General features: G+C 46.0%; 2 protein-coding genes and 1 non-coding gene across 6 annotated transcripts; 1 reads left to right on the forward strand and 2 right to left on the reverse strand.

The window, feature by feature from the left end:
• Positions 1-12872: 12872 nt before the first annotated feature.
• On the forward strand, positions 12873-38458 carry LOC115313983. The gene is made up of 5 exons (XM_029972989.2): positions 12873-12989; positions 29895-30070; positions 36789-36883; positions 36965-37036; positions 38322-38458. Exons 1-5 carry the CDS (start codon positions 12873-12875, stop codon positions 38456-38458), a joined length of 597 nt encoding a protein of 198 aa, XP_029828849.2.
• An 8967-nt stretch (positions 38459-47425) lies between these two features.
• On the reverse strand, positions 47426-47548 carry LOC120843894. Its single transcript, XR_005716288.1, has one exon. It is a non-coding gene; the product is annotated as a U5 spliceosomal RNA (small nuclear RNA).
• Positions 47549-53426: 5878 nt separating this feature from the next.
• Positions 53427-68018, reverse strand: LOC8039314. Of its 4 annotated transcripts, none has more exons than XM_029972985.4 (4): positions 67383-68018; positions 62154-62234; positions 57728-57921; positions 53981-55213 (listed from the first exon to the last, which is right to left on the reverse strand). In XM_029972985.4, the coding sequence occupies exons 1-4, from the start codon at positions 67677-67679 to the stop codon at positions 54502-54504; spliced, it is 1284 nt and encodes a 427-aa protein (XP_029828845.2). In that variant the 5' UTR covers positions 67680-68018; the 3' UTR covers positions 53981-54501. The 4 variants fall into 4 exon arrangements, with proteins under 4 accessions (XP_029828847.2, XP_029828845.2, XP_040358685.1 ...); XM_040502751.2 differs by having other exon boundaries at positions 62142-62234; XM_029972987.4 differs by lacking the exon at positions 62154-62234 and having other exon boundaries at positions 53427-55213.
• Between the last annotated feature and the right edge of the window lie 4071 nt (positions 68019-72089).

Here is a 72089-nt window from a genome sequence, read left to right on the forward strand (position 1 = left end):
CAAAAAAGTCGCTCCGCCGACTACTCAGTGGCTCTGTGTTAAAAGAAGCAAGGAAACGATTTCTCTACATTCTATACCCCATTGAATATACACAATTCAGGCCTGTTGTGTTATGATTCCCTCTAAGCCTCCGAACCCCTTCAGCCCTTTAACCACCTTCCGCCCTTTAAATTCATTCAGCCCTTCAGACCCTTCAGACTTCCGGACCCCCTAAGCCCTTCAACCTTTTAGACGCTCAAGTGACTGTGAACCCCACACAAAAATGCAGTCTGAAACATTCTTGGAAGTTGATTTCAGACATTGAGTTTTACATGCATGTTCTAACTGAAAAATACGATAGGAACCAGAGTTTCTCAAGCCCGGGCGCAAGCAGCTGTAGTCAAAAACGACCAAACCGAATAGGGACAACCGAGTTCTTTGTGGCAAAAAAATATATTTCGAGGTACTCGTAATGCATCTGGGTAAATCGCTCAGATGTACGGTGGCGCAACTAGTGAAACCGAGCAGGTACACCACTGACAATGAACACCCCTGGAGAAGGGGAAAAAAGGGGACAAAGGAGAAGCACGAATCTCCAAACACAGCTACGTGACTGGTGCGCGACTGAAAAAAATCCGCCTGGTTCTCACCTTGTTCGATACCAGGAACAAGCGCATTTTTTCAGTCGCGCATTAGTCACCTAGCTGTGTTTGGAGATCTGTGTTTGTCCTTTCTCCTCTTTGTTCCCCTGCTCCAGGGATTATCATTGTCATCACTGTCCTGCTCACTTGCACCTTGGCATTATTTGCATTATGATCAATATCTAGGTACACCACGCGGACGCATACACACTCGCAAAACACAGGGATCCTGGTTTCAACCCCAACACTTACCCATTTCGATCTAGATGAGCATCGTTCCGGCATGAGGTCATGCATCACTAATGCGTGAGGCACGTTTAAGACCACAGGCTAGCGATTGTATTGCACTGGTTAAATTTCCCATCCACAGCTGGGAGACAAATTGCCCGTTGAGGTAGACTAAATTAGAGGTTGTATAAACATGCACACACTCAAATTTTTTAAGCGAATCCCACGAACACCCAACCATGACCCAGCGCCATCAAGAAATTCCTGACACCGTAACCGTGACGTCTATGACGCCGTTGCTTCAGGTGCAGCACATGAACACATACACACCGTGGATAGTGTAGCACATTTATCGAAAACCACGAACGCACAACAAACATCTCCTGTCGTTGAGAAATCATTGATGCCGTAACGGAGACGTCCCTGATGCCGTCGCTTCTGACGCGCCACACGGTCACATACACGCTGTCAGTAGCCCGTCTACCGGAAACAATGAACCAGCAACCAGGGAACATTCACCGCCGTTGAGAAATCCGCGATGCCATCACGGCGACGTCTACGGCGTCCTTTTTAACTCGCTGAATGATTCTGAATCCAGACGAACAAAGATGCAAGAAACGCTCATTGACGGAGAAAAACATATTTTCTTTAAAGAAACGGCCAAAAGTTCCCTTCCCATTCTCCCTGCCCTCCCACTCTTCCTCGTTTAGGGGGCTTGGCAAATAAAAAAGTGATAGGGTGTAAATGTGCAAACTGTAGCCGGTGACAGGTCAAGAAGGAAGTGGAAGCTCCTCCCAGCTCTTTCCACTTGACGAGAGCGAACACTAGAGAGGATGCCACTTCCTTTCCAACGTTCGCTCTAGGTGGAAGGAGCTTCCCCTTCCCTCTTGACCTGTCACCGACCATAGGAAAGCTAAAGTGGAGAGCAGTGACTTCCTTTCCACAACAGGTTTTTTCGTGCGCGGCACATTTCCCCTTCGCTGGGGCCGCGCGACGACGTGAAGGGACGGGGGAACATATCGCGCCCGGGCGCGCCGTATTCCAAAATGACCAAACGGACTCCACGAGGCATATATCGTGAAGGGTAGTGTGATCTCTACGATAGTCCTTAAAAGTTAGAAAACTTTTAAGGACATTTCATACACATCAATCATTTTCGACCCTGGTGGGCCTCAAGACGAAATTTCAATAGGGTAAATACTACATAGAGCCACTTCCTAACATTGATAACTGAACAATCTTGCTTTAGATTTTTTTTTTTTATGCAACAGCAGTCGCCAAAATTCGAGAAATTTGAGCACTGTTTAGACCCTCAACTCGGAGCCAGGACAAGTGGCCACGTGGTCTTGTGACTATCCTGTGCCGTTAACGGTAATCATGCAGACGCGCTGGGGTTGGCAGAATGGAAAACGCGTGCTGAGTGGCAGACAATGTGAGAGTCTGGCTGTTCTCACCAGCGCAGTGATTGGACACGAGCCATCACCCGAGTGTCCGGTGAGGCATTCTTTCTTACGAGCTGAAGTCGAGTGCTCACAGAGTTCTCATGTCCAATTTATGAGCCGCGCTTAACCGTCAAGAGGCGCGTGGTTTCGAACCCCGTGACATTCTAGAGGAGGTGCGGGGTAAATCTCCCTCGTGTTTAACGGCCCCATGAATAAGACGACGGACGCCCAAAGCGAGGACTAAGAACGCAAAAAGATCACGGCTAGCGACTACGACGAACTCGAACGACGACCAGGGCCACTACAAAAGGCGAGCAACGACGATGACCAGTGACAATGGCCGATGAACGAGAAGCGTAAATTACGTCAACGACTTACAACGAGTGAGGACGGTGACCTATGCCAACGACCGAATATGATGATCGAGGTGGAGGAACCTACGACGACGGCCTGTGACAACAGCCTACGACGACGATCTATGTTAATGGCCTATGACAGCAACCGAGGACGACGACCTACGACGCCAACTGACGACGGTCAAGAAGAGAAACAACAGCGACGACGAAGAAAAACATAAAAATAAATTGACGATGAGTCGCGACTAGCATCGCTAGCTCAAACTACGAAGAACTGAAAGTACGGAAGCGACAATGGCGACCGCAAGGATCTTCCCATGGGACTATGATCTTGATTAATAGTAAGAATGAATGTCAATACAGTTTTCTATAGGGTTCATTACCCTTTCAGTGTGCTTTGCGTTTGGTAAGCAGCGGTCCGCTCCTTTGTAGAGGGGGTGTACGGCGTGTGAAGCGAAGATGTGACGTCTGTCACGCGGAGAAAGAAGGTTCAAAAACCGCCCTGTACTGTTCTACCTTTTGCCTGATTTATTATTTCGAAACGTTCCAGCCTATCCTCAGCTATCATTGTATATTCGGGTTCAGACAATTTATGAACCTACCGCGTATATGGCAGGAGCGGTCACGAGTGCTTCAGACAGTCGTCCTTCCGTCGCCACTGCAAGATGCCCCAAACATTCTGTTTTAGTTTGTTGGGAGAAGTTCGGCTACATAAACTAGTATTGTAAACTCTACATTCGTCCACCATTTTCCATCCGTAAATATATGGTGTATTTTACTCGCTTTCCAAAAGAAAGAAACATACAAGTGCTGGGCTGCGGACATCGGACGCTGGATTGCGGGTTTATAAAAATGCGTTGTACCGGCGAAACGATTGTTTTAACAAGGCCATTAATCCTATACTGCACTGGCTAAATTTCTTATCTAAAGCGACCCGGTGACGCCATATCCCAAGGGCAGCCCCACCTCATGGTGTATAGGTGCTCAACTTTGACACCGTGATTTCCTGTGTATACTCACTGGCGGCGATAGCTATGTGTTTAAATTTAAAGTGCTGAAGGTCTATGTACGAAGTCTTTTAATAAAAAAAGCTTATGGCCGGGGACAATATCACCTTTCCGGAGTGCGGCGGAGCCATGCTGGTTTTTCAAATCTACAAAGTTCCCCTTTGGGTGTGAAGTTTCGGATTTTTAGAGGGGCAATGGAGCAATGTTTGTACTTGCATTGAATACAGCTTAGAACTAATCCTTCACATTCTCAACTTATAAAATGTGCGTTAGATTTTTGTCCAGGCAATGTCAGGCGCAGAACAATTTCGACAAAAGCAGTGTTCATCCCCTCAATCTCAGCCAGAACAAGCGGCCACGTTATCTGGACGACATTATAGAGGGTGTTTTACGAAAGTGGAAATATTTTATATTGCGAAAACGAGGCGTCGAAACAAAAAAAGGCTTGTGTCGTTTTGGTCCGGGGCCAGGGGTCTATTTAGGAAAATGATGAAAGTCCGGAATAATAGATTGTTAAATATTTTTGCGTAATTAACTTTTCTAATAGTGTGTTTAAGGGCAGAGTTTAAATTAGAAAATTGCTCAGCATCATAAAATAACACTAAATCAACAAATTGCAGAACTATAGAAGGCCCCTACGCGCAGCAATTTACGACCTTCTAAAAAACCTCACAAATTAGTTTTTCTTTTTTTAAGTATTTAGTTTGCGAACGGAGCGCATCTCGGCCCCGACGGCACCACGCCCCGTGGGGGAGTAGTGCAACCGACCTCTGCTGCGTTGCGCGAGGACAGCGCAGCAGAGGTTGGTTGCACTATCTCTCCACGGGGCGTGGTGCCGTCGGGGCCGAGGTGCGCTCCGTTCGCAAACCGGCACTTAAAAACCCGCCGAAGTTGTGCGGTCTTTCAGAAAGCCGTAAAATGATGCACGTGCCTTGTATCGTTCTACAGTTTGTTGATTCAGTGTTTTTCAATGATCCTGAGCAATTTTCTGATTGAGACCACGCCCGTAAAACACAATATTAAAAAAGTTTTTTACAGGAAAATAATTAACAATTTAATTATATTATCCCGGACTTTAATAATTTTCCTAAATAGGTCCCTGGCCCAGGACCAAAGCTACACAAGCGATGTTTTGTTGGAACGAGTAGTTTTCGCAATATCCAATTTGTCCACTTTTCGTGAAACACCCTGTATACCACCAATGTCGATCATAGCCAGCCACCTGCTATAGTTAACAAAGCACAGGTCACGTGCTGAGTCGCGCACAAGTTTCGGCTATTTCCGTCCTCGCAGCGATTTGGCACGAAACACTACCTGAATGTATGTGAAGGCATAAATTATCAATGAGCCTAAATCGAATGCTCCTGCCGTGCTTGTGTTCTTGCAATGCATGAGCCTTATTTAATCATCGTCGCCACGAAGATCGTAGAGCGGATGGCGGAATTTTGGGATTCGCGTTGTGGACAACAACAGCGATTCGATCCCCAAGCCTTTGTCATCAAATTTCGCGAAGGAGAGACTGAAAGAAACCGCCCGCTTTTATCCCTGTGATTACGCCGCAGCAAAGAAGATTCTCGGTGAGCAGCTTTGCTTGCGGGCATGCTTGGGTCCCAACTAGTGTAAGTACGCTCATGTGAAGTGAGATAGGTTTCTGCACAATATCGTGGCACGTCCATTTTGCATATCGTCGCCGTGGGAATCACAAAGCTTGATGAAAAAATCCTGGTGATCAGATTCTGGACAACGCCAGCAATACAATCCCCACAACTTTGTTATCAAGTTTTGTGAAGGACAGGCTGAAGGAAAGCATCTGGTTTAATCCTTGAATTTACACCGCAACAATGAAGTTTCTTGGTGGGTGTTTTCCATGGTGTGAATATACTTGGGACCGACTAGTGCCTGTAAGCTTCAGCAACGTGAGAAAAATTCCTACCCAATATCGTTGCACAAGAAACAATACTGTGATATAGGGTGAAATATGAGGTAGCAAAGTCTCTCACCCCACTGATTCGAGGGCGTCAAACTGACTAAACCAATTAAAGGCCGAATGAAGACAAGGCCTCGACATCATCAAGCGAGTCACCAATAAGGCATAGAGAAGCAATTTAAGTAGCCCTCAAGTTCATGGAACGAGCACTACTTACATCAAAGGAGCTACGCGGACACAACAATCTTCGATTTACAAGAGGTGAAAAGCATAAACTAGAGATCTCCAACAAATCAGCGATGCGAGTGATCACCGGCCTCCCAAAATCTACCTGATTCTCCGACCTAGAGAAAGAGGCCCAAAATGACCATTATAGAAGACCTGGCAGAATAAAGTAATGTAAGTCAGCGAGTAGAACTCTTAGAGATATACGCAAAAACAGTAACCTAATACCGAGCACGGCGCAATTCCCTCCCTCTTGGCAGAACGAAATTGTTGTGTAGATCAAGCGGGTACTGAAAAACAAGGCTAAGGACCACCCGAAAAGAAAGAGAACGCGACGAAAACGCACGCAAAAACAATATGCGACCCTCTTGCGGAAGAATACCGATGTAAATTGCACAAATTTTCGCACGAAATGACGACGGCTCAACAATACTGGCATGCACTCAGCCAGAATCCGTACAGCAGTAAGTGACTGCCTCACAAAAACAGGAGAGTAGAAACAAAAACAAAAACTTCAAGTCATCATATTTTGTCTATAAGGAAAAAAGAGACAGGACAAACCACAACGTATATACGCATCTTTAATTGCTCTCAACACACTCACACAGAATATGTGAAGGTGTTGAACGAAAGAATACAAGGGTTTCGGCTCCCTAAACTTCTTCCTAATTTCCGACACACGCCTTGAGATGGCGCAGCATGACACGAAAGACCGCGAAGCGAGCTATCGCGCTTTCGCGCACCGCGCCAATGAGTTCGCTTTTGCGTACTTCAACCCCAGACCTTGGATAGCTCAGTCGGAAAATTACTTGGCTTATAATCTCAAAGTGGTGGGTTTTAACAGTGCAAGGGACTCAAGGACTTTTTTTTTTTTTTTATATGGTTTCCTAGGGGTAACGCCTTTCGGTGTCCGTTTTTCGTTACAGCCGGCCACTACAACCGGCTGTTACAGCTTAACGTTTCAGAACTCTATAAAAATCGGCTGATAAAACATATTTCGTGTTAAACCAGGCAGAAGATACAATGTACAAGGTAAAATATAGAAAGTAGCCATGATCCTTTAGATCCCGTAGAGAAGAAGTCAAAATTACTTGGATTACGGGACATCAAGGTGTCCTGGGTGGCGAAGAAGCTCACAAGAACGCCTGGAGCGAGCTACAGGCATACAGTTCCACCCAAGGTATCGTGGATTCACGAGCCGTTTCTCAGCAACATGACACGATCCAGACGAATAAAAGAGGCTGAAAGAAGCGAAATAACAGCGCGGTTCGCAGACCTCCTACCTACGGAGGATAACTCACTCTTACCTCGCTACTACAGATGAGAAAATTTGTGCCTACGTATCATTGCGGCAAGCACGGCAATTACACAGGAGCTACTTTGTTTCATAAACACAGATCGCAGGACACTCCGGTCTCTAACCCGAACCGTGAAACGTGTTAAGTCCCGGCTACATGCAGACACCTCATCTGGAATTGCTTGGCCACAAGCAAAGAACAACAAGAGGCATCTCCAAACTCTAACAAGATTCTCGGCCGCAGCTTTATGTAGACCGGGTGACCCACCTTAAAAAAAAAAAAAAATTCTGATTATGAACTCGCTTCTTAAATAATAATAATAATAAGCTTCATTTTCATTTCCCATTACAGGTAATGATGGGGCCGAGAATAAAAGCCGCGATAGACGGCTTGACAAGCTCTCGGCCCCAGTTACATTCAGCAGCAGTCACAGGGAACAAAATAAAATACAATACAAAGGCATTCAATCAAAGAATAAGTACATTTAACGGATATCAATTACCTTATTAATCTTCATGTACAAAATATACGTTTACATAATAAATACAAATACATGGACATGAGAAGGAATTATTAACAACTTACCGAGAACATAGAGATACAACATCGAAGATATACAAAACCAAATATCAGTAGACTACATCAAAGCTATACATGACAGTACGTAATTCATTTAAATTCAATTTATCTATATCAATAGTGTGTAAAATTAGTGAATTGAGAAGTCTTGGGACTCGGTAGGCTAACATTTGTTTGCCAACATTCAAGCGACACGTTGGTATTTCCCAATAATCGGGGTTACGAGTTTGATACGTTTAAACATGTTTTTGTCAATTTGACAATGTTACCAAGGAAGATGTTGCAATTCTTTTTTAAGCCTTGTGGATAGTCTATAGCTATACATATTTTTGATACTAAGTATATTACAAATTTTGAATAAGTTTTCTGTAGGCAACAAATATTGTGCGTTTGCAATAGTTCTTAGCATTCGTTCTTGAATTAAGTGTACTTTCTCCAAGTTTGTTATAGTAGTTGTGCTCCAGACTAAAGAACAGTGATTCAAATGAGAATAAAAGAACGATTTATATAACAAGAGTTTATTAATGTTGGAAGTATATACCGGTGCCGGCATATCAGCCCTACAACCTTAGATAGCTTTTTATTTAGATACGCAATATGATGGTCCCAGGTCATATTATGAGAAAATACTACACCAAGTGTTTTAAAATCCTCTACCAATTCGATATCAACTGAGTTTAAGGTTATCCTACATATTGATGGAATAAATTGATGCTGTGTCCGAAATACAACAGCTTTAGTTTTGCTAGTATTTATTTTTAGAGCGTTCCTGTCGGTCCATGATGATATTTTATCTAATACTAAATTAATTTTTGAAACGAGCTCTTGCACATTATCAGCAGCATAAAGAAGTGTTGTATCGTCTGCATACATTACAATTTTAATAGACTGGTCAATATTTACTATATAATTCACATACATATTAAAAAGAAATGGCCCTAAAATACTTCCCTGTGGTAGCCCTGAGAAAATTGGTTTTATATTAGAACAAAAGTTACCGCAACACACATATTGTTTCCGATTTTCAAGGTAGGACCGTAGTAGATGTAAAACTTGCCCCCGAACACCATAACATTCGAGTTTTTGTAATAACAATTCGTGGTTTAAATAATCGAAAGCTTTAGTAAAATCAATATAAACCTCCAAAACAAGTTTCTTATCCTCTAAGTTGCGTAAGATAAATCCTTTTTCTTCAAGTAAGGCAAGTTCCGTAGAACAATGTTTTCGAAATCCAAACTGCGACCTTGTAATGAGTTGATACTTGTCGAAAAAGTTTGACAATCTTACATGAATAAGTTTTTCAAGCCCTTTTGAAAACACGGGAAGTATTGATACAGGTCTATAGTTATTAATGCCATTCTTATCACCTTTCTTATGCAGTACAGAAACTTTGGCAATCTGCATACGTTTTGGAAATATACCTGCAGATAAACACAAGTTAAATATATGAGTTAAACAATGCACGACTAAGTCTAATACATATTTTACGGGTCTAATTTGGATATCATCCGCATCTCTACTGCATGTATTATTTAAGTTCATAAATACATTAAAGACCTCGGAATCGCTAACGGGGTCCAAGAATATCGAATTTAAGTTTCTATATTTAATATACTCGCAAGCCTTATCATCGTAAGCTAGAGAAACTAGATTTACAAAGTAATCATTAAATACATTAACTAAAGCAGTATCTTTAACTTCTCCGTTAATATGCAATTTATCTATGTTGTCATGGTTCTGATTATTTTTTCTAATTGAATTTACTTTTTTTTCAAATAACATCAATACGTCCAGCTGAAGATCTAAAACTATTGTGATAATACCGTTCCCTAGCGGTTCTTAGTTCCTTCGTTAACTGGTTGCGATAGGCGTTAAACTTTGTCAAGTCATCTTGATTTCTTGATTTGTTAAATCTTTGGAATAACTTGTTTTTTTTTTCTTTCATTAATTTTCGATAAAAGACTTGGGGTAATCCATGGTTTCCGAATTCTACGTGATTTTTTAGTTTTCTTGTAAGGGAAATTTTTTTATATAGAGGCGTTTGAAATTTTCTAGGAACGTGTCGTAAGCTACATCAGGGTCTGTTGCAGCAAAAACATTGCTCCAGTCAGCATTTTCAATATCATTACGAAACATGTCCAGATTATAAGGGGTGATATGCTGAAAGTGCCTAAATGACTGCATTTTTTTGTGAGAAAGACTATCATTTACGCATAGGAATATAGGTAGGTGATCGCTTATATGGGTGGTAAGTATACCCCCTTTCAGACATACGTGATCAATGTTTGTAATAAAGAGGTCGATAAGAGTTTCCGTGTGCACTGTAATGTTTAATGGTCGAGTTATTATGTTAGCATATCCATACGTTGTAAGTAATATTTCAAATTCGGTTCTAGGCGTAGTATCAAGTAGCATATTAATATTTAAATCTCCTCCAATGATTACATTCAAGTTATTATCACTACCGAATCCGAAAAGCCCCTCAAAATATGCAAGAAAAGTATTAATGTTGCCATCCGGTGGACGGTAAACCACAGATATAAGCATATTTTCTGTCGCCAAAGATAACACTTCATAATCCTTTGTCATTCTACAAAAAGTAGATAATAATTCGGTTTTGATGCTTTCTTCAATCAACAAACATACACCTCCGCCACGATTAGAAACACGATTTAAACAATAGTGGTTATAATATGGCCGCCTAAAGACATCTTCTTCAATATACCATGTCTCGGCAAACATAATTATATTGAATTTAATTGAAAACTGGCTAAAAGGACACTCGAGATCCGTTACTTTATTTTTAGCAGACTTTGCATTTAAATGAAAAACTTTCAGTGACGACTCAAAACTGCGTTCAAGATATTGTGAAAAATCAGCGGGAAGTACGTACGGTGATTCTTTTATGAATTGCGAAGACCCTAGTATCTAGACGATAAAGACCTCGAGCTACGAATGGATCGCTTTCAGATCATCTTCGTTTCTTCTCACATAGGCGTCATCACCATCTTTGCGCCTGATAAAGACTTTTCCATTCCTATGCCATACGTAGATGAAGCCTTTTCCCTTCGTCCAATCTTTCGCCTTGGCTAGTAGTTCACGATTTTGCTTCGTCAGGTTTTCATTGATGAAGTATTTGTTTCCACTGTATCGTAACCCTGCCCTCCTGCTCAACCATGCGTCCCTTGTTGTTTGCGAAGCAAAGCGGACAATAATGCCAGGGATTTTATCTGGCTTTGAGGGCAGTCGGTGAATGGCTGTTACTTCGGCTTCAGCTAACTCAGGCAGTTCTAGGCTAGGAGTTATTTCGTTTATTTTGCTCATTAGATCCTCGTCTTTTGTCTTTGTGATACCGTGAAATTCAAGGTTGAGCTTTCATTTTCTCCATTCGAGGTCATGAAGTTCATTCCTGAGCCGCTTCACCTCCTCACCATTGTCTTTTCCCTCGAGTTCCGCCACTTTACGTTTTAGTTGTTTAATTTCTTCCCTCTATCTTTTGACACTTTCTAATATTTCATCATATTTTGCCGACATCATGCTAATGAATGCTTCGATGCCTCCAACAGTTTCTTTGAGATCTAAGAGTTTGTCTAATTTGTTGTTCATAGAAGCTAACATGGTCGATACGTCAACATCCGATTTTGGTTATTGGTCGCGCCACTCTTAAGTTTTGAGGTTCGACAAGTGGGGCATTTCCACGTGTTACGATAGGTTTCCCCTTTGTTTTTAGTGTTACTTCAGAGATTCCCGCACACCTACCGCAATGATTCATGGAACCGCATTCACTACACGTAATTGACTGCTCATCATCGAGGATTTCCTCTTGGCATTTCAAACACAACGTATCGGTCATCTTTGATAGCGGACTTCTTAGTTTCAGCGAACCCGGCACAATTATGATCCCACCACTCCATCCATTCTCGAATCTCTCATCTCCACCAGATAATATGAATCCAGTCAGGCTATCTTGCTTTCACTATTATCTTCAGAAACCTAAAGTCACTGGATCCTGAAAGATAGCGCCATTTCTTTCCTTGCCTGCTAACCGGAAACAAACATATACTAAAACGCAGACAGCCAAACCTCGCAGGGTGATTGGCTATTCGATCTCAGTTGCCATGGCAGTCGCTGTCAACAATTATTATAATGTTTGAAGATTTGAAAATGTTGTTCCGAACCAGTCGCATCAAGGTCGCTTTGAGCATCATGGTACTGAAAGCATTCCTCGTCAGCATAAGCGTATTAGGCACTGTGCATGCCGTCCACTTAATAATCACGCTTTTCTTCACAAATTTCTTATAAAGGTATTGTTGTTTCTGCGCATTTCAAGCCAGATAAATTATTTTCAATGCTTCCAATCGCAGATCGGCTCATGAAGTGGCGGTGATCATACCGGGAGCTTGACGCTACTTTACTATAATCCAGTAACCTTACACAAACATGCTCTACTACTAGTCCCGACATTATCTTTTATCGAGCTCGAAGGGACGGCGACGCGCGGCATGCGCAATTGGCCTAACTGCACCACCCTTGTCTGTTTTTCCGGGTATTTTTGTTTTGCTAGATTAAAGTATTCTTTACCGCTGAGTACATAAAGGATTTTATTCGTTCAAATTCTTAATGATCAAAACCAAAGCCAGCAAAGAAAGCAAGATAATTTACGCAAAAAGTTCTTTCAATCCGGCTTTTTAGAAAACATCTATCCTAAGACTCCGTAGGGAAATAATGAAATTAAAACAAAATTCCAGACCAAGTAATATTTTTTTTTAAATTTTTATATGTCTATGATTTGCCCTGATTTTTTTGTATATCCCAGAGATTTTCTTTCTTTTCAGGCGGAATATTTGTGAAACGTGGTAAAACGGTGGAACGAATATACAGTTCGACGGTGTTTTGTTTTGCTTTTACAGCATTTAATCTTTACTGGAGCATGTCGCTAACTAGGCATGATCTTCGACCAGATTTTTCATAGAATAATTATCTTTTCAGTAACCGAATGATTGTGTTATTTCGATGTTTTATGTATGTACCGTTATTTGCTTGATATTGACTCTAGTGTAAGAGCCAGGGTGGACTTGAATGCCGTTCTGAGCAGTAGCATAAAATAAATTCTTATTATTTCTAATATTACATATTTATATTGTTTCAAAAAATTCTCCTTACACACCGCTTTTGTCACAGGCTGACCGGATGGCATGGACAATGCAAGCCGCCTTCTTTTGTCTCCTGTTAAGACTATACTTGGTCGAAGCTGATTTTAGTAACGCTGTTGATTATATACACAGGAGTTCTCAAGCCATTAGGCTGGTAAGCAACATTCCTCTGAGTTTTGGTCAGGGCTCTTTTGTACCAATTACAACACGAATATGTGCTTTTCAATACTTGCATATTTCCAAATTAGCATTTTTTGCAGGGTATAGTTTTTTATTGACAACTTGAATCGTGTTTGATATAAATTTTGAGTTTTTATTGTCGCTTCACATATTATAAAACGTATATTACATACGTGCTTCTGGGAAAGAGATTTACAGCTTTTTAAACAAAGGTTTGATGTGCTCGACCAGAGCAAAGAACAAGCCATACAGAAGAAGTCATCACAGCACAACATTCCTAAAGCTTAACAATAATAAATATTATATAATTCAGTTATTATTTGATTATATACACGCGTGTGTCGAGCACTTTCAAAGAAGAATGGACCTGGTACGATATTTGCGAATTTCGAGCTGATGAACGTGGTGAATCAGAACTAACGTGAATGTCTAAAACCAGCCATATGCGCAAAATTGTGCCACTGATATATTCTTGCTAGAGGAGATTACCGAATACCTATTGGAATATTCAATTAATGCGCAGTTCTCATTGACTGGATTTACTACATCAGATTTCCGTTTCATGAGGGCCATGTCTGAAGATGTATATTTAGGTGTAAATAGTAAAATCCGCGACACTGTTTAAGAAAACAACCTCGGCGCGTTTTCGCATTTTACTATGAACGGGTAATGGCGCGTGTCATAATTTACTATACAGCTAGCTACCTAACTGGGCATTTTCTACCACTCTGGTAGTTTTCATCAAAGACCGTCAATGCTTTGAGCGTGCGCTCGTTCTGAGCGCACGCTCAGAACGAGCTGACATTAATAGGCTGCTAAGACCGGCAGGCTTCAGGGTGCGGAATGCACGCTACAAAAGAACTGTGGAAGCTCGCCATCAGCACGCGCTCAGCCGTCACGCACACAGTTATGGCCGCCAGTGAATACTTCCTATTGGGCAGGAGATCAAACTATGGGAGGCGCTTTATCGAGCTTGCTGTCCCCACAGCCCGGTGTTTACTAACAAAGCATAACAAAGAAATTGAACCTCGCCTAGCACGGCCTCGGCACGAGCGCTTCGCCCTGACCAGTGCTTTAGTCGCACGAGGAGTGGCCTTAAAATCCTCATCTTCGATGTTTTGGATAAAAAGCAAAAAAGATATTACGGTTTGTTGTCCCCACAGCTGAAGCGTACCGCTAGAGGCGTGGCTGTTCGATCTCCTCCCCAATAGGCTCCCTACGGGAGCCAGAGGGATCAAGCGCCGTGAAGGAAAGTAGACGTTGCACGCGCCCCGGCTTACGTTCCCCTGTTTTTGAGCGCTCTGCGCGCCTCCGACGCGCGGCGCCGCTATTCGACGAATTCAGTCACGTGACGAGCGGGATCACCATGCCGTGCAGGAAAGACGGCGCTACGGAGATGAACGCGCAACTCTGGCTCCCGTAGGGGGCCTATACAGGAACTCTAGCATGACCCAGGGCACTTCGCCACATCGCGGGAGAAATCACAACACGATTTAACATGGGGGCATACTGATCGAATGCTGTGGATCACCGGGTTGCCCGCACATTTCTCCCCTTTAAAAAAAAAAAAAAGAGACTTTATAGGGCGTCTTGGAGTGGCCTTCCTTCTTCGTCACCAAGGATCGAGCCTTCGCAGATGAGCTAGCACGGGTCCGACCAGGCCTTGCAGAATATTGGTACCGACCTCAGCACTTACTTAGAGAGTGGATGCGGCCGGTGCGGGTCATTCGAGGCGGCTGCCTGTCCGTTTTTATCTGGATGAAAATCGTAACGGCGGGGGTCGTGTATCACTACTGCGTGATGCACGTTAAGACCCCAAGCTAGCGGTTGCACTGCACTGGCCAAGTTTCTGATCTTTAGCTGGGAGACGAGTTACCCGTTGAGGCACATAAAGTTCAGGCTGTATAAACATACGCACACCTCAATTTTTAACGCGATAGCGTTAAGGTGCACAGGGCGCACCTGCCTCTGTGGCGTGCCAGAGAAACCGGTGCGACACGAATGGCCCGATAGCGTTAAGAAGCTCGCGTCGCGCCAGCCTCGATGCCGTGCCGAAAAAGCTGGCGTGACGCAAGAATCCTGATTGGTCTAAAGGGTCATGACTTCACTGCCACATGACCTAGGCTCGTCTCTCTGGAGGAGTGTACAGTGTACATCCGTCATGGAAAAGCGGAAAGTGTCCACCCGTCGCCGAGTCCGCCCAGTGGCGCTGCGATTCTGCGATCATCGTTTGTGTTTGGAAAATGCGCACCCCGCGACGGCGGGGCCACCTGGGCCGCCTGGGCCCAGTACGGGGCGTTTTTTTTTTTTACTCGTACGGTTCTACGAGTACGGATACCGAATCTACGTCTGCTCCTGCTCGGCGACGGGGTCGGTCACGTAAGGCTGAAGCAGACAAGTGGAAGACGAAGGCTACACTCTTAGAAAAAAGGGTCAGCATAGTCCTCCTTAAATGGAGGAACGGCTGCTCTTCTGGACACCGGTGCGCACATCAGCCTGATCAAGACGAAACTTGCCGCCCAGCTAGGCAAAAAAGTAGCAGTTCCTAGCCGAAAAGAACAAGTATATGGCGTAAGCAGAACATGCAAAACCTTAGGGGAGATCCAAGCCGACCTTGAAGTAGGCAGCACAATTTTCAAGGCTGTGAGAATGCAGGTTGTTCCAGACAACATTTTCACGGGCCCTGACATCATCGTGGGAACAGACGTCATTGACACATCAAACATTGTGCTACTTCAGAAAGAGGGAACGATTATGATGCTAGATGAACGAGACTCAATTTCTCAAAGAAATCAAGGTTGTCCATGATAATATGCGAGTTGCATTGTCCACCATAGGGTCAAGCTTCAGAAAAACACTGTACAATGGGTTACACTTCTTTCAGATTATGACAAACAAAACAGTCATAATGCCTTATAGCTGGGAGGACGAGATGGACTACCTGTGCGAGTTAAAAGAGGGGGATATAAGTCTTCCTATCGTGAACGTCCCCAACTCTGACATCATCCTCAAGAAGGGCCAGACAGTTAAGTGTAGAGACCTGGTCGAACTTCAGCATACTGATGAGCCAATTCTTTCAGGACGTGTAGTCCACCACGTTTTACTGTGGAAAGGAGGGCCTGTCTACAATCAACATGGAAAAGAACAAGGTTGACCGTCTGTGACCAAGGGACACAACAAAGAAATCTGTGAGATGTTGAACAAAAAGTGTGAATGCTTTGCAATGAGCACCAAAAAACTGGGATGCATGACAGTTGCGGCCATGACTATACAGGAGAAACCAGGGAGTTCAGCCGTGGGTCGACCGATCCTTACCGCGCATCATGGACAGAGCGGCAACTTACTTTGGCAAATCACCGACGAGCTTAAGACCAATGTACTCGTAAGGGACAGCAAGTCAGAGTACAGCAGTTCAGTGATCCTAGTTAAAAAAGAAGCAGAAGAAAAAAATCATAGTCAAAAAGAAAACAAGAAGAAAAGCAAGAAAACAGCTAAAGCGTTTCCAAGACGTGACGAACCCTAACTGATTGAGGACAGCCAGCAACTCAAATTTGGCCGATTGTTATCGTGTGGCGTATAGTGTGCGCTAACAATCATCATCATGGTGTTTTGCAAGAGCATCTGAAGCCAGCACGAGACCGAACAAACATGTCTGTCTCGTGATGTTGGACGGGTCCCATGATATACTATGTATTCTCCTTTCTTTAATTGTTTTATATGTTACTGAACATATTTTCTCAACTTTTACAGTATCGACAGTCGCATTCCTGCTGATTTGATTCAACTGATCCTTGCGCTTGACATGCTCGATCACACAGTCCTGATCAGAAAAGCCGCTTGGGTTGGTGTCGGAGGCTCACTACTACTTTGGTTGACTCGCTTTATGGTGGGTTATACCCAACGCGTGATACCATCGGTCAATGTGCCAAAGCTATCCAGCTCTTTCTGGAGTTTCACAAGGCTCCGTACTTAGCTCAACTTTTTCCTTGTTCTATGTTAACAACAAGCCGCAAAACAGTAACACCCTACTTGAACAGTATGCAGACGACAGGTCCATTGTCCCCCGCATCACTTCTCCCGACTGGTCCATCTGCCTTCAAGGCTACATCACTTGCTTTTCAGAGAGGGCGCATGCAAACTGCCTGGCCATGAGTGAGGGTAAGAGCATAGTGATGCGCTTCCACAACACCAAGACTACCAGTATTCCCCTATACACTATCTCAGGATCCCCCTTATGGAAGGTACAAAGCGCATCAATTCTTGGGGCAACGCTTGTAATGTTTGTACCTCAGCACTGGACTTACCTCTCCACATTTCAAACATAGTGGCTAAAGCTCTGTGCACTTTGGGCTTTCTGACACGGTTGTCGAAATTCTGTGGCTTTTCAAGACTTGCTTTACACTGCAATTGTTCTACCAAAGTTGGAGCACTGCGCGTATGTGTGGCACCCATACCGAATCCACTTGACTTACCAGCTGGAGGATGTGCAACACCATGCCATTTAGACACTGTTCACTTGTCCCGACCGCTGACATGATACGCTTCTATCATTCGAGACGTGGTTGCAGCATTATAAAACTGGCAGACGGAAAAGCACCACTACACTGCGACTTCTGTTTCCGTCCAATTGCTGCACCTTGGACCGGTCGCTTAAAGGCTTCTACATCTCAGTGGTTCGACGCAGTAGAAGGAACAGGACAGCCCGTGTTTTTATGTTCCAGAACAGTACAGGCATCAAAACGCGGTGTTGCCGGCTGCAGTTCAGGACTTTCTCGGGGTCCCACTCGGCGTTCAAATGCCCTTTCCTGAAGTTCGTGAAGAATTGCGAATTTTGTGTCGAGACGTTTCTCGGCACTTAGCTTCGTCACCTAGTTATATTTTGTGTTGTTTGTTTTCCTTAACAACCTTCTTCACAACCTTAGGCGATTGGCTGACAGTCACACTGCGTATGGGTTTTTGCCGTTCTGTCAAGCCTCACACGTCGCCCCGGACCATATATCGTGCAAATAAAAATTACTATTACTATACATAGGTCACTACAAAGGTTTGGAACTGTGGCAAACGGACAAGGCAGAAACAAAAATTAAGTGTGGTGCAATTGAAGCCTCCTTTGTTCCTACCTTAAAATATTGAACAAGTGCCCCTTCAAAATTTGAAGATAATCGCGAAAAAATAGGGGATGGGCACACTGAGGTCATCAACTTTACATATTTATGTACTGAATATATTTCTTCAGATGTTTCAAATTTTGGGGGTGAGCCCATAGTGCGGAATGGACAGAAGCACGGTATTCTAAGGTAGATAAAAAACCTTCATTGTCTGCAACAGTGCCGCCTTGTGTCAGCTACGGACTTAGGCATGTTACGATTCGTCTTTTCACTTAACTTCGGTGGTGGACATCAAGAGACGAGATTTTCGAGCGGTGGCGCGTTACAATTTTAAAAGTGGTTTAAATGATTACAAATCACCGGAACGGTTGCGATGTGCTCCTGAAGGCGCTGCACCATCACGTGCAACAGTTTCGTGTTGGTTCGGTGAATTAAGGTGTGGCCGCACCTCTCTCAAAGGTCACAAGTGCACTGGCAGACTTTCAACAGCTGTGACCGAAGAAAACGCTGCTGCTGTGAAGAGGCTCGTTAAGGAGAATCCTCGGCTGACTGATTGTGATATCGAAAGGTCGCTGAAGATTAATTCCCCCAAGCGTCTCGGCAATTCTTCACGAGGACCTTTGTCTGACAAGTTTCATTTCTTGCGTGCCACAGAATTCGACGGTAGCTCAAAACCAGGCAACGGTGAAATGGTGCCAAGGAATGCCATACCGATTCTAAACTGGCAACCCTAAGAGAAAATATCTGACTGTAAGGAGTGAAAAAACGTGGACTATCCAGTGTGCTCTCGAAATCAAGCACCAGTCATCTGTTTGGGTATTGTCTGGAGAAACTCCACTGCTGAGGCCCAAAATGCCAAGAGGTATTGAAAAGAAAATGGTGGCAATCTTCTTTACAACCAATGGGCAAGTGGCCACAGTGGCACTGGAAAAACACAGACTGCACAATGATGCACCACAATTTGCCTGCCAGCAGTTTACGAGGAGAGAGACAATAAAAATCAGCTCGAGGTGTTGAAGAAGAAAAATCAGAATAGGAAAACAGAGATTAATCTGGTTTGTTTTTTCCAGTTCGCTACTCTGCCTAGGAGGGGGGGGGGGGGGGGGGGGGGGGGGGGAGGACAGGACATGGGGATTAAAAGAGAGAAATAAAAAAAAAGAAAAAGAGAACAGTTTGGTCCTTCAACATAAAGGGTGGAAACACAGGCCAGCTGGTGTACAGCTCCCATCACAATCCCCAGATCAGGAACAATAAAAAGACGGACTATAACACACGTCTCAACCAATTTATGCCGACAAGAAGCAAGCTGGAAGATGCTGTCAACACAATACACAGAATGCCCGATCAAAGTTATGGTTTCTATCAGTTTCACAACATGACTATCCACCGATAAATTAACTGCACAGTAACCGCACATATGGTGTCCTAAAATGCTGAAACATGAAATAGAATAGTGCAAGCAAAGAGCATACGTCAACTTCCAGCAAAATAGAAGGTGAGCTCGGCGACTGTTGGCCCCTTCGCGCGCAAACATTTTCACAGTAGAGAGCACTGCCATAGCGATACTGGTGACGCACGGAGCCAAACCACCAAGACGACAGATGATCATCGGTTGGCAATGGGAGACACGGTGCCATCGGCGACGGTTTGCGTCTTGGGTCATGACCACTTTCGCAACCGGCAGTACTGCCATAGCGATGTTGGTTATGCGTGGAAAAACAGAACACAAGGCGATCAGCGGTTGACACACTCGGGAAAAATGTGGTATGGTAGACCCACAGACTATAATAACAGGCAGAGTCGCTGCAACGGTGGATTTTGCGGTCACCATATTCACGGGCTCACCGTCGTGACACTTAAATAAGCTCAAGCAGACTCGGACAACCCTTGCGAATACACCGTAACCGGTGTACGCAGCACCATTTCAGAACTTGGCGGTTTATGACGGCTTCGTTTACTTATTTGACGAAATGAAGGGCAGAAACCAGCATACTGCTCTGCGTTCTTGGCAGAATATACTATAGACGCCCTGTGGTTGACATACAAATTGGTTCACAATTTCAGGTAACTTATCGTGCTGCGTGGGCATGCGTGGGTGCACAAATACTGCTTATCAAACTGCACATTAGGCGTGTCTGAAAGAAAATAATAAAGAAGTCACAAAGCCTAGAGCAGCTCACGAAGATAAGGTGGAATAACTTTCCTCCGGTCAGCCTCAAAAAGAAGCAAGACATCTTGTTCCTTCCTGCTTCTCGGATCTGCTCGGGGGCACGTTAGTGAAATGGAGGAAAACACGCTGTTGCTATCTTTCTCCTCCATTTTGTCTTAGAGTGTGCTGCCACAACCTGTGACACGAAGAGCTCAATGCTGTACGCAGAAGACGCAGCTGGAGCGAGGACCTCGGCGTCTCTAGACGACATGTTGGCAGTGGCGAGGCACTTGCCAGGAACATACTGCACCATGAACCGGTAGCGCAGCAGCTGGATGCGGAACCACTGGACGTGACGAGGCATGAGGTCGAGGTCGGTGGAGCCCAGCAACCGGACCAGCGGCTGGTGGTCGGTTTCGACAAAAGAGCTCAGATTGTGCAGCTTTATGAACCTCTGGATGGCCCATAGGACTCCCAGCGCTTCCTTCTCGAATTTGCTGTACCGCTGTTCGGCAGTAGACAGTGAGCGCGACACAAAGGCAACCAACCGCTTGTCGCTCACCAGATGTTGCTCCCACAGAAGGACGGTACCCTGGCTGTACGAGCTGGTGCCTCCAGAAACGGTTGCTGAATATCCTGGGCTCTTTTAAGCCACGCTAGGGCTGGATGCCTCCATCTTTAGTGAGTCGAAGGCTGAAGCTTAGCCAGTCCCCCCCCCAGGTCCAGACCGTGCCGTTGTTTAGGACGAGCGTGACTAGCACAGTGGCGGTGGACAGGCACAGCAAGAAATATCCAATGTGGTTCAGCATTTCCAGGAGGCGCTGCGTGCTCTGCACGTCCGTCGGAAATCGCATACCCGTGATGGCGGGGTGCCTTGTCGGGGTTTGGTGCAATGCCGTTGGTGCTCAACACCACACTGAGGAACTTGAGGGAGAAACCCCGAGGCGGCACTTGGAGGCATTCAGTATAACTCCTGCTTGCTGCAGTCTCTCGATGGCAACTTGTAGTCCGCTGTCGGGTTTAGACCGGTCTCTGCCAAACACCAGGATGTTGTCTACCATGTTGACGCATCCTTTAATTCCCTTGAGAATCAGTGACATCGGGCTCAGGAACACCTCTGGGGCTGACTTAATTGCGAAGGGCAGGCAGCGATAATAGCATCGCCCGAAGTGTGTAATGAACGTCATGTACACCTGGCAGCTTTCGAAGAGGCGCACCTGGCGAAACCCAGAGATTGCGCCCAGTTTCGAAAAAATGGTAGCGCTTCCCGGCAACCCGAACGCCTGGTCGACAGTCGGCATTATATGCTGCTCTCCGACAATGACCTGGTTCAGCTTGATTAAGCAGACGCACAGTCGATAGCCTCTCGCTGCTTTGGGAGCCCCGACAAGGCCGGCGCACCATGCCGTAGAGGGAGTCTCGACCACTAAGAAACGCCATTGTTTAAAGACAAGGACACGTCTCCTTTCTGCAATATTTCAATGCTGTTCAGCCTTCTTTTTCTGAAAGTACCCAAAGTGCGGCTAGCAGGACATTGCATTCAAACGACAGCAATATATTGGCCACAATATGATCGAAGTCACGGTCTAGATCAGCGTCAGAACATGACTATTTGCAGGTTGATCAATTATACCATAGTCGCACAAAAGGTTCCCTAAAACACTGAAATCTTAGATAGATTAGCAACCAGAGAGCATATGTCGCCTTGCAGTGAAACACAGGGAGATTTGAGTGACCAGTCGCGTCTTCGTTCACAACCAATTCCAGGATAGGCAGCACTGTTTTAGCGATACTGATGATGCACAGAGACACAAACCAAGATGATCCTCAGATGATCGTCGGTTGACACTCGGACACATGGCAACATGGGGGACCAATCGCATAGTCGTTCATGACCACTTTCACAGCAGACAGCAGTGCCTGAGCATATTGGTTATGCGCAGGAAACAAAAACAGGGCGATCGATGGTTGCCGCACTCGGCAAGAATGTAGTACATTAGGCGCACAGACAAATAATCGGCATGAGAGTCACAGCTACGCGGATTCCGCAGTCTCATTTGTCACCGGCAGACAGCAGCTCTCGAGTCTTGAATGTACTCGTATCATCGGGCTTACAACTGCTTGAAACCACTCGCACGCTACTAATGACTGACAACTCTGAACAAGAACTACCTTGGATCTGTCATGACGGACATGACATTGCGAGATGTGCCAGATGTGCTAAAGACGGAAACGAGTGCGATAACACCTAATATCGGAGCCTGACCGCAACCAAAATGTGGAACACGTCGCACGAGGTGCGGCCTGCACAGTTTTTAATAAATATAATTTTGGCCTGCCTAATTTTTTAGTTGTGCACCCTTGGTCTAGCACTTCCCAGTAAATAATAGGGTTGGTAGGAGTCGTACCCTCACTCCTAACGCACATTTCCACGAGTTCCCAGGGAGCTGCCAGGTGACGCAGTGTGTATAAAAAACCACATATTCCGCCGTTCGCATTTAATCATTCTCCCGATAGTACCTTGTACTTGTATATGCAAAGGGAACAAAATAATTAAGGGCATAAAATGCGGTGCAAGAAACGACAATAAGGGGTTCCTCTTAAATCCTTTGAAGCTTACAAAACAAACTGGTTTTTGACGAGTTGGCATCTGCAAATTAGCCTATGATGGAGTGGGTTATATTACAAGTTGCCTATTGACAAATTGGCCTTTTACCAACTGGCTTTCAGCGAGTTGGCCGGATACCATGACATACAGGCATGAGCGCCCGGAGAAATATTCCCGGAGGGAGGAGAAGGGCCGGAGTAGAAATGAAAACCCTCTCGTTTTCTTGCGTCTTTTCCAGAAGCAGAAAGCTGCAACTTCCACACACTACTCCTTACACCAACACCTCCGGGCGCCTTTGTACACTTTGTACACTTGCGCCTGCGTTCGCAACAGCAGTTCTGCTATCTGCAGCTCCAGAAACACAAAATTAATGTGATTGTCGGTTGACACGATAAGGGGTAACAAGAACGAACGGGAGCCTATGCACACAGAGAACGTCGGCGACGGTTCGCGTCTTCGGGCACAACAACAGCATGGCCATTTGCAGCTCCGGAAACACAAAATTAAGGTGATGGTTATTTGGCAAACGGTAAGCGCTGACAACACCAAACGTTGCACAGAAGACGCACAGATAAACCACACATCAGAGTCGCTGCACAGCGGTCGCGAGAACAAGGGACCTCAAAGGGCCACAACTCGCTTGCAGTCCTCGTAGCGTCACAGCGTTGTAGTCTTTGCACCGTTGGTTGCAGTGGTCGCAGCCAGGGTCAGGGCCCGGCAGTCGAGGCGGCCGAGGCAGCCGAGTTACGATGTGTGGCCGAAGTGGCCGAAGCCCGCCGCCATCGCAGCTGATCGCAGCCGCCCAGTGTACGTAGCAGCAGTGTCGGCATCGTTTCGAAGCTTAGCGGTTTATGACGGATGTCTAAACTTCGTTCTTTATGAATGTCGAAAACGCCACAGCAAAAGAAACGATTAAAGGACCGACCTGGTCGTCTTGGCCCCTGCGTACACGGCTTAGATCCAACCTGGGTGCCCAAATCTTGTTTATCAAACAGCGGGCTGATGAAGCTTCTAGCAATGATATTTGTATAGCCCTTGACGTCGGTGGATAATAAGGACTTTAATTTCCCTTTAATCGGTGTAAATTTGTTTATGTGTGTTTTGGTAAAAAAAAAATTCAAAAAAAAACTTTACAAAAAAAACGGTCCTCTAGGATCGACCCTTTGACCACTTGGTCAGTAGTGCGATGTTTCACCCCTGCGCCAACTGAACAAGGAGCACCTCGACCCCCTCCTTTCATCTGAACTTCCGTTCCTCCCTTCTCTGGACAACTTGCCCGCAACCAGGAGGAACAGTCGCTGTTGCTACCTTTCTCCTACTTTTTTTCTTAGAGTGCATAGTCACGTAGTACCATTCGATACTTTCGCTTCACACATTCCGTACCTTGAAACAGGTGGGCGAATTCCTTCGTCACATGGTCGGCGCCGTTGGTGGTAATAGAGTGAACCTTTCGTGACACGAGTTCCAGAGGTTCGCTTGATTGTACAGGGTGATTCAAGAAGAGGACAGGCTCTTTAAATCAACCGAAAAATTCGGTTTCTTAACCTATCGCGCTACGACTTTGTGCAGCGTTGCCCACAGATGGTGCATTTTTTTTTCTTTTTTTGTAAAATTTGCAAAGAGCGAACTTACCTGAGGGAAAAGTAAAGAAAGAAAGAGGCTTAGCTCCTATGGAAACGCAGCAACGTGGCACCGGTCTTCAAACAACACGGCGCCGTTTCGCACGGGAGATAAGAGATGGCGCAACGAACGCCGCCAACGAACGAGCATACGGCGCCGAGAGCCGGCGTCTTTAGCAGACGATCTTTTCGACACAAAAGCGGCGCGCGTTCCGCAGGCGGTGACAGTCGCGGAAACAAAAACAGGCGCGGTAACAACAAGAACTGCAGTTCCTTGCTTGCTAACGACGCCGGCTCTGGGCGTCGTATGCTCGTTCTTTGGCGGCAGTTGGCGTGGCGACCGCTTGCGCCATCTCTTGTCTGCCGTGCGAAACGGCGCCGTGTTGTTTGAAGACCGGTGGCTTCGCTGCGTTTCCATGGGAGCTAAGCCTTTTTCTTTCTTTACTTTTTTTCTCAGGTAAGTTCGCTCTTTGCAAATTTTACAAAATAAAAAAAAAATGCACCATCTGTGGGCAACGCCGCACAAAGTCGTAGCGCGTTAGATTAAGAAACCAAATTTGAGGTCGATTTAAAGAGTCTGGCCTCTGCTTGAATCACACTGTAGAACGAGGATATCCTGGCTTCGTTTGACGGCGAAAATGTTGATTCGGACTTGACGCTGGTTGATTGTGACTTCTAGTTGTGTGACACCGATGCGTTGGGTTACCTTCCCGCTCTACGACTGCAAAAAGAAGCTGCTCAGCCTGAGAAGCGGATTGGTCCGCAGTCGTTTGTGAGCCTATGAGAGCAAGAGATAGGCTTGCGACCCCGTATCCACCTTCAGCAAGATGACGTGCAGCGCTATTTATAAAGTGATTATCCAAACTAGTAGTAAAACCTTGGCCAATCATTGGACAATGGCTGGAACTGTGTTTTGTCCAGTTGCCTGACATTGGCCAGCCATTGGCTATCTCTTGGCCTATTTCTGGCCATTGACCAATGGCCACTGGCCATCAGCCACCGGCCAAGCATTGGTTGATGAAAGGCCGCTCTTTGGCCATTGGCCAAAAGACCCTCGCCAGCCAATGGCGAATGCTTGGCCAAAGTACGTGCGGCTTATGCTGTCCCGCTCTTCCCCAGTGTTTCAAGCACCCACATCCAGGACATCGAAATACTCGTCGTCATGCTGCATCGCGCTGACACGCTGGTTGATTTGTTGTTTTTGACATTTGACAGCAAATCGCAAAGGGATTTTGCCCATGACAGGCATGGCAAGCTTTCCCAAGTGCAGGAGAATTTCTTGGTTCGGCGCCGCCTGTTGCACTTGAAGCTTTGCTAGGCTGTGCTTGGTCCCTACGACAGGCGCAGGCGACTTCTTTTAGTAGCGTCCCCTTCTTCTTCGCCTGTGTACCGTGTCTCATTTTCTTTGGATCCGGCATCCGCGGCATTGCAGTGTTGCTCTGTTTTCTGGAGCGCCAGGTCCATCCCTCAGCATATTTTTTCACGGTACTTACTTCTGTTGTTTTTTCTTTTCGAACACAATTGGTCGCGTATCATTGAATTGGAGAGTTGTTCAACGGTGCAGTATCTTTCCTGCTTTTGAAGGTTCCGTATGAAATGCTCCAGAGGTTCAGCTTCTTGCTGCGTTCTTCTTTGAAAGATGCAACGTTCATATACTTCGTTCTGTTGCTGAACGCAGTGCTCTTTGAACTTTGTTACTAGCGTCTGGTAGCCCTCGTTATCTTCACCCTCTGCGAAAACGCGAACCTTCCCAGGGCCCGAGTATCTCACAAACGAGAGTGATTTGATCCGTTAGATGGAGGTTCCGCGCCGAAGCGAATGTACAAACAGTCTCAGGACCAAGATTGATGTGAATAGGACACCCGTGCCTCTGGACAGAGGCGGGCTCGCCGGTGTTTTTACAACCGTGATAATGAAAACAAAGTACTTGCTTTAATGGGAATCCTGCCGTTACCCCAAACGGCAGACGCACCGAGTACCTCGTGGTCTAGAGCGTACTCCGCTGGCCTCACACGAACTCGTGGTGCTAGCCGTGCCCTTTTTATGGTGTCCTGAAAGTGGCTGCGACGCCTGGACTTTGAGGATCGCGTTTTTGACGTTGTCGGTAGTTAGCAGACGTCCACCACTGCCGGTTCCCGTTGTTTTCTTGTATCCAGGCTTAGGGCGGTTCGCTGAAGTCCCGATGGAGGAGTCGCGGTTGTCCGCGCCGGAAACAGCGAAGCCACGTTTTCTTTCAATCACCCTTTCTGGTCCAGCGGGAAGGAGGATCTGATTTTCTGCCCTAGGGTTTCACGTCTGGCCCCCGTGTTTGCTGCGGGTTGTAATATCGCTCTTCGCTAAGTAATTCTGCATCTGCGCGATTGTGCAGGAATGCGTTTTTGAGATTTCTATGCGCGAGAATTACGGGGGCGCCGTCATCGACCGATTCGTAAGACTCGTTCTGACTTTCGTACTTACTCTTCTCTATGTCCAGACCAAGCGGATGTTCGTTCAAGTGCTGTGCTTGATGGTAGAGAACGCCGATATCGGAGTTCAGCAAAAATGTCCGCTTGAATCGTCGTTGCAGCACGTGCCCTCATCCAGATCGATAAAACTATGCCCCCTGAGACGTGAGCGGAAACTTGGGTGACTCTAAGGGATATCCTGTGCTACTTTTGTTACCTTTGAGGCCGTTACATTATTTAGGTTATACAGCCCCTGAAATACCCTTACAAACGCTATGAGCGACTGCTGCGGGTGTTGTGTGAGCGCACTGAGCTCGTCCTGCATTTTTAATTTAGTGATCCACTGGTAGGAACTCCGCTCTGAATCGCGAAACAAAAGCCGCCATAATTGGAAAATTTGTTTGTCTCTTTCTCCAGAGCGCTGCACTATCGGTCAGCGCTTAAGGCAAAATACAAGTGCGCACTGTTTCTTCGTCTATTCCCGACGCAACTTGGTAGTCTCGGAGTTCCCAGAAGAACGTGACCACTGAGTCCCGTCACCGTACCCTGAAAAAAGAGGGACGCTAAGCGAGCGCTGTCGATGGTCTTTGGGGGGCAATGGAAAGGGGGAGGGGGAAGGGGGAGGAGCGGTTTGCAGCAAACGCGGGGCTGTAGAGCTTTATCTAAGTAATAATATAATAATGTTTATTTTCTCCGTCAAGTACAAGTACATGACGGAAGGAGACTGAGGAAAAAAAGCTGCATTTGTGCAACTTGACGAGTCCTGAACCCCCTCCCCAAACGGCAACACTACCGTTGTAACGCCAAGAACATGGTCACGCTCATTCTTAGCTCTGATAGATCTCCCTTTGAGGAAACGTTTGGCGGGACTAAGATAGCCGACATATTGCCTGGTTCGTTGTTGCTGACGGAAAGCGTCTCCGCTAGTGCGCCGAGTGGCAAAGAAACGTCGTCACTCGCGCTTTCGTCGGCGTCTTGTGTAGACGATATCATGTAGTATGGGGGGGGGGGGGGGGGGGGGGGAAGGGGGGGAGCTCCAAAGGCCAAATTATGTTGGGGTGACGAGGCTTCGTTTGCGCAGGTCGCTCCGAGGCGTGCGAGCTCTCGGTGAGAGCCGCCGGATTCGTGACCAGCTGCCTTTCCTTCCTAGGAGTGACGATGAACACACCAAAACGAAGGTCGTGCGGAAGCGGAGAAACGGAAGCAGTTCAGTTCACTAAGGAGATTTTGAAGAAGCGCCCCCGCGAATGCAGTCAAATATAAAATTTTAAAAAAGCCTGTGTGAAAAGCAAGAACGACCCCAGTTTGCAGTCATCCTACCAGAAGAGCAGCAAATCACGTTGGGTGGCAGTGGAGGATTTCCCATGTTGCTAACCGCCTCGGTGAACGACAGAATGCACCGGTTTAACAACACATAGTCATTTATTGACGATAATTGCCCGCGCTGCGACCCAGAAAAGCCCCTTGCATAATTCTGCGCCGGTCTTTTATTGGCGGCGGAGCGCCTCTTGCGTGGCACATTGCGCTTCGCCACCTCGCTGTATAAGTCACGAGTCAATTTAAAATGCCGGCAACCTGGATGAACGCTGTGGAACATCGGGCGGCACACAAGCTTTAATTTATTTTATAGATTTTGGTGAAATAAACTAGAGTATAGATACTGACACTGGTGAATCCAAATGAATACTGTAAGTTATTGACGAACTCCCATGTAAATCAAACCAGAAAAAAAAACTCAGGAAAATAATAAAATGAGTGTCATTTTTGTAGGTTCAGTTGCATCAACAAAGGCTTTTCAATCAACAAACCCTTTATACATAGTTTTAAAAGAATAACAATAATTCAACCAAAACCCCATTAACTGTATCATCTCGTTCATTCACCGTTCTCCCTTTTTTCCTTCGGTGTTTACTGTCCGCAATTTTTGTAGCAAATTTGACGATCTGCATATGGCTTCTATCGCGAAGAGTAGCGAAAATAGAATTTTGTTGCGAAGAGCAGTGCCCGAAATCGTATCTGCGCAGTTTTTTAAATGCAAACATTCGTTGTTGTTTTTTTTTGTTGTTGTTGTTGTTGTTGTTGTTTTCTTTTTTATGAATAAAACCCCAAAACAAGGAAAAATGACACAACCGACAACGCGGCAAGGAGACACAATTTAAAACAAGTACTAAAAATACTTGTGTTCGTAAGGGTGCGCATCCTTGCTTACCACTTACTGTTGAACGCAAGCATCTAAAGTTGACAAGGTCAGAGGACACGAAGAAACGAAACAACCTCCTATGATCCTCCAAGCCATAGAATGATTTCTTGAAACCGCAACGTTCTAAATATACTCCAGTCTCGGGTGATATAGGTGTTCGATCTTCACCAGCCTATTGCACCCTTGTTTTAAAGAATAAAATGTTTTTAAACGCTTGCCCATCCTCCCCCCTCCCAATCCCCCATTTTTTTCCGTCCGTTCGTCCGTATATTTTCCTCTGATTTCAGTGGGGAAAGTAGCGTCACATGACGTCACATGTCCTACACACCTTCGAGAAACTGACGGAACTTCAACGATAGTCAACTCAACTCCCCCAATAAATTTAGCGTGAAAATTCACGTCTTGCGCCCTAAACACCAATCAAGATTCCCTGCTAAATTTAGAGGTGGAAGTGACGTCACGCAACCTGATGCCAGGTGACATTTTGAACCATTGAATTTCCTCGCTAAATTTCGCGGGACTCTATACGTCACGTGACACACAATTTTACCAAACCCCTCATCAATTCCCAATAAATTGTTTCATTCGTTGTAAGGCTTTGAATGCTAAGGTAGTAGCCAATCACTTTTTCATATTTATTTACCGATTTACACCTCATAAAAACAATTGCTTCAATCAACTCAATTTTTTTTAAGTACTTAGTGCGCACAATGTGTATAATTGAACTCTAACTCTTGCGTATGTTCATCAGATATTCTTAGATCCCATGAAGTTTTACGTGGTCGGAGGTACATTCCAGGAAGACCCTTTATTGAAGAAGGAGTCTGGAATACTTTTCAAGTGTGGAGAAGTAGAAACGAGAAAACATTCCGAAGAAAAATTTTCCCTGGTTCGGCGGCTCTATACCGAGCGACTTCGGGGCAAGTGGTATGTACAATAAGGATTATGTAACTAAGAAATGGAAAAGGCGTTTACGATTCCCTGCAATGCCGAATTAGAGCGCAGCTTTTGAGGAGCAGGAGGGGAGGGTACGGAGAGGAGGGTAACCCCTCTTCCTCCTCCTCTCCTTCTCCTCCTCCTCCCCCTCTCCTTCCTCCCTCATGGCGTCACTCGTGACCCTAGTGACCCTCGTGACGTCACTCGTGAAGGCCTCGTGAAAATCCTAGTAAAGCTTGTGACCTTCGTGGCGTCACTCGGGACCTTTGTAATGTCCCTCGTGACCATAGTGACCCTTTCACGTACGCCACTCGTGACCCCCGTGACGTCACACGTGACGTCACCAGTGACGTCATTATGGGACATGTGCCATAATGCGACGGGCAGTTACGCCGACGGCGATGGCGGCGCCGACGCCGACGCCGCTCAAGCCGGAAACGGCCGCCTAAGACCTGCGCTCTAAAACAATATAGTTTTGAAGCTTGTAGAATTTTTTTTTGCTGCTACCCGCCTCGGAGAATGACTCAACGCACTGGTATAAAAACCCGCAGTCATTTATTACTGCGTTACCAGAAGTACCTTCTTGACAGCGAAAAGCTGACGCCGTCCGCCTGCAGACGAAATAGTGGAAAGGGGGAACCTACCATGTTCGGAGGAGGAGAGTAATGAAGGACCAAGGCGAGAGCGAAACCACGTCACGTTTCGGAATGCGCGCGTGGCGTGGCGAGGGAGGATGCGGCGTCACGGGGCGGATTCCCGCGCGGGAAACCGGTGAACAGAGAAACAAGCGTCAGTCAGCGGATACCGTTTCGGCTTCCGTCCGAGCGCAGCCGAAGGCTGAGGGACGGTTCGCAACTTCGAGAAGAGCATTTCTACGCACCACAAAGTAGTCCGCGAAAGTAATTTTCTTCAAATAACTGTTTTGTGCGTTACCACTGCACAACATTCCAGATGTGTACTTCTGACAATTATTTGCAACGAAAGGAATTAAATATCTGAAGTGTATCTTTTTATTAATATATTTATAATGCATGTGGTTTGGTGAAAACGCGTACATCCGCTGGCAACACGGCTGCAGCGCTCTGTTTTTCTGTGTGATTTCGTTCCCGGTATTGGCCGAATCACGTACTTGGCTGCTTTCCTCACCGAGTCGTTTCAAAACGTCCTTTCGCAAAGGCACATTTGGGCGTCAGGCGCGAGAGGTCGCGATGAATGCCTACTTTCAAACCCGGCAGGAGGCTCCGGCCGCGTCGTACCGCGAATGCGTTTTAAACAAGAAAAGCGTCTGGGCCACTACAATTCACTGATACGCGGCGAAATCGGAACACCCCTTTACCTGCCGATCACATTGAACGCCGAGAAGCAGGTGCAAAGCACTGCGCCTCGAGCTCTGGTATATGCAGACAATACGAGGAAACATCAACGGCCGGGTCATCGGGCACCTTGCAATGTGTACTCACATCTCGAAACTATGCCGAAATGACGAACGGATGGAAAGCTCGGACTCAGACGCCAGCGGCTGGCCTATGTACTGACATCCCCTGTGACTGAATTTCAGAACGTGAAAGGGCACTTTTTAAACCTGTAGCAGACGATACCGTTAAAACGCCTGTAGCAGACGAAATACTCGGCGAGCGCGGGCGGCGTGGACGACCAGCGGCGCAGCGGAGTGATGCAAAAGTGCAAGCGAGATCACGTGACCTATTGCCGGCGTGTGATTGGCTCAGGCCGCACGTAGCTTTGGCTGCGCTCGGACGAAGCTGAAACGAAGTATAATAGCCGATTCACACGACGGACCAAATCGCGATTTTCGCCCTCGGACCGTGTACCACGTGACTATGACGTCACCAATTCCTGCGATCCGCGCCTCGTCCGCGGACGCGCGTACTGATAAGATCAAGCGCCTTTTCACTCGCAGATTTTTGGCAGGAGATTGACTTAAAATTCGTTTATTTGCTCATTTCTACGCACCACAAAGTAGTCCGCGAAAGTAATTTTCTTAAAATAACTGTTTTGTGCGTTACCACTGCACAACATTCCAGATGTGTACTTCTGACAATTATTTGCAACGAAAGGAATTAAATATCTGAAGTGTATCTTTTTATTAATATATTTATAATGCATGTGGTTTGGTGAAAACGCGTACATCCGCTGGCAACACGGCTGCAGCGCTCTGTTTTTCTGTGTGAAAACAGAAAGAATAAACATAGGGACGGACAGAACAACACCTCTTTCGGATGTTGCTGAAATCGGCTCGGGCATTTTCAATGCCCGAGCTGATTTCAGCAACATCCTAAGAGGTGTTCTGTCCGTCCCTGTGTTTATCCTTTCTGTTTTTATTTAACTTCACCAACGCGCTCACGTCGAACTAAGCCAGTGGGATTGTCCCAAGACCGAACACCTCGGCGCTGTCGCTGGGCGCCGGCCATGTTGCCGTGGATTTCGCTTACTATTAGTGAGCCGCTAACGATGATAGCGCGTTCTTATTGGCTCTTGACTGGGGTTGACTGCGAGTCAACGCAACTGTGCGTACAAGTTTGGCGCAAGCGCTCTTCGCAACGCAACGCGTCCGCTTGCCGCTACGGAACGCACCGCGCTCAAACGCAGATGTGCGTATGGACCTTACGCGTTCATGGTGGCCGAAGGGCACAGAAGAGCTGAATGAAGCTCCTAGCTCGGCTAGCCAAAATTCGGTCCAAAAAGCAGCAATCATACGCGGATCTGCATGTCACAGGGGCTGGGGTGAAGCTGGCTGGGCGAGCCGGCTTCACCGGAAAAATTTAAAGAAGTATGCATTGTGGATGCTTAGGGAATGGGATCACCTTTGGTAAACGCCAAAGCCTTTACGAAACGCTAACACCGAGGGTCATGCTAACGCATTCCTTGTCGACTGTTATCACCGCGCCGCCCCCATAGCAGCCCCTTTAGTGAATTAATTAACAAACGCTTGGCAGTTCTGTAAGTGAGGTAAAATAGGAACGTTAGCAGCGTTGGCATAGTGCCCGGACTTTCAATATTTCAATGCGGCTCGTAGACTGGAGCCTGCAGCACTGCATAAGCACTTCCATTTGGGCTCGTGATAAATAATACACTTACATTGATATCCCACCGGCGGCAATTGTGGCTGCCTTGTTTCCGAGCGTGTACATTATGCAGCGTTCATGCCAAACATTGTTTTATTTACCGCCAAGAACAAGAAATAATAATACCAACTGACCTCCAGCAGGGGGCTATAACGTCACGTGCAAGCCGTCTGTAGACCTATTTCAAAAGGACGCCGCCCTCTTGAAATATCGTCACTTGCAGTATGGGCGGAAACATTGTTTGGCCGTCGCCTCCCATGTACAACACATTAGGGAGTATTGTCACACATTTTTGTATCCCCTTTATTTTTTTTATTTTTTTTTCTATTTGCAGTTTGAAATGTTTCAATATTTTTTCGTCGCCCATACCGGATATGCCTACCATGTAACTAGGGACGAAAGTAAGCGAAGAAGGTCTATATCTCAAGAGCATTCGGGTAGTGGCACTAGACCAGTCGCTGCATTTCGTAGGGGGGGTGCTTTCGGGGAGTAATGTTCATGACGTCAGTACTCGGGGGGATCAGCGGGACTCCGTTCCCGACTCTGGCGTTCAGGCAAACAACGGGGAGTTGAGAAGGATGTCGGAGTTATCAGACGCCTTTAGCGGTCGCACTCTCGACAACAGGGCTCGGTGCGAGCTGATGAGAGTAGAAAAAACCAGGCGTACATAAACCGGCGATACGCGTTTTTGGTATAACCGCTGTGAGATGCAGAAGACAACGAACTGCTTTCTGCTAAAAAAAGGTCTTGAATGCGTGGATGCAACGCTGAAATTGTGGAATTCAGAAGCATTTGCACAAGGAGCGGTTTGTGTACGGCACTGATGAATATTCAAGACCTCTTCGGGTGCCTAGGACGGTATGGGCAACAGCTCATGCTTCAACAAGTTGGGCGATCCCAATGCCACCGCAGGTATCCCACAGAGAAAAATCTGCACAGTTGGCAGACACGCGATCAAAATACAGCCAATTGCGAAGAAATCTCCGCCCGCTGGGGACTGTTTTTGCAGCCTGAGCGGAGGTTCACCCATCTTCCTGAAATGTTCATGTCAGCGCGACTCCGCACAAAAGCGTGGCCTTGCTACATGTGACGCGCATACCGGGGAGAAATTCCTCCCTTCGCTCAGTGAATGGAGAGATTTCTACCCCTGTTAGTACCCCTTCATACGGGGAAACGATCTGACCTGACCCGACCAGCATAAAAGGACAATCACTTCAACAAAATCACGACGGAATCAAATCACCCAATAACAGATTACCCTCACCGTTGAATGAACATCGATACCGATGAGCCGACTATTTCAGTCATATGTAATGAAGAATATGCTCTTTGTTTAACACTTCCGTCATTTTTTTGTCTTTTTTTTTTTTTAAAGAGAAAACATGTCGGACATTCACAATCAGCGCTTCTGTGGCTGTAGCAGTGCCACGGGGAAACTGAGTCGTGAAAAATTATAGTGGGCACAAATAGACTACTTGCGAAATCCCCCAAGCTCCCCAGCCCGCACATGACAAATCATGGGAACGGTGTTATTTCAATTTTTTTGTGATTGGTAATTTCGGCCAACTCGACACTCACACACCTTTGAGTGTGATTCTGAGTCATCCTGAGTGAGCAACGTGTAGAGACCAAAGACCTGTCACTACACTTTTAAAGTGTTTACTCAATCTCAGCGTTTTCGATATTTTGCATGCAATTCACAATTCAACCTGGTTGAGTTGCAGAACTCTCTTTCAATATTATCATCCTTGTAAAGCTTCAAACACGCTAAAAATAACTTGGACTTTAAACATGGACTCATACCTAAATCCTGGTTTTGGTTGTGAGTCCTCGGCTTTTTGAGCACTTCCTGTTAAAACAACCATCACGGGAATGAAAACATTGTATGAGATATCTGCAGCTCATTCAGGTTGAAGGGAGGGTTGTATGCACAGTATCAGATACGCTGACATTGACGGGAAATTTAGAACTGATATCACAGGTCTTTGGACTCTACACTACGTTTGTTGAGGATGACTCATAATTACACTCAAAAGATCTTAGGCGTCGAATTGACCGAAATCGCCGATCACTAAGGAACACGGAAGGAACGTCGTTTCTATGATTCCTCGAGTGCGGACAGGGGCGCTTAGGCGATTTAGCAAGTGGTCTACTACTGCCTGGAGAAAGGGGAAGAAAAAAAAACAAGTTTCAAAGTAATTTCTTTTTAAGTAATTGTAATGTAAGTTAAATTACGTCTACTCTGTGGTCATTTGTGATGCCAATTAACTTCATTTCCGTAATTTTATGGAAGTATTAAGGTATGTATTATTTTTACTTCTGCAAAGTGATCTTAAAATTTCTGAGTTTGGAGAACAGAAAGAGACGCCCTACCGATGCAATTCAGTTTGGGACTATCCAAGGCAAGGGTTCCGCCTTCTAACATTATTATTATTACAGTAGGAAGAGAGGTAATAATGCAGAATAAGCTCCGGTTCTTTACTCCGGTTCACTTTAACTCCGACCCCAGCCGACGCTACGTTTTTATGGAGCCAATCAAACAGCGTTAAAAGTGCCTCGTCATTAGAGCTCGTCGTCAATGGGGGTTTGACATCGTTGGCTAAGTCAATCACGCACAGAAAAAAAGTAGTTTTACACTGCAATGACTGTGTGTGATTTGTTGAGTTGGTGACAGCAAGCTTACACACATGACAAGCGCCGCGCCGATGAACTTTTTACGCTCTTTGATTTGCTCTCTTGTATTGTAGGCAACTGCTCTGGTCATCTTGAATAAGTACAAAACAGTTACTAATTTCCTAATAAAATCTAAGTGTACATAATAAAAAAATCCACGCTAGCACATTCTTTTTGTCCCTGGGAATTCTTGGGCAAGTTGATATATAAATAGATTAAGTGTATAACTGGTTAATAATGAGTACATATTCAGGCGTGTACTTATCATTCGTCTCGCACAATATTAATGTTTGAAGGTTGGTCATTTTCACAGCCTGCTGAGTATTTTAATAAATGAGTGAGCGGAAGCTCTTCTAGAAATTGTGTTTTAAATGGGGTTCCAGAAAGAGTAGCTTAAAACAGAAAATGTTTTATTCAAATAACATTACTGGAAAGAAAATTTTAATGAAGTCATCGTCCGTTGTGACCTTTAGTAAATAGCGTAACATTATTTCCTTCCTGACAGTAATATAAGGGCATACAATTTGAAGCACGTGGCAATAACTATTCGTAAATCATCTAATTAACTTTTTAACCTATAATATCATTAGCTTGCCATACACTCCCAAAAACCACAGGGGTTATGTCAGCGAAAATGTATCTAAAAAATTATTTTATATCTTTTTTAATAAATTAAAAAACCCTTTTTGTATCTATTCAAGACGATCACTGTGGGACCATGGTCTTAAAATAAACCGGAGTGTACGTAGACTTGTATAGGTTTAAAAGTTTGCTGGGTGAACTTCGGAAATCCCTTCCTCTCAATTATGAGTTTTTGTTTTCCCCATAAATTCGTTAACTTCTTCTCGTAAATTCGAGCAATCGAACAAATTCTGTAATTATATCCCGTGATCGTAACGTGCTGAAGGAAAAACGCTTATTCGATTATGACTTTCGCTTAACAACCGTTACAGGTTAACTTCGACGTATGACATGATACCAAAAACATCGGCAGGATATGAGGCTCCCAACTATATGGAAGCCAACATACACCAGGGATCAGGAACTAGTAGGTGTTTTTTTCGTTTATTTATTTCGTATTTTTGTAAGTTCTCTTCATTTACCAAACCTCTCCACTATTTTTCCCCAGAGAAAGCTGGACTAATATATCTCTTGTTGACGGACCGCTACTCATGCGCTCTCTTTTACCATGAGAGCACAGGTAAGCAGCCGTTTTCAAACTTTGGTACCTAAGGTGTGGTTGATGCGGAAGCACATCACAGTATAAAGTACAAAGTTTAAAAAAAGGACATGAAACGTGCTCTGCTCATTCAAAAACATCGCTCTCGCCTAAGCGCAAACACGAGCCAATCGCTGTCCCCGATAATCAAGAATTCCAGACACATCAAATATTCAACTTCCCATAGGTGAGAACTCCTCATGTAACATCTTTTTCACGTAAGATCTGCAGTAAAAGCAGGCTCTCTCAGAAGCAAATTTTGCCTTTGATAACACTTCGACGCGCGCCTAACCAAAGCGCTAAGAAAAGCATCAGCTGCGTGCTCGGGATGGAGCATCTCCAGCCCGCAGGAAGGATGCACGAGGAGCGTAGGGGACAATGGGCAGGCGCATCAATGTGTTAAATCGTATTTTGAGTCCCGTCATTCGCTGGGATTCTTCTACTATCCGTTATGATTCGTTACCGCCTATTCTGTCGGAAAATATAATCACTCATACATTTTTTTTTTTTAATGTCTACTTTCAGTGGTGTATTGCCATAAATCTCTCAAACGAATTTTACACGCTCTAACGTTATACGTTTGCCACAAAAGTAGGGATAGATAATGAGTTGAACTTGCAGAACTATCCGAATAATAACCTTGATCAATCAAAAGTTGCAAATTAACACTAACATTTGCTTAGTGCGCATTTGAGCCTTTTTCAGTTGTAATCATTGGAATATTCTTAAGGGGCATTCAATATCTAATCTAAAATGCACCTGCCTATATCTGAATTATCAGAATTAAGGGGGAAATGAGGTTCCGCAAGTAGCCGGACCTTTTTTATCTGTACTTCTTGAGGTGAAAATGAGTATATTGAAAAAGAATCGCTAATTTAGAGCTAATTGAAAAGAGTATTTTTTTTCACCCTGGCTTTGGTCCTTGAATTATTGGTGAGGGCCACCGCGTGCATGCTTCCTATTCATTGCCTTGATTGATTCTAGAGGGCCGTAGCATTCGCTCTTGGCAAAGTTATGTTAAAGCGAAGTATAAGAAGTTAACTTACAAGTAAACCCTGTCCCCATTTTTTTTCTTTCCTCATTCATTTTAGTTCGTGGGCAGCCTTGGCTGTCCTTTTTGTTTTCTTCCTTTTTTTCCTATTGTCTTTACCATCATAAAGCAAATTGGACAATTATACTGAATTACAAATGTACGTTCTTTTTTTTTTTTTGGGGGGGGGGGGGGGGTGGGGGAGACTTTTAATTGCAGCAACTCTTTCAATTGCAGGCGACTGCGAGCTTTGGGAAAAGAAGCGTCCGGAAAAGGATGGACTGCCCTCTTCTTTCTGCTCAAGATATATAAGCGCATGTAACAACAAAACTGTAGTTTGGTACCACAAAGACTCTTTGTGCCACACCAATTAATCCTTTCCTGGCAAACTCAGTGTCATGAATAAACTGTTGAGACTAAAGCACTTTGTTTGAGGAGTTCAAGTTAAAAGAAGAGTTTCTTACAATGATGTTTCTTTAAGATTCACAGGTAAGCTAGAAAAAAAGTCGTGAAAGCTACACTTACGCACTTTGTGCAGGTGTGTTTTACGGCAGGGGGACACAGTATAGGGGTCTAATTGTAATGATCAGTGGGCTAATTAACTATAATTTTTAACGAACGTGCTAATTAGTGAGAATATTCATATGGTTTCGATTAGAAACTTGCTAAGCATCATCGAAAACCCCTAAATCAGCTTTTTTAGGAAGATATAAGACAGGGGAAGCATTTTACGGCTTTCTGAATAAACACTCAAATTGAACGCGTTTCTAGGTTTCCGTTTCTTTTCGGAGCGCAGCTTTGCGCTCGCCGTCCTACTCCCTGGTGGTCGCGGCGCGAAGCCCCGCGACCACCGGGGAGCATGAGAAGAGATGCGTCCCTCCCATCCACGTAAGATGGCGGGAGGTAGGGGGCGCGTGTGTCGCGTATCTCAACCACTGGGAAGCGGGACCGCGGGCGCAGAGAAGCGCTCCGATAAGAAACTGAAATCTAGAAATGCGTACAAATGGAGCATGTTTTCAGAACGCCTTGAAATGTTTCACTGGCGATATATCCTTCTAAAAAGAGTTGATTCATTGGCTTTCATTCAGGCTTAGCAAGTTCCTAATTGAAACTATATGCCTATGTTCTCCAATTAAAAGTTGATTGACAAGTTTTACTTAATTAGCCGGCTGATCGCTACGATTAGGACCCTATACTATGTTCTTCTTGGCCGTGTAACTCACCCGCAGAAACCGGATAAGTGTAGCTTTCACGACATTTTTTAAACAAATCTGTAAAGCTTAGAAAAAAAACCTGCAATCTGTTTTTGCAGTGGACCTACCAGGCACCTACTCCGTACACCCACGATAATAATAAAGCTTGTGCATTACGTGCAGTTACTCTACTAAAGCTAAAAAAAATAGAATTTGCTTAAAAGAAAAGTATCTATCCGCCCAGCTCCAAATAATATTTCTACCAGCATAAATAACCTGTCCACTTTTATAAAAAAAAAAAAAAAAAACCTGTGAGTGTACGTACATGCGTTCCAGTAATAATTCTAGTCAAATGAAAAAAAAACCAGTGGTGACGTTTTTTTTTTCAGTTGTTTCTTCCTTGGGCTTGAAATGTTATTTTTCGTATCACATTCTCAGGTGTTATATTATTACCGTTTTGTTGATATAACTTTCCACCTTGTAAACTATACAACATTGCGCTTCCACATTCCTTCTGGCATCTGATACACATTATTGGTAGGCATACGTCACAGCTTCAAAGAGCTCCGAAACTAAGAGTGTTCGGTAACGTACGTGTATACTGAGTTGGATTAGCTAAAACCGTCTGGATAAGAAGGCCCTATTGCTGGTTTTTCTACGTCACGTACCGCGGAACGGGCTTAGGGCACAGACTGAACAATAAATGCTGCGTAAGTGTTGGACTGAGACTCGTGTTCTCACTGATCGAGGACGTGTCTCAACCGAAGACACATCCAAACACTTTACTACGAATAATGCATCCTACTTCCCAATAATACAATGGCCTCGGCGCAGACACGTTTTCCGCAGTTTGAATGGTGTGGATGACCAGCCACCTTGGGTTTTTTTCCTAATGAATTGAGAGTGGTGAGAGGCGCCACCTATTGCCATAAAAGTCGCGGTAATCATCAGGCCGTTCGGTCGATGCAAGTGTTTGCTCAATGTGTCTTTGCTAGTTCCATATATATATATATATATATATATATATATATATATATATATATATATATATATATATATATTAGAACAGAAATATTTTTGGGGTAGATAATAATATTCTGAAAGGACTTCATACGTAACTGTCAAAATAAAATAGCAAAAGTTGAGAAGATCTGAAATTTCGAGATGTATGGAGACATCAAATCTCTTAATGTAATGTAACCTAGGTGCCTTTATGGTGCCATGTAACCAGGAGATGCTCATGAGTTAAGCAGCGTTTTGAAGGCAATGAAGTAATGCAATTTTTTGAAGACAAAGAATTTATGCATCTTTTTTTTATTAAAGTGATTTTTTTTATTAAAGCCAAAAAGTTATGCAAATTATTTCTCCACAGGCCACATTCTTGGGATTCCTGATTTCGGTGGCGCCCTGTTTTGCAGGTTCGTTGGCCAGGTTCCTTGATGTTTTGTTTTGCTTTAGCCTGCGGTGTACAATACACTATTTTTGAAAATCGTAAGATCGGGAGGTATTCGTTGTTTGAGCACGCGCACACCAGAAATACCAGCACAAGCATCTTCCTTGAGAACCTGTTATTATGGTCGTTTTTGAGTTTGTGAAGCAAAAGCACGTTTTCATTCCAAAAGCTCTGCATCTATACATTTCTACATTGTGAAAAGCTTCTCCCCAGCAGAAATATATATTTGGAGAAACTGGAAACTAAATTAGTCCCAACGATATGAATATCAGTATTGTGGGAACGTAGACTACGGAGAACGACAAAGTACAAAGGCATCTCAAGAAAGAGGGCTTGTGCTTTAGATATCTTTAATCTGACAGTCTCCGCAGATGCGTATATGTAAATAAAATGGAATATAGAGACGTACACTTTATGTGGTGACCCGAACGTGATGCGGTGCGTAAACATTTGGAAGCACCGTATGATGGGCCTTATCTAGTTCTTCAACGCTACGAGACTTTCCATGTGGATTTGGGGACAAGAAAGTACGTTATATCAATCCATCGTCTCAAGCCTGCCCACAATGCACGGATTAGCATCCTCTCGACAAGACAACTCAAGTCTGCAGTAAGACGCCACAATACACTTAAGCCCAAGACATCATTTTGACTTCATGTGCACTGGCAACAATGCCCTGGTCTTCGAGGGGGAGTATTGTAGGAATATTGACAATATGAAGAACGGCAATGTACAAAGCCATCATGAGAAAGTGAGCTCACGTTTTACATCTCTTCGATCTCTGACAGGGTCCATAGATGTACATATGTAAATAAAAATGAGTGCACCGACGAATACTCCTGTTCCAATTGGAGTTGCTGAAGTTGTTCTCCGTTAAAAGAATCAGAGCACACACGTTTGTTACTCAAAGGATCCGGCTTTTTTTTTTTTTTTTTAAACGGCGCCAAAATTTGCATGCATGCTTACAGCGAACTGCTCCTTCCTAGGAACTGAAATGATATACCCCCGCCATTTAGTTGAGAGGAATCAATCGATATCTAAAACAGGATATTCTAAATGCCGTTCACTCACATGCGTGGATCCCGAGAAAACCTTTCCCGGCGATCCGCGTTTCTTGCAGCCGTCCTCATAGCACAAAGTTCCCCCCATCGGCACATCGGCGATCAAGTCCTTTTTACTCCGGCCCGAGCAAAGCGGCTGGGACGGCGCGCATGCGTATTCCAGTCTCCGGTGTGGCGAGACGTCCACACCGCAAGGGGAGAAATCGGCGCAGTAGCCGCTCCGTCCAACGCAAATGAGCTGAGTAGGATGTATTCTACAAGTATTTGATACATCTCTCGTACCCAATTGGTGCCCCTCGCACACTCTAAGAAAAAAACGGTGTATTAGTCCCGAGAAGTTCGCGTGGCGCCCCCTTACGGCGAACCGGGGTGACGTCACGGCAAGGAGAGAATTTTTCCCCGACTCGCCCCGCTCGCCCTGTGGAGGCTGTGACGACGCTAGCTGTCGGGGCGCTCCTTTCTATTTAATTTTTTTTTCTTGCGTGTTTTCCGTAGGAAGTGTAAATTTTTATATGTCACTTTATTGAGGTATGGCCTGTAGCTACAGGCGAAACTTCAAGCAACATTTTAAGCATGGTTGACAGGGCAGGCAACGCAGGAATCACAGCTGGTATATGAAAATAAAGAAATATGACCACAATTGCAGGAGCATCACTATAGATTTACATCTCGCACAATAAATGCTGCTGATGGTCTGAATGAATTGGCAGGTCATGTATACTATTTTTTTTTTCGTATCTCTGTTTTTAAACAAGATCGCCGAAGCAGAAAAGCTGCATGTTGCTCGAGCACCATGCTAAATACAATCTGGGCCATGGGGAGAAAATCACAAGTAAGACAGCCCAAGTGCAGGGGCAAAGAAAAAAAATAGTGAACATTTATTATATACATTGCTCGCATTTGATCTTTGCTGGATTCGCATAGTATTTCAATGGACTACATGGGTGGTATTTGTGGTCTTGTTTATATCAATCCTCAAGTAATGTATAACAAGCGTAAGCTAAGATGTCTAGCTCGGTATTAGTCCCTTAAGCCCTAAAATTGACATTTTACTTAAATCGAATTGTCCTGAAGCTAAAATACTCGAAGCTTTTCTCATGCAGAGTGTTGCCATTCACAGTTTCCAGATTTTCTGCTACTAGTGCTGCATCTATACCTCTAGGCAGACGTTCGAATGCTTGCTTTGACTCCTGTTTTCCTCTGTTGTCAGCGAGTCCAGCTGTAGGGCAGTTTGGAGGCTGAGGAAGCTTTTGGGGACCTGCAGCAGTGTCTCTTTTAATTGGGTAATGGCAATTCAGACTAAACGGTGTATTTTCCGAATACCCAAGGCTGAAATAAAGAGTGTCAGGAAAAAGTATAGACATTCCAAATTACGGCACTATTGCTGCGCATATTTGGGGCAGTTCAATACATATCATACAGGCAACTGGGCAATTCGGCCGTTTTTGCTGCTACCATACAAACTAATTTCCAGTAAATGTGCATCTCCTAAGAAATATGCCTGCATACGTGTATAAACTATATACCATAAACGACTTAATTTTCGCGGGCTCAAATATTCGCGAATCGGGCCAAAGCTTAAAATTTAAAATTATTCGTGGGTTCTAATTTTTGGCGAATCGAGCGTAGCTTCCGTAGCGTTCACATATTGCCCGAAGTGTTCGCGGGACGTATTTTTCGCGAATTGTAGGTGATTCGCGAAATTTGCGAAAATTTATTCGTTTACAGTAATTAATTCACAAGGAAGCTACATTTATGTAAAACGACCCTGTTCCACGAGCAAGTCAAAGATCATCAGACGCAGGGCCTTTAAAACTGCGAACCAGCGCATGCAGAATGGCAGCGCAGAGTCGGGTTCGCGAGCTATTTTGCCGACCACCCAAAGGCCCATGATATAAATGCCACTTCAAATGCCCTGAAAGCGGGATGTATTATCGTCCTAAATCATGAACATGCAAGGAACAGAATTTCAGCGTCTGAAACACTTGCGCCACCGCTTCACCGACCCCTCGCAAGATTGCCTTGTGTCGTGTGGACGGACGGGGAGGTTCATCGGTGGAATTGCCTCCGCCGATAGCTTTCGGGATTCGTAACCCAATTTTAAAGATAAAAGGGACAAACAGGCTTGTAAAATGTATGGGACCACGTCAATATCGGCCTAACTCAACGTCTTGTTCACCGGGTAAACGAAGTCCAGCTCCTCGAAGAGCTTGCGGCACACAACGCCAAACCAGGAAACCGGTGCTGGGAAGCGAGCCGATGCGAGATCGCGGAGCGGAGTTCTCCCCCTGACGTCACGGTACACTTCACCCAATCAGGGCGCGGCGACCGCAGCGACGCTTGTGTTCGCTCTCGAGTGCATCGGGCGCACATGCGCCCTTTTCCTGAAAGATGCACCCTGCGTTACCCAGCCAATGTACTTGTACACCGACAATGAGCATCCTCCTCTCCCTTAAAAACCTCTAGGTGTATCAGTGCACCCCCACGCTAGCTACGCGCCCCGATCAGCTTGTGCTTGGATTACCTCTTCGGGGTCACTTTTTGGGTTGGCCAGTTTCTTAGGTAGTCTGGAGCTACCCTGAACTCTCGGTAGTGACAGTAGAGTGGACGCTATGCTTGTTTAGGCCAATCGGGTCTCCGGGTAGGATCACGTGACTACACTCTCTGAGCTAGAAATAAGGCAGAGCACGGCACCTGCCTGAAGGCCAAGGCCACGGATAGCATCCACTGCACTATTAACTTTGGGTCGAACTTTGAAGAGGATACAACTGACTAATCCTTCATCCATGACTAATCCTCTCGTTGTGTTCATTGTTGGGTTGCCCCTGAAGATAAGCCTTTGCGAGGACGCCCCCCTTTTGGCCTTGAAGGAGCTGCTATTTACTTTTTCTTTCTCTCCCTAAGCTGAAAGCATGGAAGAAGGTGCGCAGTTGCCGGACCAATGAACCGGAGGCTTTTTCATCCCATGACTGCGCTGTCTGGGCGCGGGTGACGGCAGGAGCGTAATCATGTGATAGAAAGGTTTCACGGATGACGTAGTAGCTTTTCCCGACCTCGGAATGTCCGCTTCTCGGCCTAGTTTCTTGTGTGCTGTGCTGCGACCAGCGGGGCTGCCGTAGATTTCGTCCGCGACAACGTATTCGAGTGTACCAATATTTCCAGTGTTTGAAAAGTCCTACGCGTATATCGGCAACAAGCGATTTCTTCAAAAAAGTCCAGGGAATTCATGTGATGCGTTTAGTATTCGGTTCGGTAAATTACTGCTTCTGCCACATCGTGTTGAATCTTCACAGACCCCTTTCCTTTCGTTTTTGTGTGTGTGTTGTGCTGCAGGGCCCGTGTCGAGATATATTAAGGATTGCATATTTCGAGTCCGGCATTTTCATCGTAAGTGCTTTGCAACCTACTCCTTCGCAACAATTGACCGTTCCGTTCCGGATTACTTCTAGAATTAGGCAGTGCCTATTTTCTAGCAGCCGGGGGAATAATTTCCCCGAAAATCAATCGGCAGTCGCCTGCCATTAGCTGAATACAATCATGTGGCAACTGCAGGTAGAATACTGACTTTATTATTCTCCTGGCGTTCTGCGAACACACGTTTTCGTTGATACACGTTCTGTAGACACGTTTTATCGACACTAACGTTTCATCGTCACTCGTTACGCGAAATGCACGCCGTAGGGACATTTTGTCGGGCGTGTATCTCTGAGGCGCGTGCTCACCAACTCAGCCCACCCGTTCACGCCGCTTCGTGGCGACAGTCTGCGGCGGCTCATTACGAAAATATTAACCAACCTGTCCCCCCCGTACACGTCACTTCGGGGGTACAGCTGTCGATGAAACGTCGTTCGATGTATGAATGGCGACTGCCGATGGAATCTCGTGGAAATCATTCTGTCGGTTGCTTGGAGAATAGGCACTACCTAAGACCTACTTCCGTTTCTTGTTTGCTTAGTAATCTTCTCAGTTGTGTAACAGCTTCTTCGTACCTCTTCACATATCACGGATTGCTTGCAAGTTTGTACTTTTTTACGGAATAAGCTGTCCAATAAACTTCTATGACATTTGAAAACAATCCCGTGTGTCCGTTTACCTGCCTTTTTGCAATCACCGGGGCGCATATCTTTTTAAAGGTTCCCTTGATGTCATAGATAGGTTTATAAAGTTAGTTATGGAGCGGGTGCATAAAGTGGTGTGACCGTGCACCTTTGAATTGGGTGCATCTGTGTTCTCTTCGAATTCAGTGGGTGTAAAGGGAAGTGTAACGGTATACTATTCAACGGGGTGCTCCTGTGTTCCCTTTGAGAGCAGTAGGTGTAGAAAGGGGAGTAATGTTACACTTTTGTGCGGGGTGCATCTGTGTTCCCTTTGAGTCAGGCGGGTTTATGAAGCGGTGCAATGGTACCCCTTCGAAGGGGGTGCATCTGTGTTCCCTTTCATCTCATTGGGTGTAGAAAGAGGTGTAGCCGTACACCATGGAATGGAGTGCACATGTGTTCCCTTCGTGTGAGATTTCTGCAGAAAAGGTGTACATGTGCACCACACCAACGGGTGTACACGTACTCCCATATTTGGGGTGTGCAAGTGGTATATGTGACAAGCACTTACACCCCTATGGGTGTACCCCATGACACCCCTTTTTTGGAGTGCAGGCCCGCGTTAGATGACATTAAAGTCCCGCTGGCGTTGCTATATACAGTTCGCGATAGGTATACAATGCAGTACAGCCTCTGCCACAACTATGCGCTTGAGGCCTTTGTCGTGTTTAGTCTCCGCATGCAATGAAGTTCTCAAAGGCAGAAAGCTTGCGCTCGAGGCTGAGCCGCTACTATACGCCGGACCTGTCCCCAACCACGGTCGCTCAATTCTGGTTTCCACTCCGTTGCGAACGGCCTGTCGAGTGACTCTTTTTTCCGAAAAGTTATCGGAATTCCAGCTGTGGCGGATGCGCACCCTGCAGATCTAACTCAGTGGCCGATACGCGCCTCTCGCGGCGTCGTCGCGCCTACTCATCGGGAGATGACCCCGGCAGTCGCAGATCGACTGCAGTGGTACACCGGTGGGTGTTGCAAGGTCGACATGCCTGCCCGGGCTATCGCGTTGGCGGAAGCAGCGGGAGCGGCGGCGGAGCTCTATTGCTTTCCCAACTTAGAAGTGGCCGCGCGCGCCGCTGTTCACTGGGAAATCCGTAGCGGCTCCTAGCGGACGCAGGTTGCCCATAGGCCTGTTTTTCTCGTTCAAGTGGCCTGAGCGCGCCCGTGGGGCGCGCCCACGTAATGCTTGCATCAATCAAAAATGATAATTTACGCGCCAGAATTTTTCTAATTCTTTCTCATATTTTTTAGAGCGCAGCTCTTAGGGGCCCGTTTCCGGCTTGAGAGGCGTCGCCGTCACCGTCGGCGTAAACCGTCGGCGCACCTCTCTCGTGGTCCGCCGCGACACCCCACCGAGCGCTGCACCCGAGGAATTGCGTTTTTAGGTCTAAACATATGTCCGGCACTGCCATTCGCTGAGCTCCTTTCCGTAAGTTGCGGTGATTGGCTCTCAGACTGTTGTGCGGGAAAGTTGCACACGAGCTTCTCTTAATGTGTAGACCATAAAGAATTCTGATTTTTGAATTTCGTTCCGAGGCCTCTACCAAACGGTAGTGGCCTTCCAAAAATTGGCCTATAGGCTCAATTGGAGTGTCCCTCCCCACGGTAATCTTTAGTAAAAGGCGAAAGATTATTTCGTAATGGTGAGGAGAGGCCTGAGCGATAACTTCAAATATGTTGAAATAGAAGAACCCATTCGACACGTGCAACCTGTACTCCGCAGTGATACGGCCGCAAGCGTAGACTTTATTGCTTTTATTTAATATATAAAGTCGCCAAATAGCCAACACGTGCTTTTTATTTAGAGCGTGAACACTATCTCTTAAAATGTAATATTATATTTCACAACGCTTCATCTTTTTATTTGAGTTTTATTAATAACGCGAAGAAACAAAGCCACGTCTATGTCATCATCATCATCGTCAAGGGCTTCGCGCTTGGCTTCGCCGCAAAGTAGAAATTTGGGCTAGTTGGTTCATGATCAGTATTTACAGCGCCAAAAAAACGACAGGACAAAGACGAGAGTAAACAGGACGAGGCGCCGCTTCGTTCGGCTGGGGAATTTTCCGAGCCGAAAACTCCCCACGTCCCCAGAATCTCCCCGTTTGTCCCTACCCAACTATATACGTTGCCTGGTATGCAAACTGTCTATGTCTGTAGGATTCATTTGATTATGATTTATTTTTTACGGAGTCTTCTATTTCCGGCTTATTTGGACAAATCTGCACTATTTCACTGCACGGGCCCGGCCAACCCAAAAGCCCGGGTCCGATCGGGCCGGGTGTACACATTGGTCTCGAGACCGGCCGGCCCGAGACCGATCCTGAGATTTTTTTCTTCAATTATTTGCTTTAGTTTATATATATATATGTTTGTTGTATAACATATTGCAATCTACATGACGTGTATAACGCTTCGACAATATTGTTGATGCATTCAGCAAAGGCAACACCGAACTACGCACGAGGAGCACGGTCACTTCATAAAATCTATAAAAAAAACCTAAGATTCAACCCCCCCCCCCCCCCCCCCCACCAACCTGTACTCCAGTCATGGACACCCCATAAAAACTTTTCTGGATGCGCCACTGGTGAGTTCCTTCTGTTCGTTGAAACGAGAAGATATCATTCCCCGTTCTACCTGCTTATCGTCGGGGCATGGCAAGAAAGGTGGTGAGAAATTTAGCCAATCGTGGACGATGCCACAAATCTGTCGTAAAATCAAAATTCGCTAAATAGTTTTATAAGTAGAAACGTTCTCCTTCGGGATATGACGTACCATCACTCAGCTGAGCTGATAAGCTTCCTCGCCCTTTCGCCCGAGGATCCTTCATTCTTTTCCTCCTGCATCTCTCTCTTTCTAGCGATTCTAGAAGGGGAAGGGGGGGGGGGGGGGGGGGAGCTCCGCTTCCACCGTGCGTGTTCGGACGAGGAGCAGGCCGCGCCTCATTAAAAACTTCAAAGTTTCGCGAGTTTCACTCTTACTCGGAAAAGTTCTGCAGTCGGAAGAAGCCTTCCTTTCCTTTCTAATAATATGGCTGAGGTGTCATATCAGTGACCTAAGCGATTCAAACGAGCCTCTTTCCTCGGCTTCATGATGTTTTCAAGAACGAGAGGTTCCATGTGAAGCCTTATTCAGATAGATTGATCTAGTAATTTTAGGGGAAGTCCTCAAAGGGGAGAAGATTTACTTAAGAATAAATTGACTTCAGCCTGTGGGAACCTCCCCTAAAACTCGTTATATAAAATCATTAGCGACTGACTCATCATAACCACCTTATGACTTATGACTGATCATAAAAACCTCGATCATAACCACCTTGCGGTGGTTATGATCGAGACTGGTGGCAGTTTAATTAACACTCGTTTCTCTGCTCACTGCCAGCTCCTGATTAGATCAGTTGGTAGAGTGCTCCGCTATAGGCAACCTGCAATGCTGTTTGGTTTGGCGCCATCTAGCGACTGAAGCAAGAAATATTGGGTACCCCTGGGAGTGGCGGCTGCATTGTTCAAACGTGAGCTATTACTCTGGTGGCGCCGCTTAGCCTAGTGTCTGAAGCAAGAAATACTGGGTATCCCAGGAAGCCGTGGTCGCGTAACGTGCCAGTAGAGCGGAAGCTACGGCCCTGGCGGGCCAATCGGAACGTGACTGCGCATCACCGGAGCGCGCCTCAACTCCGGAGAAGTATCAGGCTTTTCGCTGCGTCATTCTCCAATGTGTGTGCGTTGCGTCGCGCATTTTGAAGCCTTCGGCACGCAATGTGGGGCTTATCGTTCGCCGTTTGCCAAGTTACTACGAGGCAGGGTATAACCGTGCGCTCTCACCCTGCTGGCGCCGCCTGGCCGTTGCCGGCTGGCTATAGTCGGTGACAGGTCACGAACGAAGTGGAAGCTCCTCCCCCCTCTTTCCACTTCAGCAGAGCGAATGGTGGAGAGGAGCTCGCCTCCTCTCCAGCGTTCACACTACTAAAGTGGGAAGAGGGGAGAGGAGCTTCCACTTCGCCCACTTTCTCCCGCGGCCTTTCTGCCATTATGCCTGATCAACTGTCGTCCGTGCAAGCTATGAATAGGTACCGTTGCCAGCATTCCTCTAAGCACGGCGGGCACTGTGCTGCATGTTTTGTTGTGGCATTTCCCCCACCCCCACCTTGTTTTGTCACTAATCTCGTATGAAGGTACCCAGACTGGTAACGTCGTCGAACAGACGGAGCGTCACGCCATGTGCGAATTAAAGCGTTGCAGTAGCATTGCGCAATAAATAGCCGATAAACAGTGACTGGCTGGCTCCTCGCCTCATTTGTATCAGTGTGTACTGAAGGTGCCACCTGTATAGGCGGGGAAACGTCCACACTTTTGTTGGTGTATTGCTGGTGCTGCAAAGACGACCGCGTCACCCCCCCCCCCCCCCCCAAAAAAAAAAAAAAGAAAAGAAAGAAAGAAAAAGAAAATGACTGCGTTATGGTTTTGCTTAGGCCCTTTCTGCACGTCATCTTCGTGTTCCTTTGACACAAACCGAAGTGACGAGTACGACTTTCGAAAGCGCTAAGCCCAAAATGATTCGTGAATTTGCGATCTACTCTTTGGGTCTTTCATCTGATGCGTGTCGGAGAAGAAAGGTTTGAGGTCGGCTATGATTCGCTGCTGCTGTTTATGAAACATTTTTTTCTTTTCCCCGAAGACGTCCGTCTCTCGGTCGGAACGGTTCATCTGGGTCGCTAAACTCGTCGAGCACAACTTTGATCAAATACTTTACTAGGGGGAATACATTCCACTCTGCTCATTTGCATTAGACCTGGCGTCAGGGCTGGATTCGGCGCCTACAGCGCCGAATCCAGCCCTGACGGAGGGGAGGTCCGCGTCAGTTCACGCGCATGTGCACGTGGATATTCGCGGCGGCCGCGGTGTTGTCGTCTCCGATTCCACCGAAAGCCCCTCCATGTTTCAAAAGTAGGGCAAGATGCGTCGATCCACGAGGCACGTGTATCGTGCATCGTGCAATCCTTGGGAAGATCATGGCGGCACAGCGCAGCAAACTATTTGGCGCAGCTACACTATATAAAAATATGTCTTTAGTGTGATATAAGGTCTCCGACCCTATAGTCAGTGGCTAAGAGTACAGGGCGATTGAAAGGAAGGCTGGGGAAGAGGATGCAGATTGATTGCTGGAGAGGAGAGAAGGAAACATCCCCATCGCTCCAGCATTCCGCCTGCTTCCTTCTTCCCAGCCTTTCCTTCCCTCGCTCAGTGCGGCGCTGTAGCGCCGCACTGAGCTAGATTTTAGACGCCATGTTCTTCCTAGAACTGGCGCCAGGCACGTGTCTTGAGCATTTCCACAACAATGAATTTGGTATGTAGAACAAACATCCCCATCATCATCATTTACCGCCCGATATCCGAGACCTCCCCGACGATAGATGGCTCTCGCCAAGCCCGGAAAACCTGTCCGCGCCCAGGCTATTGTATTTGAGAGGAGTGGAATGTATTCCCCCTAGTAATGTATTCGACTTTGTCCTCGAAGTTTGCGGAACGCGCTAATTGAACTCTCGCGACTCTGACGTCGCGCCGAGCGAGGTGTCAATCATGCGAACGCTCATTTCTTTGAGAGCGGAAGAATGTAGCAAAGTTCATCGGGGCGCGCGTGCAGCGCGCGAGGGGCGCGAGGAGCCCGCTGATTGAAAGGCTTCGCTGATAACGTAGCGCCCGTTTGTCCCTACATCCCTACGCCAAGCTAAAATTAATGCACGCAGATTGTCCCTAGGCGACCTGTTGACGCTCCAAATCCCTCCAAAGTTTGTGCAAAAAAAAAAAAAAAAGTGATTAGAAACCTCGTTTGTTAAAGTTGTCGCTGACGTCAAAGTGACGCTTCCGAACTTTGCGAGAGCCGTGGTTTGAGCTGGAAATCTTCGCTTCGGATCGAGGCGAAGTTAAACTTTGTCAACATGGCGGCGCCGTACGCTGCGGCCCAGCTTATCTTCCGCCACCGTCGGCGTCGCTACCGAGACCACCGGGACGCCTTTCAACTCCCCGACAACGACTTTCGGCGACAGTACCGGCTATCGAAAGCCGTTGTGCGTTTACTCTGCGACAAGCTTCGTTCGGCGCCCGGACTTCGAGGCGGCGGACAATCGCGTCTACCATGACCCTGGAACAATAAGTGCTCCGCGCTCCGGTTCTTCGGAACCGGTAGCTTTCAAGGCATGGTGGCGACTGACGAGAACCTGTCAGTTTCCCATGTGACTGTGAGCCGGGCTGTCAGAGTTCTCGCACTGCCATCGTTTGGTTCTGTGATATCCGACGAAATACTACTAAGCTGGTATACAATTCAAAATGTTGGAAAACAAACAAGAACCGGGCTAATTCATGGGTAGGGTCGAGTCTCCCGGCAACCGGCAGAATTCTTTCCCCGAAATTCTACTGGCGATCGGTGCTCATTGGCGGTCAAATCAGCTCATCGAACGACGTGTCACAGACAGATCGTTTCATCGGCACGCGATGTAATCACATGAAGATTTTCTTCGGTTAGAGGTATATAAACATTAAACATTTTCACACCTTTATACATGTAATTGAGGTGTCCCATAACTAACACCCTGATAGGTGTAGCGATAGACCTTATAAAAAAAAAAAATCTAAACCTCACACCCTTAAAAATGTGATTTTTTAAACACGTTTTTTAAAACGTGTGATAATGCACTACACCTTTTTTATAAAGATGTAGAACTACAATACTCCTTCTCGTAGAGGTGTAATTACCACAGTAAACTTCTTGTTTTGGGGTGTACAGTGACCCGGGACCTAATAAAATGACTGAACAAATAATTACACAAACGAGTCGCCGAAACAGCGCGTCGTTACTTGGCCAGTGTCGAGGCAATTTCGGCCGAAAACCGGCTCCAATATTGGCCGGATGTACGGTTTTGCGCCTCGTCCCGACATTCGGCAGGTATGGGCGTACCGATGTAAATAAACGATTTATGTCTAATACCACTGGCCCCACTAATCTCTCAATAGGCTGGATGGCGCCTGTATTGCTGGGGTCGAGCGGCACCACCGGCAGTCATCTCTTGACACGAGCTAATGCATGCTACAGGAGAAACGGGAAAACTCAATTTTATTACGTTATTAGGTTGTTCTCGACCACGAAACTTCTATCGTGTTTTCCGCAAATAACAGTTAATATTGTGGGCAAGAATATTAAACGTGTTAAAATACCAATATTTTTTTAAAGAAATGTTGTGTGGTTGAGAGTCAAGGGTGACTTTGTTGGGCGTTAACAAGGGTTACCGAGAGTTATTGGGGTCATTCGTGATCTCGGAGTCATCAGAGCTCAGCAAACGATAAGTTAGAAGGCCTTTACTGGGGACATTCGCATCGTTTTAACCGCTTTTACATAGTACTTCTGGTGAAAGCTTTTTCTATGAACTGCTGTGAGGGCTTCCGTGACAAACTGAAACCCGGAGCGTGCCGTTCAGTCGCTGAACGTGTCATTTATTTAGCAACCGAAGCAAGCGACGTCGGTAAAGTCCGTGGTGCTGCGGCCGATTTTTTTTTGTTTTTTATCGATGTTCGAACGCTTGACGAATGTCTATTTGATCTCCAAGCATGCGATAGAATGATCGCAGCACGTCATAAAATGCTCGCCCTCGAGCACCGCGTACAAGCTTCCTACTTTTGCGTGTTTCTCTCTTATAGTTGTGTGTATTGCCTGTTGTCAAGCAATGGCCGCCGGTGATGCCAGTGACGGGCTCCCGATCCGCGATCCAGACTTGTACTGTGAGTGTTCTAATGCGTTGCACCCGCGGAGTGCTGCACGGAGAACCGGCCCCGAACGAACTTGCCGAATGCATCGAGCGCAGACTGATGCTGTCGCCGTAGATGTTGTAGAAAAGTACCGACCTCAAACCGAAACTAGCGCATTTTTGTTCGACGTGATGGTTGGGAATGCGAGAGTGCAGTCGTTGCCATCGTTTACCTATAAGCGTTGGTTGCTGCAACGTGCAACTTATATTTGCGATGACTTCCAATTAAGCAGCTCGGCTGTCAGAGATATCTACAGACGGCGTAAGTTTCCGAAACCAGCTGACTACAAAACAGCATACGCTTCAGAAAAATTGACGTTTTATTTCCCTGGTGAGGGCGTTGAGAACGAAAGCTTTCTCAAACAAAATACGACGGGGCAAGATAGCTGTCGTTCAAATATCACTTTGCTCAAGCCTCGGGTCGGAGGCATGCGGTTTAGAAAAGCTAGTTTTAGCGAACGCCGTTTTACCGACCCCGGTTTATCGAATGCCTTCATGGAGAACCCAGTTTAGAGAAAATGGCGATGAGCCACGTTTTAGCGAATTCGGCCGCCGCGAAGCGGCGTGTACGGGTAAACCAGGTGAGGGCAACCACTAGGGGCGCCCCTATGGGCGCTTGAGTATTTGGATTTTTATCTTTATTATTTAGAACGTAATGGAGGCCCTTATCTGAGACCCAAAAATGCAAAATAACAAACAGGAAAGCCTAAATCAAGAAAGACATTCAAACCACCATTGTGCATAAACAAAACAAGAACTCCGTGCTTAAAGCAGGGTGAACGTGAACAATTGTACGTATCTAGCACAGTAGAACTATACTAGCGACTACTAGGACCACCCGACGTTGAATGTCTGCCGGGCTCGTCGCCGACTTTGCCAGAAGCTGAAAGTTTCCTGCGTAAAATCTCCGTTCGCAACGCTTCGCTCCTCTGTTTCTGCACCAGCAAGTCGGTCTCGGCCTCCAGCAGACGACGCATCTGCAGAAGTACGTCGACCCTCAGCTCTTTCTCGCGCGGGTCCTGACTTCCCGCCACCAAGCTCAGTACGTCGTTTAGACGACTCGAGCTCGAACCCAGCGCTGCTCCCGAGCCGCTCGGAACGTCCGAACGATTGGCAAGACTCTTGTACGAAGCGATGCACAGCAGACGACTACCGGGCTCGTTGTCATCTGCTTCCTGGTCGGAAGACTCCATGTCGTCTGCTTCGTTCTCAACGTTGCGAGGCTGCTCCTCGAAATCGGCTGTCACGGAGTTATCGGGCGTAATCACACGACTCTGCATGACGTTAGCATCATCCGTATGCACCATCGCTTCTTCGTTGATCTCGACTTGGACGATCGGCGATGCGGGTTCAGACTTGATGGCGATCCGATTCGTGGTGTCGGCACCGTTGCCAGACGAGGTGGAGGAAATCTCGGTGCCGCTCGGAAAGAAGGCGTGGGAAGGATTTTGTTGGATCCTAGCAGCCATCTCGTGAATGAAGTGGTCGGTTTCCCGGTCCAGACGGGCCGCCTCTTCGATGCTCTTCACCCTGGAGCGAAATATTAAAAGAAACGTTAGCGAGGTTTATCGAAGGACCGTGATGCGGTGCTTGGAACAAGCCTCCGACTGGTGCGTTTACCACATGGAAGACAAAGCCTTTCCCCACAAACGTCATCTCTAATGGATCCAAGCAGCTGCGGCGGCGTTAAGACGGACCCGCCTGCCGCCTTGCGGAGACTATATGGTCGAGCTTCAGAGTGTGCCGCAGGTCGGGGATCCACTAAAGGATGACGCCGTACGCGGGTCTTGTCTTAGAGGTGCCATTGAACCAATGGTTTACCGCGTCCTAAAAGGCTTCTTTGACGACATTTGCTGCCACTTCGGGACTTTCGATGAATGGGCGGGATAGGACGCTAAACGCATCAGTCGAAGACGTATCCCAGGCATGCACCCTATAGTGATACGGCGTAGATATGCCAGCACGAATAAGAGTGAAAGCAAGCTGGACAGGAACGCGGTAGGGAGCCCGCCGGTAGCGCCGGCAGCGGCCATTGCTTAGCACCAAGCGATCCGTGCAAGTCTATGGGGGGAACGAAGAAAAATAGGGACAGCTTACACGAGAGGCGGGATTGCAAATATTGCGTTACGTCTTGCGGCCAGTATTTCGACTATTTCTCGACCAAAATCAGTATCCGGGAAGCTAATGAGTGTCCACTAAAAAATGAAAAGTATACGAGAAGCCCGCTTGCTCTCGTTGCGAAAAAAAAAAGTATTTTTATCGACTAAACTCCTTAGTTTGTTCCTGAAGCCACCGCAGTCAGACTGCTCATACAAAAGCTGCAGAGAGGGTGAAAAAATTATGTTCGGACACGCCCGGAGCATGTTCCAAGCATCTTGGCTTCGTACACTCTAAGACACAGGGTGTGTACTACCTACACCCTTTGTCCCAAAACCCGCAAACTACATTTCGACGTTCAGTCCACTGGCGTTGAACTGACGATACCCACATTTACGAGCGGTTTGATAACAACGTGATATACCTTACTAAATAACTCATGTACGCATCAGACTACAAAAACGCTGAGGTATCGCAGCAGGGCCAACAAAACCTTGAGTGCTTTCCTGTAGTCTTGATTACGCACATTATCTATTTTAATAAGTTGTATCACTGGACTATCAAGCCGATCGTGAAATTCGGTGTCGTCGGTTCGACGACGGTGGACTGAACGTCGAATTGTATTTTTTAGGGTGTTATACACGAAACAAGGGGTGTAAGTACTACACCCCCTATTTCTGAGAGTGTACACAAGCACGCTCCGTACATGTCTGCAAACATTTTTAGTGTGGCCAATGTGACAGGTCGGTCATACAAGGAAGAAACGCGCTGAAGATTGTCATTAGGCTGTCTTTTGTATGACGTTTTAGCAGTTTGACCGTGGCCTCGCTCTAGTTTGGAGCAAAACCTTGCAGCAAAAGCACTCGACAACAGCGTTTGAAATGACGAGGATGGGTCCGGTTTCATTTCTCCACCTGTGGCAACACGATAAATAAATTAATCGTAGATCTTCCTATTTTTAACCTCGGAAGACATTAAGGTGGGAAAACCAGTCGAACCATCGTGACTAAATATCGAGCCTTCCTATTTCCAGACGCTGAAGCAGATATGTTCATTGCAGAAAACTTTGCGGCTTATTATCACCAGTAATTGTGTGTATGTTTATAAAGGGGGAAGTTGGGCAGCCCCCTGAACCATTGGCTGCGCCGCCTTCTTGCGCCCTTTTTTTCTTAGAGCGTGTATTCCAATAAATGTTAGTTGGGAGTGCGCCCTGTATCGCTCACTTTCTTGTTTTTGCGTGTTTTTCGACGCCTTATTACGTGACCTGCCAACGGATCGCCCAGCTGCTGACCGTAGCTGATTTGAAACCGGACACGACACCCAGACCGCGTTAAGACCCTCGTCTCATCGAAGTCAAAAGCGTCGCACATTTTTAGGGGACACGTTTTATATTAAGCCGCCGCCACACTGCATCATTCAAAAGACACTTTGCCGACACTGTCCTAGTTTCTTCCTTGTATGTTGGGCATACACTTTACTCTCTGCAGACGTGTTCGGAGCATTCATGTGCATGAAGCAAACGTGCCTTCGGACATTAATTCTCCCATCATGTGTGCAGCGACCAGCGTATCTTTTCTAGGATGGATGAGCAGTGTAAAGAATATGCCTTCGAAATATGCGGGTGAATGGACCGTGCGATCGAGTGAGAGAAAGGCTCCAGGGTCGCCGAGTGACAAAACCTTTTAACCGCAGTCCACTGCTCGTAAATCGCAAAAAAGGCAGAGGCTGCATGCGGACACGATGGCAGAATGATCTTCGAGCACGCATCAAGCACCTTCAAAACATCTCTGTTTCCTTCAAAACATCTCTGTTTCGTACATGTGGAACCATCGAGCGTATCTGCAGGATGTTTTTGTGTCGCCAATGTTGCGGGACACGAGGAGTAAACACATATTGTTTGTGTTACCGCGGCGAACAGACACGAAGGAAGACGGAAGCGCTTCTCACTGGGCGCAGTCTGCAGCCGCGCCGTCGCCGGCGGTGAGGTGGGCGTCGTGGACGTGCAGCGAGGGACCCGCCACGATGACGCCATCTTTTGTCCGGCAGCGGCCCGGGCAGCGGACGAACTCGCAGCGCCAGAACTGCACTCCTTCTACCACGTTCTCCAGGATGTACCTGTACTCGCCGATCTCCACGCTGGGCTGCACAAAACGGGATTTACGAGGACGCTAATGGGGTTTTTGAGACCATCTATTCATGGTCACAACTCAATCTACGGTCTCTAATCATTCTAGATAACCCACATATTATATTGTCCGATTTCCCTATTAGAAAAAGATCGCAACGCTCCCGTTTCTCTGCGATTCGGCGCAGGAGCAAGAAGGCGGCACAGTCAATCGCGGTATGTGGTCGGCCCCCTTTACGCGACAGAAGCTTACCTAGCGATCCAGCAGTGGGAGCGAAAAGCCTTTTCATTTCAATTGTAATTTTTATTTTTGCTTTAATATTTAAAAAAAAAAAAGAACAGCATGCGGATATTCTTATATGTCTTGACTCTATGATCAGTAAATATTACTTAAAGGGGCCCTGCAATCATATTTAAACGTCAACCTTTTTTGCGGTTTCCACGTCCCTCGGGGTTCGGGCAAGCCAGCGGGCACGGAGAGGGTAACTAAATATCAATGCGTCATATTTTAACCGGACGACGCGGAAACCTCCTCCACCTACGGGTGCGACCCGCGTTGCAGAAAGCGCGCGATATGAGACGTCTTTGGTCCTGAGCTTACGATAGGTCAGATCCGCTTAAAGCTTCTTTTTTGTCGAAATGCAATATATAGGTGTGGCGAACCGTTTCAATTATTTATAAAAGTAGTTTTTGTTCACTATTTTGGATCAGAAAAGAAACAAATGCAGCTTAGAAAGTACGGAAACAAGAAATGACCCGTCGACATACCCGCCACCAAGCAGTGGAAAAGGCGGCGCGTACTAGAAAGGTCACCTTAGGTGTAGTGGGATCAGACACCGACGAACGGCGAGCGTAACAAGGTCCCGGATGTACGCGACGGCGCTGCGGTCGTACGGACAGGAGGATCCGACCGGTCAGACAAAGCTGGTCGCCTTCTGCGAGCAGCTTTGGCTTGCGGTTTGGCCTTTTGGCGGTATGGAAGAGCGAAGTGGCTCCCGTTCTGAACTGATCTTTACCCCGTGTTTGCTGTTGTTTGTGGCCAATGAAATGTCATGACGTATTAGTGTTTAATCACGCAGCAAATGCAATGTCAGCCGCCCTGGCTGCCCGCTTCATACAGCCTACCAGAACATGCTTTAGTGGCGCCCTCCCGAGCCGTCGACACGGAGTGCGGCAGCCGTGACCGCTCACTGAGCTGACTACCCCCCCCCCCCTCCCCCCCCAGTCAGTCACACGTTTTTATTGAGTAACGTTCACGGCCACTCAAGCAACCAAGGACGTCATGAAGGTGGTTATTTTTTGCTTGTTTTTGTAACTTTAATTTGCCTATAACTTTTAAAATGCAGCGAAATTTCAGAAAAGAAAAGTTTCATTAAGTTACTACGTTCAGTGCGCTCAGGTTCGGTGCAAATTAAAAATTAGTAAAAAAAAGTCCTTGCAGGGCCCCTTTAACAAGTGAAACATTAAACAAAACTACAATACCTGAAATTCACACGATGTCTCGTTTTGCCCCGCCCTGTGGGGCAAAATGAGACAACGTAGTGCACGGTACAATGAGACACACTTAGAAAACCTGATATGTGTTCGGGTTTTCGCAATAAAAACACTTGAAACACACTGTGTCAGCTCCAACACGCTCTTCGTGAGCCTACTCCTTGCATTCCAGGCACTCCTCGATCCATACTGAATGCGGGGCTGCTCGACCCCAGAGGTCTTCGCATACCAGGCACTGCCAACCTCTTGCGGTGTGCATCGCACAATCCGCAGGACGCTTAGCTACTGTAATAATCTTTCTCTTTAGTTTCACCTTTTTTTTTTTTTTTTTTTTTTTTTGGGGGGGGGGGGGGGGGGTTAGTTAAACGCCGGTTTTTACAATCCTTGGTTTCTTTTGCCAACAACAACTTCGCTTATTAGGTAGATGACGGTAGAACAGTGCTGTTCTCCGACCTGCTTGTTCCCTTTTTCTATCCTACGTTTGGTAGAGAGGAAATATTTTTGAAACTTGAAACGTCGGAAAGAACACGCCTTCGGTAGCCTAGACTTTTTTTTTTTTTTTTTTTTGTGGTAGAGCTGCTGTCTTTTACATTCCCCGATCCGTTTGGTTTGCATATGAAGCGCATCCTTTGGTACACCAAGAAGTGTGGCAGCAGTGCGAAGGCGTGACGCTGCTGCTTGACACTTTCGAGAGCTGACCACATAAACACGTCAACTATGAGACGATATGGTAGACAGAAAAGAACATGGCGTACTTGTGAAAGCGCAGACTGTTTATTCTTTCGTTTCTTCTCCTTCCTCCTTTATACCCTTGTTTTGAAGGATGAAGATTGCCTGATAATTCTCGGAGTTGAAAATTAATGTCATTGCGGGCAATGGTAGACACAGGTGTTTGGAGAGACGGAGGAATGCTGGAGTTTTAGATAACGCGTACGACGTTTTTAGAGAAACGCTGAATTGTTCATTTTTCGTAATACGGGCACGTAATGTTTCTTACGGGCAGTCAATTGATTCGAACAGCTACATCGCCAGTAATATAAAAAAATATAAAATAAAATAAAAATAAAACAGAAAACAAAAAGAAATAAATAAAAAAGGACAAGATAAATAAAAAGAAAAAGAGAGATAAGTACACCCCCCCTTTTTTTTCCAAAGAACAACAACAACAACAACAACAAAAGACAGCAAAAACATTTTCATGTGACAGTGCTAATATCATAAATAGAATTTACACCAGCCACCCTGCACCCTCACCATTGCTTCAAAGCATTTCGTTTTGCACAATGCTAAACAGAATGACAGACTATTTTGATCCACGCCTGTTTTGGAAGAATGAGTTTCATAATAATCTCTCTGTTGCGATAGGTATTGTGTTATGTAGCTGTTTTTTTTTTTTCTTTTTTTTTTTGTATGTTTTTGTAACACTTGCTAGGGCTGCGCACTAATTAAGAAATAAGCGACTAATTGATCAGCTCATCTCTCTAATCTGGGGGTGATAGAATTGCGTTTAGAAAATTATGTGAGCCTTTCGGAAGTTGGGTCTTTTTGAAAGTATAAATAAAACATTTTTACTTTGGGAAACACAATTGCTGGGACTGGTATGACCTTTACTAGGAACAGTACGCCATGGACTTTGCCGCGTGCTCTAAACAGAACTCTGGAGACGGTAGAAAGGAACATATGCACGTCTTTACTAACGCCAACTTGCCAGCAACTTCTACTGCAATCTAAAAACGGTGTGTTTTTATTGAGTAACGTATTTGTAGCGTATCTTCCTGACTAAGGACTAAGGACCGGCATACAGTTCGCAGGGTAAAAGTTTGGCTGAAGTGGTTTTCGTCAAATAGTTCGGGCTAATGAACTGCACTGAATCACTTCATCCTGTTGAAAATGTCACTTCTCACGCTGAAAACGTCACTGCGTAGAACACCAGCTCACCGCGCTCACTGTGCTTCCCAAGCCTTTCCCTGTGGCCCGTACGCTCTCGCCGCCGCCATGTCAAGTGTCTGCCGTCCGCAATCCCAGACAGCTCTCCCCCGTCTTCCCCGCTGTGTTCTCGGGCCGTGCCCGCCCGCCGCTTACTTCGCTTTGTGTGAGAGACCGCCTCTAGCCCTCTGAACATGTAACCGCCTAAGCTTTTCAATAAAGTCCCTAATTATTACCTCTACTCCCAGCCCTGCCATGCCTCACATTTGGCGCCGTCGACCTCAAGAACTTTAAACTAGCTTTCGAGTCTTTCCAAAAGTCTTTCTCGCCCTTCGAAACTTTGGCGACTCGCCCACTCGCCTCAACCAGCCAATTCCCTCTTCGCCTCTTCTCCCATCCGCCATGCCGCTCATCAACTGGGAGGAAGCCACTGCCGCAGAACTCTCCGACTTCACGGCGGATCTCATCTGTGAAGATCTCGGTCGACGCCAATTGGACAATACTGGCAACAAAGATGAAATTATTCAGCGTCTTCTAAACGACATCGCCGAAACAAAGCCACTACCCGAAGCCAACGCCCATGGAGTTGTTCCGTCCGACTCCACTTCAGCGGGGCAGCCAGGCACATCAATCATGCCTACCTTTACAGCCGATCCCGTCCAAATATGCAGTTGTTAACTACCTACAACAGTTCCTCCACATCCCGACAAGACCCGTGAACGTAACAACCCTTCCGGATTTGTCTTCTATGATCTCCACGTTCAGCGGAAACGGAGGAATTTCCGCTCGCCGATGGCTGGAAGACTTCGAGCGCACCCAACAACTTGCCTCGTGGTAGCCCTCAACCCTGCTAGCCATCGCGCTGGGAAAACTCCGAGGACCAGCCGCCGATGGGAAAGTCACAACCACCTGCGAGAAGATGGCACCCCGTTTTAAAGGACCCTACCAGATTCTGGACCTGAAGACGCCGACAACCTATCTTCTACAGCGACGACGGCGTGTCGCGTATACGGCAACCGACACGAAAGTCACCCACGCAAGCCAGATCAAGCCGTTTCATCACCCATACGTTGACGAAACCCTGCTCGAGCCCTCAGAAGAATCTCCGCCCGACAGCCGAGACGTACTCCTCAAACCGGACAGTCAAAGGGTTTCCCCCGCGCAACCCAAGGATACGCAAAATGACTCCCACCTAACAAACCCCGACTCCATTGACCCATGCAGTCGCGGAAGATCAAACGCCTCTAGCGCGCTCAGAGCGTGCTCGAAGGCCTTCTTCCTGGCTTCTAGACTTTTTGAGTGACTAATGATCTCCCAAGTGGACTTGGACAGCTTTGGGAGGGGTGGGATTCTTGGCACGGCCCTTCGGCGTGCCAAGAAAGCTTTGAACACGCCGCCAGACCGGCGAAACTTGCTTTCGACGAGTTGTGCCTTTTTCCTGCGACACTGCGCTTTCGTAAAATTTTCCACGTGTTCACAACGGCAAGTCTCAACGGTACACAGAGTCTTAAAAAACTTCTTCGGCGAATGACGACGAACGAGTAGAAAACGTGTTTACAGCACGCTGGAAAACCGCAGCAAAACGCTGGCAAAACCGCAAATCGTATCCCAGCAAGGTTGCGTCCGGTGGCTTCATTTGCGGGAGCGGGAAGCGCGATCCAGCAATTGTCATTGAGATCAGTGGGCGGAGCTAACATGCGCGCATCAGTGTTGCGGAATGGGCACCCCCATTCCATTCCAATTCCATCCCGGGGATTTAGAGTTTTCGATAACTAAATTCCTTTCAACTTCTAGGAATGGGGATTCCCACTCCTAGAATGGCTGAATCGTTCCATTCCATTCCTCTAATTGCTAAACGTAAAAATTGGCATTTGACACTGCAGCTACATTGTGTTGCCGGCGTAAGCAGCATAAAGCTGTTATTATAAAAGGCATAGACAATTGCAAAAAAAAAATGCTAAATGATTAAAAAAAGCACTGACTTTACACAGCGCAGCGCTGGTGGCACAAAGTGTCTGTTTATATTTTAGCGTAAAAACTGAGAAAGCCCCTTGATATGTCAATGCTTGTTTAAGACATCGGTCCCGCGACCACGTGGCTCGCAACAAACAGCAAAACTTAAATCCACTCATTTCCTTTTTTTTTTTTTTTTATTGCAAACTTTTGCATTTGACTTTTAGGACATACGCGGCCAGGCGTGTTTGCTTGATAAGACCATAAAAATATCCAGTTTGTGCGTGGCGCTGAAATAAGCTATATTACTGTATTCTTCAAATACCTGCATAGCAACACGGCTAGTGTACGCTGCTGGAAGCGAGTCCATACGCAGCGGCAAGAACACATCCTCTGACAAAATGCAACCTCTACGGCGCAGCTTGAGGGACCGATAGACCATGGCACGAAACCTGTTTTAAAACGCATAAGTTCACGCATGCTTTACGAATCTCGATATTTCTTGTCATATTCAATTCAATTCTTTATGTGTTTCCAGGCGATCAATAGAACGTCTGCTGGGCTCAAATATACATTTGCTCATTGTGGTTCGTTCATTATACGGACGTTATCGGTTCATTACCTGTCATTTGTTGATCATCTCGCTCAATATTCGGACATGACCCAATACAAAGCAATTACTCTCATGCAAAGTTACAAAGGACTATATGCTAAACTCACTAATACAAATTGCTTGAATCCTTCTCGTTCGACAACACAAAACGGCTCCATGTCAATGCATATAATTTTGAATAGGGCTTCATCAAGTGCAGCTTTTCGATGAGCCGGAACAAGGCTGCACCCAGCGATGAAGGCGAAAGTTATTTTTGGCTGGTTCGCCTGGCCTTTTCCACCCTTCGCGTACTCATTCTCGTGTTTCCTCTTCAGATGGCGAATAAAGTTCGATGATACGCCGACTACACCGTGTATAGTTTCGATGCACAACTTGCAGCGTGCAGCTGTTTATTTTCTTCGCGACTAATGTAGAAAAATGTCTTCCCCAATGCCAATACTAGATCTGTATTTATCTCGTCTTCTCGTCCGAATTGTGATTTTCCTCTTCGCGCTGATCGAGCGGCGGGTTCAGGCAATAGACGGTACCAACCGATTCATTCTTCTGCCTGGGGGCCTGGTTGTTCGCGTTGTGGCGACGGGTCGCGCAGTCGGAGTCGACAAAGTAACGGGGTAATATCGCACCGCTCGAATTGACATTCCCCGTCTCTCCCCAACGCCACCGTCCAACTGATTTCTCACCGCCTCAAACAGCTAGGGTCCAGGACAAGGAGCACGAATGCAGACCGGACAGCCGAGACGCGCGGAAGCCAAAACCTCAGCTAGCACCCAGCTGTCCTTCTCAGTGGCCCTCACAGCAACGGTCGCGCCTCGTCTGGCGCGGAACTGTCTTTCTGCAAATCTAGTCAGTTCGGTCACGCGACAAGAGCGGTGACGACAATCTACTTCACCTTACGATGGACCGCAACAGACAGCACGAGATCCATCGAAACCAATTCAGTGCTTTCTCAGTATCGCGTGACCCTGGGGCGAAGCAACGGGCTTTGCGTGTAGTCCAGCTCACGGTGCTGGATTGTCTGGGGTGACTCGTATATACGTCCGCAGCGGTCCATTGCAAGGCGAAATAAAGTATGCAAAGACTAAAGTCAAAGGAAATGAGCGGCAATCCGCTAGCTTGTTTGTAACCCTAACCCACTTGAATGTTCAACATATAACACAGAAAACAAGCGTCGGAACAGAGACCAAGCCAAAGGCGGACTTGCACGTAAAAATGCAATATAAAAAACAAGCGTCGGAGCAAAGCGCAAAAGGAGAAGAGAGAAGATCTCGCTTTGTTTTAATGCCGACGCAAAGCCACGTTTCGCACTTCTAAGGAGTGCGCGCGAATGAACGTGGAAGGCAGCAGGGTTGGCTGACTGATAGGTTCCTCGAGCTATAAGAAAACAATAACTGATCACCTTTCGGCGGCGCGCGAGTCAACGAGTTATCAGAGCTCTGCGAGTTATCAGCCGCCCCCGCTCACAGAGATCTCAGTCTGTGCGCGCGTGCATTCTCCATGCTTGGTGCTCGGTTTCTTGTTTCGATCTCTCTCGTGTAACGCCAGTGAAGCCCGTCGCCTGCGCGTCCGTGAAAGGCACCACCGCCCCCCCCCCCCCCCCCCCCTTTTTCTGTTCTTTGCTTGGACGCTTCTTTTATTGTATTTTTTAGTGTTTTTTTTTTTTTGCGTATCAGTTTTTTGTTGATTTTATTTCTGAGCAACTGACTCGCTGACTGGCTCAATTTATCTATCCGTAAACCCTAAAACAAGAACAAAAAAAGAAAAAAAGAACCGAGCCCATTTCATTCCCATTCCATTCCGGGAGAAAGGCATCCGATTCCATACTCCTTCCATTCCCCTCAACGTTGCGGCCATTCCATTCTTATTCCATTCCGGTCGCGAAAATGCGGAATGATCTCGGAATCATTCCAACTCCGGAGTGGCAACTCCGCAACACTGGCGCGCATGGGAGAAAAGATTTAATGAAATAACTGCTCTTATTTCAAAACGTTACCATACTGCTCTAGATTTTACTCTCTGGGTAAATATTTTAAAACACCTATGGTTATTTTAGTCAAATATACAGTTGTAACGAGTAGGCATAGTTTCGGTTTGCTTCAACTCCCGCGGTGCCAATTTAGAGGGCGGCGGAGAAAAGCTCACCGGAGAAAAGCTCACCGCAAAACTGGCAGATGCGGAGAAAAGCTCACCGGCCTTAGAGCGAATGCGGAGAAAAGCTCACCAGCTTTTTTAACTTAGCGGATTCTGCGTCAAACGTGCCAATTTAACACAATTCGCATTCGTCACTTCATTAAAAATATGTCATCTTTTTTGTAATATTCTTGAAGTTCATTGGGCATATATACTAATTCTTCGGGAATTAGTAATCGCCCATTATGTTTATTAATGAAACCGCAAGTATAAAAACAGAACATCGTAGACCGGTAAAAAACAACAATTTATTGACAGCTGACGGCTACTGTTTTATTTCTGTTAATTTCACTAAGAAACCTTTAGATGCGAGAACAACTCCATCCTGTCGTGTTTGTTGTCTTCACTCCGTCGTCGTCATCCGAGTGGTTTTCATCGTGTATAACGTTTACCAACTCGCCCTATTCGCTACCTTACAGAAGACTACTTCTTATATAGGTCACGAGTAACAACGGTGCCAGTGTGCAGCTCTGAAGGTCATGGGTGGCTCACCGTAGAAGGGCACATCACAAAAAGGCAACGTGTCGAAACACCACCACGAACGGCTAGAAAACGTACGTGCATCTCTATGGAAGAAAAAAGCCTCGATATCCTACTGACTGTTTTATCCTCTTTTCAAAAGTTAGCAAAAGCTTCAAAGAGAATTTCAGGCGCAGCGTTGTTGCTCATGCACGTTCGGATTTTCGGCATTTACAGTTTTGATTTTGAGGTTTTAGGGAGACACTATTAAGTTTTCGAACCTGTTCCTGTTCGTCAAGTTCATAAAGTTTTCAGTTAGGCGTTCGTTGCTTAGAGAGTAAACCACAGGAAACACTCTCGCGCTATTATTATTTTGGGAACAATATGCCCAATAAGCTTAACAAATATTACAAAAAAGGACATATTCTTTTTTTACAAAGCTGATGAATTTTAATGATCATAAATTAATATATGTTACGCATGATCCAACAGCCTCCATATAAAAAGAAAAAAAATCGGTGAGCTTTTCTCCGCATACGCTCAACGGCCGGTGAGCTTTTCTCCGCATCCGGCGGTTTCGCAGTGAGCTTTTCTCCGGTGAGCCTATCTCCGGTCAGCTTTTCTCCGGTGAGCTTTTCTCCGGGATTCCAATTTAGAAACTATGCACTCCTGCGAAAACGGGACATGATTCTTTATTGGGACAAAAAGACGGGACAATAGTGACATAAAAATACAATAGTAAAAAGTTAATAGTAAATATGAAAAGAAAAAGGATATAATAAAAGTAAAATACAAGGCTACAATGGAAATAACTGTGTTAATAATAATAAAAGTAGAGTGGTCACCTGCTGTTTGTAAGAGGCGAGGCCCTTGCGAGTGGCCCGCTCTCTGGTCACGCTCTTGTGGGGTTCCTCGTCGTGCTGTCGAAACCGGTACACCATGTGACGGCCGTCGTACACGTCGGTCGTCAGGCGAGCCTTGCAGGTGCGCACGTCGCACCGCCACCGGTACCGGTCCCCGTTGTGTTGCTCGAGCGTGAAGGTCCGTCCGCCGTACACCGCCTTCTCCTTGCCGCGCCGCGACGGCACCAGCCGCACGGCGTCCTCGATCGAAGCCGTCGGCGCTGCCGCGACGCTCGCCATTGCTCCCTCGTCGAACACGCTGACGACCAACTGCCGCCTGCGGAACACTCGGCGGCTGCCCTTGCGGATGTTCTCCACCAAAAGGAGACCAACAGCGGAACGAGCGAGTAGAAGAACCAGCAAGTTCGGAGATATGCGTCTCCGTGGAAGTCCTTTTCAGGGCGCGGAGCGGATTCGACGATTTGGCCGACGGGGAGTACCGGGGGGAACAGAGCGGCGGCGGCGGTGCGTGGTTGACAGTCCGGCGTGCAGAGGGAGCTCATCGACCAAGCGGCTTCGACGAAAGGAGGAAGCGGAGAGGGTCGCACAGCGGTGCGGCGGAGGAGAGGTTCGACGAAATGCGGCGTGACGGCCGAGGGCGCTGCGGCTGCTCTCTGCGCGCGGCCGCGGCGTCTGCTTCGGCCAAGGCGTTGGCTCGTGGCTCTCTTTTTGAATCGAACATCGACACTGATATTTTTGTCGTATTCCGGAGGCCATTATTGCGGGTGGCGGAGAAGAGCTCACCGGAGAAAAGCTCACCGCAAAACCGGCAGATGCGGAGAAAAGCTCACCGGCCTTCGAGCCAATACGGAGAAAAGCTCACAGATTTTTTTTTTCTTAGCTTAGTGGATTGTGCGTCACACGTGGCAATTTAACACAACTAGAATTCGTCACTTCAATAAAATAATTCTCCTCTTTTCTGTAATATTCTTGAAGTTCATTGGGCATATTTACTAATTCCTCAGAAATTAGTAATAATCCATTCTGTATATTAGTGGCGCCGCGAGTATAAAATCGGAACATCGGACACCCGTGAAAAAGACAACAATTTACAGCTTGACAGTGCGCCGTCGGTAGCTCAATCAAAAAAATAGATTTTTTTTTTTTTTTGCGTGCTAATATGAATAGCGGTGTGTGGACCGTTTCAGCTCCCAAGATTGTTTAGTGTCCGATAGGGAAGTAGCTGTTTGTTGATGTAATCAGTGTCGGCTAAGCTGTTTTCTTTTTATTTTTTTAATTAATAAAAAAATTCGTTGCAAGAACAGCGTTGTCCTGTTGTCTTTGTTGTCTTCACCCCGTCTTCATCGTTTGAGCGGTTTTCATCGTGTATAACGTTTACCTACTCACTGGTTAACAACGGTGACAGTGTGCAGCTCTGAAGGTCATGGGTAGCTACTATCACACAAAGGCAACGTGTGGAAACACCAGCACGAACGGCCAGAAAACGTGCATGTCCGTGGATGAAAAAAACCGCGATATCCTACTGACTGTTTTATCCTGTTTTCAAAGGTTCACAAAAGCTTCAAAGAGAATTTCAGGCATCGCGTTGTTGCGCATGAACTTTCGGATCTCCGGCATTTACAGTTTTGCTTTTTAGATTTTAGGCAGACATCATAAAGCTTTACTTTTTCGTGTTCTTTAAGTTCATAAAGTTTTCAGTTAGGCTTTCGCTGCCTAAAGAGTATACCACAAAAAAAACTCGCCCGCAGTTATTAATTTGCGAGGAATATACCCAATAAGCTTAATCAATGTTACAATAAAGGACATTTTCTTTTTTACAAAGCTGACTAATTTTAATGATAATAAATGTATATATGTTACGCGTAATCCAACAGCCTCCATTAAAAAAAAAAAAAAAAAAATGGTGAGCATTTTTTCGCATTTGGCGGTTTTGCGCTAAGCTTTTCTCCGGTGAGCTTTTCTCCGGGATTCCATTACCGCGGACCACTTGTAGCAATGACAGACATGGAAACTAAAATTCCGCAATTCGCGAAATACGACAGCGAATAGGGAAGCAACAGCATCGGAACAGCTTCCGCAGTATTCAATCGAGGCTGTTAAACTGTGGAAACACGTGTTGCTAAGTGTGCAGCACTTCTTTTCTTTTTTCTTTTTTTTCCTTTTTTTTTTGTGATTTATTATAAGTTTATAACTGTAGAGCGTACAAGCACCAGCGTATCGTCTTGAAAACGCCTTCATGAGTTCACGTGCGCAGGAGGCTTGTAGCTTCTCCTTCGCTCGCAATCAGTGTTTAGCGAAGTCTCCAAAAATGGCCAGCCACGACGGATGGCAGGCATTGCAAAATGCCTGCTATCCGTCCGTTTAGTAATTAACTAAATAATTAAATTTACTAAGGAACTTACTAATTTGTGAAAATGAACAAAAGGTTCCAATTACAAACTTCCTGAGCGTAAAAGAAAACCCCTTAATCAGTCAATTTAAGAAGACGTGACGGGGGCGTAATGTAATAAAAAATATGCAAAAAAAAAAAAAAAACAGGACAGAGAAGTGAGGCACACAGGACAGGTCGTACCTTGCAACTGAATTTTAATAGAACACACAAATAAATATATTAAAACCGCACATGCGCACAGAGGATACATTTCATATAGATTAAAACAAAAAAAAAACAGAGGCTAGACGTCACTGATGGGTGTCTGAAGCTTGACTGATGAAGGCCTGCTCCTTACCAGAGAGGGCGATAGAGGGAGCGCTGATATAAACATCCGGGCCATGGGCCCTTATCGTGAAGGCCTCATGTATTTCATACTCCAGTTGCGTTTTGAATCTTTGCGCAACCTTAGCTCTATGGAACTCCGGTTGGCATTCACATCTTCTGTGATAGATGTGAATGCCAACCGGAGTTCCATAGAACTAAGGTTGCGGAAATATCCAGAACGCGAACGGAGCGTGAAATACATGAGGCCTTCGTGATAAGGGCCCATGGTCCGAATGTTTGTATCAGCGCTCCATTTGTCGCCCTATCTGATAGGAGCAGTCAAGCTTCAGACACCCATCAGTGACGTCTAGCCTCTGTTGTTTGTTTGTTTGTTTGTTTGTTTTTTTCTTGTTTTTTTTTTTCTAATCTAAATGTGCGTTTTGTGCTCATGTGCGGTTTTAATATTTTTATGTGTGTGCTCTAATAAAATTCAGTTGCAAGATACGCCCTGTCCTGTGTGCCTCTCTTCAGTGTCCTGATTTTTTTTTGCGTATTTTTCTTTATGTATTTGAACCAACTAGCCCAACTAGCAGTTTTAATAGTAGTTATGTGAACTGAACTGGTAAAATTAAAGACGCAGTGTTGGATACACAGATGCAATTTATTATGGCACGAGTTTCCCAGAGTGAAATTCATTGACATAGATCTATTACATCATATCACATGTAAGTACACGAATAGCAACGTTAACGAACACACAACACTGAACTCCATGACACACTTAGATGTGTGCCAGTTATTCAAAATTAAAGCTCCAAAAACAAATCTCGCACACTCATCCTGTGCAGCAGGTGAAGAACCGATTATTGCTGTTTACGTAAAAATGGCTGCGAATCAAATAGCGCTTCAAGTAAAAATGACTCTAAGACACTGAGCATGATACTCGGCGAGCCGATGTCGAGCTTAAATCTATTATTTTCGAAAATTGCTGGTTCTGGATGTTTGGTAGTGAACGCGGTTAACCACGAGCACCGGCACGAGTCTATGGCTTGAAATTTTATGGTCACTTGCAAAGTCGTGAAACGCGAGCACGTTTTCCTACCCTTCGAATCATGAATTATAAAAAGATTGTGTCGTCGAATTCAAAGTGATGTCTTGGTCACCATTCTCTGATCTCCTTCGGTAAATCGCAGACTCTACCTGCTACGCTGAATCGTAAACGTGCCAGCTTTTTGCCGAAATTGCGTCTTCTTTGCGGCTAAGTGAACAATTTAAGGGACCAGGACATTGTATACGAAATAAGCTTAAATATAACGTTGATGGTCTGGAATCTTAACTATAATTATAAACGAACATCATTGTACCAACTGACATGGAAACACCGAACAACAAAACGCTTGTGGTAATCAAGTTCAGTCTGTATTCCATTGGGTACGCATGGATTCTTAGGAAGTGTGAGCTAATTTGTTTGTCGTCGCACAATGTTGAACTTCAAGATATCGATAGGCTGCTTGCACTGACGTCACATCGCACACTTTTGAACACCGAGTAAAAGGAGAAGAGGGAAACTGCTTTTGTAAGAATGTTGAGTGACAGGTTAATCTTCTCTAATCTTCTGGGAGGAGAATAGCGACGCCTGTGCAAATCCGGGAGGCACGAAGGAGGATCCTGATAAGAGGGGAGCTCCTTCTTCCCCTTTTCTCCGGAGGGCATCGGAAAGGACGTCATGTGCAAGCCACGTATACTCCAGATACTACGTCTTTTCCGGGCCATATATACACACTGGTTGCACTGGCCTCACATCGTATACTTTTGACCACCATGTAAGTGGAGGAGAGGGAAGCTGCTTTTGTAAGAATTTTGAATGGCGGGTTAATCTTCTATAATCTTCTGGGGGGAGAATAGCGACGTCTGTGCGAATCCGGGAGGCACAAAAGAGGATCCTGATAAGACGCTTATGGTCAAGAGGTCCAACGAGTCAAGAGGTCCAA

The sequence above is a fragment of the Ixodes scapularis genome, unplaced genomic scaffold (genome assembly GCF_016920785.2).
Source record: "Ixodes scapularis isolate PalLabHiFi unplaced genomic scaffold, ASM1692078v2 ptg000020l_1___fragment_2___debris__unscaffolded, whole genome shotgun sequence".
NCBI lineage: Eukaryota > Metazoa > Arthropoda > Arachnida > Ixodida > Ixodidae > Ixodes > Ixodes scapularis.

Coding starts and splice junctions, on each gene's coding strand:
- LOC115313983 (XM_029972989.2), top strand. CDS start 12,873: ATGGCATGGACAATGCAAGCCGCCTTCTTTTGTCTCCTGTTAAGACTA. Junction 12,990..29,894: donor GTTCTCAAGCCATTAGGCTG/GTAAGCAACATT, acceptor TATGTTCATCAG/ATATTCTTAGATCCCATGAA. Junction 30,071..36,788: donor GAGCGACTTCGGGGCAAGTG/GTATGTACAATA, acceptor CAACCGTTACAG/GTTAACTTCGACGTATGACA.
- LOC8039314 (XM_040502751.2), bottom strand. CDS start 67,679: ATGGCGAGCGTCGCGGCAGCGCCGACGGCTTCGATCGAGGACGCCGTG. Junction 62,235..67,382: donor TCGCCTCTTACAAACAGCAG/GTGACCACTCTA, acceptor ATCTTCTCGCAG/GTGGTTGTGACTTTCCCATC. Junction 57,922..62,141: donor ACCACGAGGCAAGTTGTTGG/GTGCGCTCGAAG, acceptor CGTTTTGTGCAG/CCCAGCGTGGAGATCGGCGA.